Here is a 72089-nt window from a genome sequence, read left to right on the forward strand (position 1 = left end):
ACGCTCCGCCGCCGGGCTCGCGCTGGGCTCCGAGCAGCGCCGGGCAGGACGGGGACAGGGGCTCCCCCTCAGCGGGGAGCAGCGGGGCGGGGAAATGGCGGCGCCTGAGGCGGCTGCACTCCGGCGGGACGCTGCGCTGGGGGGGAGTGTGTTCGGCAGCGGTGCGGGTGCGCGTGAGCCGCGGCTGTGTGAAGGGTGCGCTCCGTGGGCAGTGTCTGTGCCGTGGGGCGAGCTCTGTGAAGGGGGAGACCGTGCGCTGGGCAGGGGGGAGCTCCGCGCCCGGGGTGAGCTGGGGGAAACCCGCGTACGGTGGGGCTCCCGCGGCGCCCGTGCCCGTCCGTGTGTCACCGCGTGTGCGTGTGTCTGTGCGAGCGCGGGGGGCGCGGGGGGGGCGCAGGGGCGGGCCAGCGGCAGCGGCGCAGCTGGCCCCGGGCCAGCCCGGCGCACTAATACAGCCTGGCGGCTCCCGCCTGACTGACGCCGGCCGGGGCTGCTGCTGCCGCTGCCGCTGCCGCTGAGCCCTGGCCCAGCCGCCGCCGCGCAGCTGCAGCCCCGCTCCCGCCCGCGGCACGCCGATACCCCATCCCGCTCCCGGTGGTGGCAGGTAAGAGCCGGGGCTCCCGGCCGCGTCCCGACGGAGGGAGGGGAGCCGGGGGCACTGGGACAGTCCCCCCGCCGCCGCCCCGAACTTCGCGCGGGGCTGCTGCGCATCCTTCCCGATGCGGGGCGGCGCGGGGTCCCGGGGCGGCGGCGGCCCGCATCATTCCCGCCGTGTGCCCGGTGTCCCCGCGGCGTCCCCGCGGCTGGCGGCTCCCCTGCGCCCGGGAGGTCGGTGTGCGGGCGGGGGCTGGGGCTGGGGCAGTGGCGAGATGAGACAAGCCGACGCCAGGACTGCGAGCGAAAGGAGGAGCGCGGGGGAAAAAACGTTTTTATGGATGGCTGAACACTGACAAGTCTTCCCGCTGTCCGGGTTTCTTTCCTTCTAGTTGAAGTAGGAGGGAAAAATAAAGCCCAAACCAGCAAACCCAACAAAAACCCACATGACACGTTTGGAAATACTTTTCCTTCCAGAGGTTATTTTGTGTTCAAGAAATCCCGCTCCTGGAAATGCTCCCAAGCAAAACGGAACAGAATTGCTGGGATTTGGGTTTCTATTCCAGATACAAACCAGGACTCTTTTATTCTTCGCTCCGAAGTTTAAACGTTACTTGTTAGCAAGTATCCAAAATTTCCAAAACCAATAGCCCTCGATATGGCAAATTACGAATTATTGTCATTTTATCTTCATGCCCGGGTGGCTCCAAGTGGAGGGAATACAAAGTTCGGATCATTTCTAACAATTCGGATATTGTGCAGTAAGTTTGTGTTTTCCTGCTTTGCTTTTATGGGTAAATTTATTTGATGCTAACCAGGTCCACTTTAAAGAGGCATTGGTGGGAATAAAAATAAATGACACCCACATGGATGTGTGCACACACGCGCGCGTGTGGCTGTTAATTATTTGCATTTTATAAATTAGTGCAAAGAATTTTCAGCCCAGTGTGGTCAACTTTTCAGTGAATGAGCTTTCCCTTGGCAGAAGTGGGAAATGATGTGCTCTGCTCAGGAATGCATTCGAGTTTATGGTGGTTTGGGAAGGACACTGCAGATAACACAACTTTCACTACTTTGTATCTCCAGTGTGTGGAAGTGTGCATCTTTATACATGCATGAATTTGTGCAGTGGGAGTTATCTTCTCATCTTCAGGAGTGTAAGCTGAAGAAAGCGCTGCAAAATTTTTCCCCTCAGCAATGCTAGGACAAATGTCATCGCTCAGACAAACCTCATCCCTTTTAATCCAGCTAGACAACTCCCTTCTTTCAGATTTGATAAGTACCAGTGTCTGGCTTGTTCATGTTTGCTTCCTGTTAGATTTTAAAGCAGAGGCTGGGAATATCTGTGGTTTGTTTGTTGATTTTTAGTTGTTTTTAATATCGAGTTAATTTGACATAGTAGCCAAAACAAATGTGCCGAAAAATCTATTTAAAGTGAATTGCATCAAGAAGGATATCTTGTGTTGCATTTACTGAGTTTGGCCGTAGTTCCCATTCCTGTCTGCCCTTTGGGATGGAGCTGAAAACATTTTCGTCTTCACTTTGTTAACTTGCACATAAACTCATAAAGAGTAATTCCACAAAAATGACTGGAATAAGGGTCAAGTGTATTTTATCAAAATGCTTATGATAATCAGGATTTGTAAACTGATATGATTTGGAGATAAAAGCTTTTATCTACATGCAGCAACTGAAACGAATACTCACAAAGCTGTCAACTGTGCAACTTTGTGAAGAAGTTGAGTATTAATATTTTATCAACACACTTGCCCAAGGCTAAGAGGCACACACACACGTGCCAAATATCTGCAGAAGGTGGGGACGCATGCAGAGAAACTGGGTAGCTCCTGGGGTTTGGAAGGTGCTCTCACACAAACTGGTGGTAGTTCCTCCCTTCTCCCTCCCCCTCTGCTGCCTTCAGTAGGCACAAGACAAGGCCTAACCCACTAAAACAGGAATGTAGAAGTGTCAATATAATGTATCACATAACATCTGGACAGTTAATTCTCCTTTCTCTCCTTTTATTCTTTTACAGACTTTCTGCATCTCGCATTTGAATCCTTAGCTATCTGCTGTTATCAGCCCGTGAGATAGTGTGTCATGTAATCCTGAATGCTAAAGTGCTGTAATTTTGATGGCCAGGCTAATCTGTCTCTATAAAGTTTTATTTTTCCATTGTTAAATTCAAAGGACAATGACTACTAATTATGAGTGACCTCTAACCAAAACACTAGCTCGAGTTTATCACTGGTGCTGATACTGTCTCACAGTAATTCCAGCATCAGCAGTTGTTTCAAAGAAACTTAACAGAATAAGGGGAGCCAGAAGGGAAATGCTCTGGGTAATTTGCTGCAAAAAATATAGTGAAAGTGTACAGAGATTCCATTTGCTGTGCACTATACGCCTTACAAATAATAATTACAGGGATGGGGAAGAAAGACAAAAAAACCCAATCATAAATATTTTAACTGAAAACAGCACAGCACAAACATACATAGGAAAGATTGTTCTGGTAGACTGCCTGGTTTCCTGCTGCAGGCAGGTATAAAGAATCATTAGTGTTACTGTACATTAACAGCAAAAGATAGTAATAGCAATGACAATTTGAGAGAGTCATTGCTGTCCTATTACTGTCTTTGGGAACATTTGTTTTAAGGAAGCATTAGACTCTGAATACACTATAATAAAATGAATTTTTCAGAAATATCCCAAATTATTTCCCATCTTAGGTTTTGTCTGTAATGTTTGAGTGGTTAATGCTGTGGGAATTTTACAGACGAGGAGGTGAATTAAAGAGTCTAGAGCCCTGTGTATTTATTATACCAGCTGAAAACCTTGCTGTGCTTTTGCAGATGAGTGGATTTAACAGACTGAGGGATCAAAGCCCAGACTGAGATTCTGACTAATACATGTATGTGTTTAAATTGAAGCAGGTGAAATATCATGTGCCCAAATTTTGTGTGATTTTTAGACAGATCATTCTACAGGACCATTTGCAGGTTTCTGTAAGAACTATTGCAACATCTTAGATGTAAGGCTGAACAGTTTGCTCTGAGATTCAGCTGCTCTGGACAAGGGCATAGCAAGGACATGGTGGAGGTGGACACAGAGTGGAGTTAATTTCTCAGTTTACACAGTCACCTCTACATAAAAACACAAAACAAAAGAAGAAAATCTGATAATCAATTTCAGTTTTTCTAAGACAGCATTAAGATCAAGGTGTGTCTCTGAATGGGAGGAGAAATGCTTTCTCTTTCCCACATCCTTTGCTCTAGAACTTGTTTCCTTCCCACTCTTCTTCCTTGTCAGTAGCATCACCATCCTTCCCTCTGCCAAACTTAGCATCATCTTTACCTCTTCTCTTTCCTCATAGGTCTTGGTACTCCCAGATATCTCTTGACACTTTTTCTTCATGTTAGTTCTTACATTCTTCCTTCCTTTTGTTTGCAGCTGCCAAAGCATTAGTCCACACTGTGGCAACCTTCCAGCTTGATACTGCAACCTCCCGTTTCCCAACAAGCTCTTTTCTCCCACCTACGTTCTGCTCCCAGTCAGCATGACCCCTGCCAAAATCCTGCGTCTCTTGCTTTTCTTTCTGAAATGCCTCCATGCAGACTCCCATTCTGGAGTCTCTCTGTATGCCTGGTCTTTGTTTAGGCTTTGAAAATGTTCCACACTTCCAGAGTTCCCCAGAACTGCTGGCCTCAAACTCGCCATCCACTGGAAGGGAGAAATGAGGAGGAAAGGAAATTAATGGACTCATGGATCATTAACAGTTTGTTCTGCTTCAGGCTTCCTTTCACCCTCATTACATGGCTGCAGTAGAAGTCAGATTGGCCATTTCTTGATCACGGTTATTCTGTGTGTTTGGTCTGGTGGTGCCCTTGGTCATGTTGGTCATGCAGCTGTGCTGTGGGGAACTGGTGGTGGTACCCTCCCCAGAAAGCTGTATCTGCTAATAACAAAGCTCTGCGTGATGAAGAATCCTTTATAATGTAAATAACCCTGCTGCTGAGGTCAATACATTTCGACAATACTTTATTTGTAATTTTTTTGTGTGTGTTTTTGTGCCGTATCTTTCCTTGACAAAAAAATCCTTTTTTTTTTTTTTTCTTTGTTTCTTTTCTGAAGCATTCCTGTGCATAGCTCCTCATCAGGAGAGCTCATAATGCTTTACAGAACTGTCCCGGTCAGGGTACCTGTATGCAGATGCAGAAATCGAGGCACCTGAGGGAAAACCATTTATCCAGAGGCCTGTAGCAGGATGCGATCCCACAGAATTGACTGGAGGCACAAGCAGTTCATGTGACTTTTCATACTCCCTTATGGTTACTTGCTGGGCTATCCAAACCCTCTTGTCTCTGTCAAATTACTCTGACCCAGCTGCCAATGTGCAGTTTCTTACCCTGCAGCACATATGAGGTAGCTAATTTATCTCTCTCTCATCAACAGATCTTTAATTACTTCTCACAGAGCGTGAGGCCTTCAGAGGGACATCTAGAACAGAAAAATACAAATTCATTCCTGAGTGAGGCAGCAGCCTGCGGCTCCCATGCCTTGCCTGCTGCATGTCCTAAAGGGCTTGGTGCTGGAACCAAGGCTTCCTGGTGGTAACCTGCATGGGATAGGCTCTGTGGGGGCAGAGCTGAGAGCTAGCAGGAGAGAAGAAGGAGAGAAACAGCTCTGAAGAGATGGGGTATTTCTTGGACTCCTGGGGTTGGTTTGCAGAAGAGAGATGTTTCTTTTAAAGACTCAGAGATCTATTTCTGCGTTTTGCTCAGTGTTTTCTGAATCTAGTTGTTAGCATGGCATGTCATCTTACATGCTAAAGAGAATCCAGCCCTCATTTTATACTCCAGGCTCAAATGTAGCCATATGAAGTCTGTTTAATCTCATAAGCAAGTGTTCTGGTTTACAGAGAAGCTGAGCACCCACATCTTCAGCTGAAGTTGCTGGGAATGGCCAGCTGTCTCCTGTTTTTCCCCCACAGGAGGGAACTAGATAGACAAGCTCTTGCTCCTTTTGTTCTTAGCCCTGTTGTTGTGAAATAACTTCCATACAGAGTCCAAACATATCCAGAAATTTTTTGTGGAAAATGCCTCAGTGCTGTTGCATGTCAGCATTGGCCCCTTGTTCAAGGCAATCCCTGCCACTGAATCAGATCTTTAGATGGATAAAACACGCTAATATTAGTGCTTACCTGTCCTCCACACTCTTATTTCTTGCAGTTCTCCAAGACAAAGGCCCTGGGGATGTTCCACCCTTCTCCCCCCTGCATGGTTTCACAAACCACTGAGGGTTCAATTAGCGCAGATTACTGTGGATGATCATGTGGGAGAAGCTATATGTCACTGCATTAGCAATTTCCCACAGTGATGCACAATGAAAGCCTTTTAGGAAAAATAAATTTGAATGTGATATGGTTTGAACACAATGAAATGCTAATGTGATTCTATGGAAAACTGCTAACGTGCTGTATATGGAAAGCCTGTTGTATGTGAAATGTATCCGCCTGTATGTCCTTGCCCAGGCTTTCTCACATGGGAGCAAGGAGAAGTGGTCAGCGGTAGCGCTTCTCCCTTTCCAGGCCTGCTGTCAGCCAGAGAGGAAGCACTTCCGGAAGTTCTTCCTTTTGAGTGTTTTATTGATGGTCTAGATATATGATTTATTGATCTATATTTTACTTGCCGAGCTTTGTGATGTTAAATCTTCAGCAAAGGATGCTTGCTTGTTAACACCATAACTGAGTAAGGAACCCTTCAGGCATGTCACCCCCTCTCTATGGCATTCTGGGTGTGAGGCAGCAAGCCTCTGTGCCAGGCTACAGTCAGGAGGGGAAGGGCTGGGGGCTGTCAAGGAGGGGTGCTTAGAGGCGGCCGACTCCCCAGCAGACTCCTGGTGTCACAGGTTGTCTCTGACTTTGTGGCATTAGATACCTGGCACAACTACACAGCAGATCTCAAAAGCATGGGATGCAGTCCTTGCATGGGGAGAACCAGGCACCAGTTGGTATTGCTGGGATCAGACCTTGCAGATCTGCCAGCAGGAGCCAGCCTCCTGTCAGTTCTTTGTATTCCCCCTGAAAATAAAGATATTTGGCACCTTGCTGAACCTCACCAAGCTGGCCCTCAGGCCTCCTGTTATGTAAGTGGGTTGTGCTACCATACAAAATGAGAACATTTGCTTTATCCTTTTTCCCTGTGTGCACTGTAAATGTACAACCAAACCTCCAAAAGTGCATTCCTTTCTAACAACTTAAGACACTAAACTTTCAGGACAGGTTCCCATCAGACTGAAGCACCACGTCCTTGGTGAAGTAATTGTTCTGTAGATGTATCCTTATTCACAGCATTCTTAATGTCTAACTCTAAGCAAATCCTTTTCCTAAAATGGGTTTTTGGGAATGGTTCCAAGAATGCCAGTGATTGATAACGAGGATTACAGAATCTGATTAGTGTGGATATAAACTTTAGGCCAGCAATGGAGCTGAAATTCTTTTCTAGTCCCCTTCTTCCTTTGTGAAGTGTTTGTTCTGGAGGCACTTGGCTGCATGCTTTGTATTAGAGAAGAGTCAGCGTTTATTTTAAAAGCAGGAATTCTATTTTTGCGTATTTCCAACTGTTCCATTTTTAGAAACACCGATGGGCTTTGCTACAGTTTCTCTGGGAATGGTGGGTATGTGAGGAATGCAGGACTGACTGTCTATAAAGTGGGGATAACCACAGCCATGAGAAGACATTTTTGCCCCACAGGGCAGATTGATGCACCTCCCCATAATATTCTACTGCCTCCTGCCTTCTCCCCCAAATACATCTTCAGTTCTCCCCCATGGCATATGCACTCCTTAGCCTCTGGTTCTGTGGGAGGAAGGCAGCTGAGAAAGGGGCTCTAGGTCAGAGCCTAAGCAAGGCAGCCACAGGAAAGGATGAGGCAGGGACTGGGTGAATGGGTCCTTCTCCTGCCTGCAGGGAGCAGGGCGTGGGGCAGAGAAGAGGATGTATCCCTGTGGGATGGTATCTGAGAAGCTTCAGTGTGGCCCAGCCAGTGAATACAGCGCGGTTCACTCCATATAAACATCGCAGTTGCTGGTTTCCTTTAAAAATTAAAACCAAGGAAGGAAGTGCAGTCAAAGAGAGATCACAGTGATAAATTGGTCCGGTTTCATATTTTTGCAGAGACTTTGGTTGTGGTAATTTTGTGGGGTGCCTTCAAATATTGTGGGAAATTTTCAAATGCAGAAATCAGTGAGAACATCCAGCCCTCTGGTCTGGGTTTACCTTGAGCAGCAGGATGCAAGTAGGCCAGGGCCAGAGCCAGTGTAGTCATCCTAGCCTAGTGCTGCACCTGAAGACAGGGCTCTTTTGCTTGGTCATAATAGGGGACATAAGAGTCAGAAGGGCACATCTCAAAGGGTTTTCTTCCTCTCCAAGGCCAGCGCTGTTATTCTTGAAAGTAAACTGAAGAAATTTCTTGAAGAAGGCTGTGTAATCTGCACTCACAGACCTCCAGCAGTAGTAGCTATCCCAATGTATAACTATCCTATTCTTACGTTCTCCCTATTCAAGTGCACATGAGACACGGATTGCCCCTATCTTGCCTGCAGCAGCCTTTTTCACACTGACATGCTGTTACCATGTCCATGCCCCTCTGTTCTTCCCATCTTAGGTCACACAAACAAAGCTTTGTTGAAGCATCTGTCCATGTGCTCACCCAGTGTCGTCCCATCACAGGAACCGGTATATCCCTTCCCTGTCAGGCATCATGGGCATACCAAAAGTGAGCTGGGTATTTTGTTTCCTTTTGTGATGGAATTTATGGCTTTTAAACACATACACAGTTTCTGGCCTATGGAAATTTGTGTAACTGTGTGAAGGTGTGCAGCTTACGTATTTAAATCTTAAATTTATATCTGTTTATTTTATTTATATCACGAGAATATGCTATTCCTGCCAAGAGAAGCTGAACGATGCTCAGTAGATGAGGTAATATTTGAGCAATTTCACAAGCATAGAGGAATTATCTGGATGTCATAGATTTTTAGGGACTGGCGTCAAATTTTGTCCTTATTTTATCCAGGAGACAGTGGGTTCAGTGAAGACTCCACAGGCTGGATGAGTGGCTGGAGATGCATGAAACACTGTGAGATTTGCTCTTTGGTAATGGTGGCTTCACATGAAGTTTATTGTAGAACTGCTTTCAGAATAATCTTGAGAAATACCCAAGAAAATGAGTTTCAGAAGTTTGCATTATTCAGTCAAGCTTATAGGAATAAACAATGAGATGTTGCCGGGGCTGTGTGAAACATGGATAAATTTGAGTCTCAAGCACTTTACCTCCTATCATTGCAGCTGTTTGCAAATGGAGCAGTCCAGGGTCAAACCAGGAAAAAAAATAGTTTCTTAATTAAAAAAAAGGAATAACCTTCTTTACATCCCATTTAATTAAAACCTTGGGTGTCAGGTTCTGTGGTTGTGGAAGGACTCAGTAACATTATAATGAATAATTCATTCACTGTATTTTGTTTGGTGCAAAAGACAGTGGTTTCAGATAGATTCATAACAGCACCCTTGTCTGGAGGGTCCCAAGCATAACAAGAAGCCCCCGAGGATCCCAAATGAGTATCTGCGTGCCACGAGTGGAACATGAGTCTTTTCAAGTGATTTACACGCATCAAGAATTGACATGTGGACACTGTTCCCAAGCCATGAGCTGGTTGCTGGAGCAGCAGCAGCAGTAGCTGTGCAGCTCAGGTGTGCACTTCCACAGTGAATGCACGTGTGAAACCCCTCCTGCCCAGCTCTCTCCTGCCATACATGCAAATCCCTGCTGGCAGGGTTGGTGCTTCAGGCTTAGGGTGTGTGAGCAGGCCCAGAGCAAGGTTGGTGAGGTTCCTCAGTCATTTGAGACCCACGTGTTTGTGGACACACCTTTGTTTATTTTAAAGCCCTTTCCCCTGCTAAGGCGTGGAGGATGCCCATAGTGAGCTGCAGTGATGATGTGTCCTGGGAAGGTCTTTGCCAGTCTTGGGCGCATGCTGGTTGCTGGGCTCATCTGAAATCAAATCAAGACTCGATTACACTGAAAAAGCTTGCATGCTTCCTTTTGATAGTAGGTCAAAGTAACCAAATCAGTGCTAGGTAAAAATAACTAACCAAGTGCATGTTCTCAGCATTTCATGTTGTTTGACTGAATTAATGTTCTCCTTTGCAATTCTGTTGTGATTTAGTCACCAAGCAGCAGACTTACAGCTATAAATGTCTCACGACTCCATTTCCCAGCCGCATGCATCCCCAAGAACTGCAGAGCATATGTCTAGACGACCCTCTGAGAAATCTCCCTCTGTGGCCTTACTGAGCTTTCGCAGTGACACAGAGACTGATGATGTCAGCCATTTCCAAACCTGACAACCATGCTTCCCACGGCTCAGTTAGCTGAGGCAGGCGATCCGGATGGAGGCAGCGGATTGGAGCTTTATTCTGAGACCCGTGAATACACGCACCTGCATACACCTGTTCGTACACACACGTGCACAGATGTGCTTTTGGAGAAGGCTGGACACTGGTTTTGCACAGTTGTGTTTTAAGCCTGTTTTCATTAGCGTAAATGAGGTTTTCCTTTTTGACTTCTGCGTGAAGCTTAGAATGAAATGTAACGAGGACTGGTACGATTCCTGTGCTGTACACATAGGAATTCAGTGAGAGGGAACTTCATCAGCATGTTGGCCTGCACAGGCATTCTGCCAAGGTGTGGTGTGTCTTCCCTGACACAGTGAATCCTCTTTACATTAAATGAAATCCAAATTTTCCAAAATCTTTCCGTAGTGGAGGTGTCAGCATGCTGCGACAAGAGACAGAAGAGGGCACATTTAATTTCCATGAGCTCTGGAACCCCTCTTCCTGACTTCAGCAGTTAGGAAACAGTAAGCCCACAATGATGGTGTTTCTTCTGCTTTTCTTCTGCTTTTCTCTGCTCTTGGTGTTTCAGGTTCTTTAGTAGTACAGTGGAAGTTACTGCAGTGATGTTCCTGAAGGAACATATTTCTCCTGCTGACCTGAGGACCTACTGGCTAGCTCTATACTGGAGGGTTAAACACAAGTTTAGGAATAGGAGAAAGTATTCTATTCCACTCTACTTCATCTCTGTTTTGCTGGGTGTTAGCCTAGCAGTCATTCGGACTTGAGGTGAGACTCATCTCACTGAAGATTAGCTGTTTGCAGTGCCTGACTTTGCTATTTCTTTTGTGGATGTTTAGTTTTAGGTGGAATGGTCCATGACATGTACATGCATGTTTTTCCCAAGTAGGTGTTCAGGGACTTGAGGGTGAGTAGGACAGATATGAGTATCAACAATTTGGACATGTTTATATGGCCAAGTAAATTCTACTAGAATGTTGCTTCCATACTAATAAATTAAACATTCCTAGTACTGTGCTTGGCCTTGAGGCCAGCTGAGATGCAATGGCTTCCATGCAATGGCTGTCTCACCCTCCAAAACAAGAGTGTCTCTGTGCAGACTTCTTATTAGGAGTGGCCCCTGGTCCTTGCTAGCTAACTCTTGAACTATGCACAAGAATTATTTGGGAGAGTACTTCTGGCCCAGACCAAAGCCATTCCAGATACTGTGCTAATAATTGATTCTATAGATAATCAAATTACTGTGCCCAGAAGCGTTTCCCAGCGATAGAGTAGCTATAGCTAAGGTAGGCACTGTCTGTTTAGGGAGAATGAAGCCAGTGAACTTGGCGGAAGCATTTCCAGTCCCACTTTCTCCTGCAGACCACAGAAATTAAAAGGTGGGTCCGTGCTATAATGTCTTCTGGATCTTCCCTAAAGAAGAGTCTTAGGCTAAACTCAGCGATGGAATAAAGACTTGCAGCATGGAAGACTGACTGCATTTGGTGTTCACTGGTCCCTTACCTGACAGATAGACAAAGCCTTTCTTGTAGTCCCAGAAGAGGGAATTGTGTTAGGGATGTACCCTGAATGATGCCTGACTTATAATCATGATATCACACCATACTGTCACTGAGGGAGACAGAGATGACTAGACTGGAACTTCCATCATGATACGGCCCAGGACTTAATACCTGTGGTGGAGGTATGGATTAAAACTGTAACACTTCCCTCCCCTCCACCACTCTAAACTAATGAGCACTGAGAAACATGATGGATCATCAGCACAAAAAATACATCAAATGTGGCTTTGAAACATCTCAATGTTGGAAGTTTCCAGTTGGGTAGTCAAGTTGCCTGTTACAAAAGGCGTACAGCTTAAGCAGCTGCTGTCTTGAAAGACTGTTAAAATTAAATTATGAATTCACATCTCTATCATTACAGCCCTGAGCATTGTAGCTGCCTAGGTATTTCATATTGGAGTATCTAAGCCCAGCAACACAGGGCTTAGTCTGCTGAACAGTGTATGCTATTATCGAATTTAATAATATTAAACTACTTGGAAGCTGTTTATTTAATAGTATTTATATTTTGTATATTGGTTGAATTGGGGAAGAAAAGAAGAAACTGGGGAGAGCATAGTAGGAAATTGTGCAATGTACTTATCTGAGACCACATCACATGGTCTGCAAAGCACGGCTTTTGCTTTTATACACATAGTCCTGGCGACTCTCCCACTAGCAACAATAGTGCTCAGACTCATACTGATGTCACTGCTGAGTTATTTAATTTGACTGAATGAGATTAATGTGTTTATTTAAAACCTTGGTCAAAATGGAAAAGAAAATCTCCGGACAATACTTTTACGTGAACATGTATGTTTTCGTATCTGATGATTGCAATGTTGCATTAACTTATCAGGAGCAGTTGTTTACACACAGTAATGCCTGGGGGACCCCTCAGATAAGAAGTGTGAGCCATTTTCCTTCTCAGCCTGGAGCAGAGACTTTTACACCACTAGTGGTCCCATGGGCTTTCATCCAAGGCTCTCCTTGTTTCCTGTTGCTGCTTTCAGGGCTGATCCACAGAGATCCCGGCATTATTTCATTTCTTGCATGAGGATGGGGTTTGGTGCTGCTGAGCAGTAACAGCAGTGCTGTAGTGGATCCTCCACAGCTTCTCACAAGGGTAGTGAGTGACAGACACCTCTGCTGCACAGCATGCCTAGATGAGGCTGGCATTGGGCTTTGTAGGCTAAGCCTGCTCCCACAAAAGCTGGAGACTGTCTAAATTCTATCCACATTATGTTTTACCAGCAGCTTGAGGTTTTTTTCCTGTGATAAATCATTCTGACCTTACTTCATTCTCACATATGTCTTCTAAGTGTTTGGAATAGACTTCAGTTTAACTAAAGAGGCATTAGTAACTACCCAGTTAAATGCTCCAAGTCATTGGATTTTTACTAATGCAGAGCAGGAGAAAAATCTGGAATTTCTTTCTGCATGGTGGGACAAGTTTGGGCTATTCTGTGGAACTGATCATTGATTGCTGAATGGTGCGGTGGCAGGATTTCTGCCATGCTCTGCCAAGAGCCTCTCTTGACAGCAGAGGACAACTGCACATACACATAGATTGATAATGTAGAAATTGCATAAGCCAGAGCTCGATGACATGGTGGGTGCCTGAAGCAAGATGTACTTGCCCTTCCTTGCAGTTTTGTAGTCCCTCTGTTCATATTTTCATGTAGCGTCCTGTTCACTGGTGCTTGGAATATGAATCTCTTGGGGAAATACAGCTTCTTCAGGGGCCTGTGACATGCCAAAGAGTCACTTTTATCCATTCTCTTGTGTGAAGCCAAGTGCTTCCATCTCTCTAGCTCTCTGGAAGGCTTTGGGGAATTTGAGCCCCTGTCCTCATCACTGCTGCTCTCATGGAATAAGGGAAAAAGCTCCTTAGAATACATGTATCTGTATTTCTCAGGGTGCTGGGTATCTTAAAGGGTAATGCAGTGGGGCAGATGAATGGGCATGAGAATGAAACAAGGGCTAGGAGGAGAACAGCTCTAGGGGGTCACTGTTCCTCAGCAAACACTGCACATTGCCTAAGAGGCTTTGATACTCTGGGCCACGTGTGCTTGCCCTGCAGCATGCTCCAGAGCTGTGTGGTGCTGAGGGCATCAGACTGCTGGGGTATCTGACTCTGACAAGGAGCCAGTCTTTGGGATTGATGTCCTGTCTTAATATGTTGTACTTGTGCCTGAACTCAGTGTCCCCACTCTTGCAACTCTACAAGTGCAACTCTACAGAAGCTGTGCCTTTAAGGAAACTGTAGAATAATACAGTTTGCGAAGCCATGCTGCTCCCAACCCCAGGCAGTATAGCTCTGTCTCCTCAGTAGCTGCATAAAAGCAGTGCTGAGGACTACGTCCAGGCCTTTACTGGTGGGGGACAAGAAGGATCCAAGTCCTCCCACAAAGGTGGACTAGAACAGTCATGGAGCTGCTTACCGGAAGGCATCCATTCAGAAGCTGCCCGCACTCCAGCTTTAGGTGACCTTGTATATTTCAGATCTTTAGACTTGATATGCACAGGGGGTCCAGGGAGTATAATTAAAGTGTAAATAGCTTGACATACAAAGACGTTATTCCTCAGAGTTCCAATCAGGGGAAATGTGTCATTTTCAGCTAAAATTAGACTGGGTCCAGCTACATTTAAAAAAAAAAAAAAAAAAGAAGAAGAAGAAAGCCCCTCAAGAACTAAACTCTTTCTTGGACTTTGTCAGATGAAGCAAGTCCTAGCAGAAATAACACAGGAACCGTCCAGCACAAACCGTGTCCGCAACTTTGTGATTTTCATCCAAAAAACTGAACTGTTGGAGACAGCAAAACAGTCTGGCTAGGCAGACAAGGTTTTTCCCTGGCATGTGGGAAAACACAAATAAGCTTAGAGAACAGTGATATATCTTTAAAGGCACTAAGTGAAATCTGGGAGTAGTTGAATTTTAAATTATTTTTTCAGTTAATATTATACAACTCTTGACAGTTGAGTGATGTTGGAGAGGCAGAGAGAGAGTTGAAAACAGAAAAATATTCTACTCAGTACTTGCATAAAATTTGATTTTACAGATGTAATTTTGTAGAGGATGCTTGAGCTGAACCTACAGCTACCAGCATTTAACAAAAAAGGTACTTTTTTTTTTTTTATAGTAAATATAACCCCGACCCTGCAGCAATTTCCCTGGTGCATTAAACTCTAAACACAAATTGAAGTGACTGTTTTCCAAGGTCCAACTCTAAAATGAGTGTGGAGGGTAATGGGGAGGAAAGGCTTTGACCCAAAATAAACAGCAAAAACAAACAGAAAACCATTGAAAGGTTGGACAGAGTCTTGGTTGACATGGTTTAGTGTGAGGTTCCCTGCTCATGGCAGGGGGGGTGGAACTAGATGATCTTCAGGTCCTTTCCAACCCTAACTGTTCTGTGATTCTGTGAAAATTAAACACATGTTTTGAATAATTCCTCTTTCAAAAGATTTTATTGAAGGAACAATTAAAGAGGCGTGTGAAACCTAACTATGTGTTGTATTGCTATTCCAGGCTTCATCAGCTGTATCTTAATGTTTGGAAAGTTCTGAGACCCACCCTGTTGGACTACTTGTAACCAGTGCCTGAGACTACAAAAACGTATGTGTGGAAGAACTTTTCCGTGAAGGAAGCATCCATCTCAGTATTGTGGAAAATCTGTGCAAGCCTTGCAAGGCGAGAGAGCAATTTGTGCTTCCGCTGACGCTCGTGTGTGATCTCTGCTTCTTATGCACTCCAGCACCCCTATCAGTTCCTTGTTCTCCTTTACCAGCCCTGCAGTGAAAAGGCTGCTGGGCTGGAAACAAGGAGATGAAGAGGAAAAGTGGGCAGAAAAAGCTGTTGATTCCTTGGTGAAGAAGTTAAAGAAGAAAAAAGGTGCCATGGAAGAACTGGAAAGGGCTCTGAGCTGTCCAGGTCAGCCCAGTAAATGTGTCACGATCCCACGTTCCTTGGATGGTCGGCTGCAGGTGTCTCACCGCAAGGGTCTTCCCCATGTCATATACTGCAGAGTGTGGCGCTGGCCTGATTTACAGTCTCACCATGAGCTGAAACCACTGGAATGTTGTGAATTCCCATTTGGCTCAAAACAGAAAGAAGTGTGCATTAACCCCTACCATTACCGGCGGGTGGAAACCCCAGGTAATTATATCATCTGCAGATGATTCACATCTCTCTATTAGCTATCGCGCTGGCAGCAGGTCTAGTCTTTGTGCATCCTATCGAGTTGTGCTCTGAAATCTGAAAAGGCAGGCTCCATTTGATCGAAGGACCCTGGGTCTTTACCTGCCTGGTGGCATCACAGCTGTGGCAGTCAGGAGTAAGTGGGGAGTAAGGAGCAACTTGCTCGGTGGGTCGGTATCCGGTTGGACCCCTGAGGGCGCCTGAATCTTGTCCAGGGTGCTGAAAGCTTCTACTCCATGAACCCAGGTGCTGGTTGCCCTCTGAGCCCTCCCCTTGCAAGCTGGTGCAGGTTAGACTTAGCACCCTGGCTAGATTTATGTCTCATTGTTTGAAACCCAGCAATCGACTCATTAATCCACATGAAAAATATATCACTATCTCTCTCTTTAAAGATTACAGTTGCAGTAAAATGACTTATTTTGCTGTGGATATGAAACCAGATCAGTTGGTTCTTCCTAAGATGCCTGGTGGCCTGCCTTCAGTGGGATTTACTTACCTAAATGTGTAGCTTGTGTGAAATGCCCTAAGTTCACATAAAACTTTGAATTTTTCCACTGATGAACCTCTTTAGATTGGACATGGTCAGCACTGAAAACTTATGACCTCACTTGAAGGGTCATTTAACTGGGCTTTGTGTCAGTGAAACAGCTGTTAAAAAATAATGGTGTTTAGTGTTAGGGATCTTGGAAAGCAGGGCTGGCAGACAGCTTGGGCAATCATCCTGTTCTTCTCTGCCCCTACTCCCAAACCAAAACAAATTACCAGGTATATTCCTGACAGATCTTTTCCTAATGAGCTGTAAAATCCCATGTGGTAGAAGCTCCACAACCTTCCCAGGCAAGTGAATCTATTGCTTTGCTATCCTTACAGTCCAGAATGATTTCTAATGTCTAACCTAAGTCTCCTTTGCTGCCAAAAATCACAGTAATTTAGTTTACTAATGGATATGGTTGGTAAGTGTATACTTATTATTCTGTGATTATTCTTTGTCTGGCATGAACTTTACTCTGAGGTGACATTAGGAGCAGATAAGTGAACTGTGGGATGTTTCTTTTCACACATATGAAATAAGGGAAGGACATTTGTTAACATTTGTTAAACAACACAGGCTACTCCCTTTTCTGGTAGTCCCTCCATGGCAGCACAGCTGTAATTTTGAAGTTGTATCTGAACTGCTGTAAACATTGTCACAACAAAAATGTTACAGCTGCAGTGAGCTGTCAACAGTTTTCAGTGGAAAGAGCTGATCTTCTGCCTTGCTAAAATAAACTCTTCAAGAATCTAAGAAAAGATGCTCATAAAATATCTCATTTTGTGTATCTTTCTCTTTGAAGGCTGTAGTCTTTAGTGTCTTCTAATTTCTTCTGCTATAATTCCAGTGTAGTTAGTGGAGATTCCTCAGCACGGTAGCTGACAGCACTGTGCAGGGCTGTTTTCAACCCTGGTCTTCTGATCTGTTCAGTGCTGACTAACAAATGCTAGTACTAGGATAATCCAGCAGGCATTAAATGGCTGCTAAAGCTTGTTGTTCTGACCCTGAAACTCAGAAGGTTTCAGCTGTGAGCATGTCTCTGTCGTTTGTGCTACAGACAGCTACATCTCTAGTAGTAAATGAGATGGGACCAAGGTGCAGGCCTGAGTATTGCTGAATGGTTGGTGTGGTCCCAGGCACAGCTTTAACCCATATGGACTCACATGTACTACCAACATGTACTACCAGTTCTCAGGGCACAGGGGTTCACCCAAAGGAGAGACTTTGGGTACTTTGGATGTGACCACCTTTTTTTTTGGAGGTGAAAGAGAGCACAGCTGTGAGGATGCAAGCTGTGCCGTGCCAGTTCTCCATAGGACCCTGAGACTGTTCTTGGGCTGTTGTATTCACCCCAACTCTTACGGGGACAGCTTAGAAGCTGAAGCTCACCTTCCTACTAAAGATGAGGTACAGCAAGAAAGCACAACCTACTCAAGTGTGCTGGAGCAGCAGCAGGAGAGATAACTTACACCACTGCAAATAGCAGTAATGCAGCTCCAGGCCAGAGGCGGTTAAAAGCTGTGCTGCAGAGAGCTGGTGGCGAGACAGGAGAAGAAATGAGCTTGGGGAGAAAGTGGCAGCAGTGAAATCACCACACAAAAGGCTAGGATCTAGGGCCTGTTTAGAGAAGTCTGAAAGGGGATCTCATTAATGCATATAGATATCTCAAAGGTGGGCGCGAGGAGGATGGTGCCAGACTCTTTTTCGTGGTGCCCAGCACAGGACAAGGAGCAGTGGACATGAGAAGTTTCACTTCAACATGAAGAACTTCACATTGAGGATGGCAGAGCACTGGAACAGGCTGCCCAGGGAGGTTGTGGAGTCATTCTTTCTGGAGACATCCAGAACTCGCCTGGACATGTTCTTATGTCACAGGCTTTGGGCATAGCCAGGTTTCCAGCAAGAACTGTTGCAACTAAAGGGAATCAGAGAAAGTCTGGTGCAGAAAAGGCAGTGGCAGGACTTGAGACATGACAGTATTTACCTTCAGTTGAACAAAGATTATCAACCCTTGAGCATGCATAGAAGGAAGCATCCAGCCCTGGCTCTCTATGGAGAATAGCAGGTAGAAGAAAAGGACCCCACTGAGTGGACACAACACAGTTATATTGTGAGGACAAACAGGTCCCAGTGCACTCAGTCACTCAGTTTCGTGCCTCTGGTCACACTTCCTTCAGAGTGGTGAGCCCTGGGGGGTGACATCTGTTAGCAAAAGAACAAAGAGAACAAGGCCCTCTGGAGAACTTTTATCCACAAACAAGAAAATATCTGAATTTCTTACCCACTGCAGAGGCTTTAGGCCTCTAGGCAGCCACAGAGCAGTCATTGGAAAGATTGAATGAGGTGGCAAAAACTGTATAGCGGAGCAGAAATGAAGAGTACCCTGGTCAGAGCTGGGAAGAAGTTCAAGGCTTGAAAATTCCTCTTGCTGACTCACTCAGGGCGAGTCAAAGGCTTTCCCTGACAAGTTCACACATTCAGATTCTCAGCTTATATTTAGAGAAGTTGCATTGAGTTCTCACATGGCTGAGGAAAGCCACTTCCTTAGCAGTGGTACCCACAGCGAGGTGCCAACCTCCCACTGCTGCACAGCATTGCTGTAGCACAGCTATCTCATGCACAGCACTTCTGCTGGGTGCAAAGGGATCACCAGTTCTCTGTTTCTAAGGCTGCTGGTCAGAGCTGGCTGAGCAGCAGCAGACCTGGCAAGCATCATGCCAGTTTTGTTTTTGTGGAGTAGCAGAGGAAAACTCCAGAAGCGTAGCTCACAGCCTGGAGCTGCTCACAGGAGCGTGGGATGGGAGGGATCCAGCTCACAAAAACCACATCTGCAGTGGTGATATCTGTCTTGTCCCAATGTAGAGCAGATTAACTGAGCAGTAAAAGTCTGTTTCTCTCCATTGGCTATGAAGAGATCCATGGAGGTCTGGGCAATTCATCTCATGTGTGAATACATGGGAGTCCTACCCGGAGAGTCTAGGAAATCCAAAAAGCTAAAGAAGCAATAAAAAAGCAGAAATACCTTTCTCTAACAAAGGAATTAAAAGGATGGCAGCAAATTCTTCATTCCACAGGTAGGGGCATATCAGAGGCAGAAGCAAAGAAAGTAGTCTCCAGAGCACCACCATTGTGCTGGCCAGAAGTTAATTAGAAATGCATTGGGCTGGATAAGGGTCTACATATAGTCTCTTAACAGGTATCCAAGTGACTGTATTTCCAGACAGGTGAGAAGATAACTTCTGCAGTGAACCCCTGTCATCAGTCCATCTTTTGTATATTTTTAGGACTCAGTTCTTCAATTCATGAGTGACTTGCAAATTCCCAAATGGTATATGCCAGTGGGTAGGCAGGAGCAGGACTTAACCCTGCCCCAGCTGCAGCATAGTGCTACATCAAACAAGAGGTTGTAAACCTCCTGTTGGTACCAGCCATTGATCCTCCTCCTGCTTAAACTGCCCCAGCTCTGAGCAGTCAGTGTGCGCTGGGGCTGCACTCCAATCAGGGTGTTCCTACAGCCTCTTCTCATGCACATGCTTTGCATTATCTGTACATTATTTGCTTTGCAGCAATTATTCCACTCTATCATTCTGTCAGATAAATGAGAGTTTGCTGTAATTAAAAGGTGTTAGCTAACCTACCTAGACAGAGCTTTTGGGACTAAACAGTATGTTAAAACACATTCAAACCATATATTTCTGACAGCACTTATAACCTAGAGCACACACTGCTGTTTGTTTCCATAAGCTAGTAAGGATAAGACTGAAAGATTACATGCTGCTGGGGTTTAGGCCAGAGGAACTCTGTACATGAGGTCAATCAATACAAGCCTTCTGAATTGTTGCTGGCGTTGGGACAATTCATCCTTGTCACAATAACTCAGATTGCCTCCTTATCTTCTCAGGTATCTTTTAGATATGCACAATAGCAACTGAGGATTAATTCTGCCTACCTACATTTAAGGCCTTAACTAAGATAATTAGGCATTATGTGAGTTAGTAACTAATAGAGAAATCTTGGAGTGGCAGGCCTCTTTGTGTTCCAGCCTAGGGGCTGCATCTTCATAGGTAACTCACTAGTCGGGTTTCCTAAAATGTTTTGACTCCAATTCCCCTTTCTCATCTGCTATGTCAGTATCCAAAATTATTTGGGTCAACCTTAGGTTCCTCAGTGCAACAATGCTGTTAACAGCACTGATGGTACGAGATGTAAGTGAAGAGAGCTTATGAAGAGAGGCGTTATCTTCTTAGACCAATGTTTACATGGATTAATTTGTATTTCAGTTTTCTGACCTGCATTTTTCATGTCTTAACTACCAACCACTGACATTTGCCTCCTCATGCTAGACCTTTTCTAACTATACTGCAACAGCTTATTTAGTATTGCTGCAATATTTCAATTGCCATTTACATTTCCTTTTAAAGATCCCACTATCTGTCTAGCAGCCTTTCCGAGTACCTGAAAAGGTTTTAAATTAGGTGTCTAGCTCCAGGTCTATGCTTCCTTTGCCGATCTGTGAAACACTGGTAGTAAAATATACACTGTATTGCAGGGCAGTGTTAATTGTTATTAAACTTGGCTGTGGTTTTGGTGATAGTATTTAGCAAACTCTGGACATGCTCAGTCTCTCAGGACAGAAGGAAGAGGTAACTTTGAGAAAGAAATGTGCCACTTGCATTCCTGAAAGAGGACTGTGTGTGCATGCCCTGCCTGTGAATATTATGGTACCTTGCTCAAATCAGGAATGAGTCTATATTTTGCATATGGAATTACTGCAACTGGCTGCAAATCTGGGAATAAAGGTCCAAGAATCTGCTTTTAATTCTTGGTTTTGGACAGGTTTGTTGCCCTTCAATGACTTGTATAGACAGCAATATTTGGGCAGCATAGAATATTCCTCTTTTTAACTTACAATGATGTACTTTCAAGAGTGCAGTTTTAACCAGATTTTTTCTTTTTGTTCTCATTTTTATTTTCAGTCCTACCTCCTGTACTCGTTCCAAGACACAGTGAGTTTAACCCTCACCTCAGCCTCCTTGCCAAGTTTCGAAACACTTCTCTGCACAGCGAGCCACTGATGCCGCACAATGCCACCTATCCCGATTCTTTCCAGCATCCTACATGCACTCCTTTTCCATCATCACCCAGCCACATGTTCTCTCAGTCACCTAACAGCATCAGCTATCCCAACTCACCAGGAAGCTCTTCTGGACCAGGAAGTCCCTATCAGCTCATGGGTAAGAATGAGCTTTCAGACATTCTGACTGAGGCAGCTGAGTTTCTTGCCGTGGCCTGGAGTCAGGTGCCAGTTCTGTGTGCTTCCCCTGTAGCTTAACTACAGACTGGACAGGATGGATTTGGAATGTAAATTCTTCTGACTGTCTCTTAATACTGGTTCCTAGTCCTTCTGAGTGGTGCTCAAGGGACTAAGTGTTGGACAGGATGGATTTGGAATGTAAATTCTTCTGACTGTCTCTTAATACTGGTTCCTAGTCCTTCTGAGTGGTGCTCAAGGGACTAAGTGTTGTGGTCATCCCAGTGGATGCAATTTCATGATTACTGTAAGGGGAAATTTGAGGAGAGGACCAGGTGTGCCAGGCCACCTTGTGCCTAAAGCTGGCCATCCAAGCTTCTGATAAGTCCATGGAAAAGAACACTTGCAAGACGTACGTTAGGCACCTCTAATAGAGATTGTCAAGCTAGGGACCTCTAGAAACTCCATCAAGGGAGACAGGATAAAATCAGGAAATTGGTATGTAGAAATATTTTTTAATGTATGGTGATCCCACTGACTGTATAAACTTATGCAGGAAATTAAGGTGTTTAACAATCAGGATCAACACTTGCTGAAGCCACCAGGCAAATTTCTGTAATTTTGGAATATGTTTCATTATCTCCACAGTTCTGAGGTCATCAGGGTTATGTCACTCAGATTGTTTGCATTGTGAACTCCTTACTTAGTACTGCTCTAATTACCTGACATTTGACTATGCTTTTGCTGTTAAATAAGCCAAGAAGGTGTCGTGTACACAGCTGAGATCTGGCTTTAATATCAAAACAGTTAAGATTCACTTCTGCACTTTGTTGTAACTCTGAAATAGTTTCAATCAATCATCTCAGCTTTTCCACAAAGATGCATTCAGGTCAGAATTTTGTAGCTTAATGTTTTAATGTCTCGACTACAAAGCATTTAAATTCATGTCCTTAGTGATATGCCTGTTTTGATTTTAAGTGTAAGAAAGAAAGGTGTTTATTTTTACAAGGTGTTTTTAGTACTTGAACTTTCTTTTAAGCTGGACAATTTCAACACAGTGTGATGTGTTGAAAGTGTTTTTCCTTCCCTCTCCATTCATTGAAAGGACAGTCATTCGTTTCTTCTCTAGGTCTGTACTTCAGATTAAATCATGTTTAGCAACACTGAAGCTTTTCATCAAGTAGTAGGACTTGTTTGTCTTCTCCCATCTTTTCTTCTCTTTTGTGTAATCAAGCTGGATTAAGTGGAGCTGGTCCTGACAGGTAGATCAGGCCCATTCCAACTATATATTGACTGACTAGTGCATTTAACTGAACTTGGGACCTTGCAAAGTTACTTAAAAATGGAAGTGGCTCAACCTGAGCTTCAGTGTATCACAGCACATGGCATGCTGATAAACATAATTTGCCTGTGTAACAATCAGGGATGGAAGACTATCTAATGCAAACTGGAGTTACATCAAGAACCTTGAGTGGGCTTTGTGTGACCAAGTCAAGAATGCACATTTCTACATCTCATGCAATTGCTTATACTCTCTCTGTGATCAGTGGAGAAAAACAAGCACTCCTAGAATAAGATGCATTGCATCTTAAGGTAGCTGAAATGCACCATGTCTGCAGGTGCCTCTTTTTCTTTGGTAAGTTTAAAGAAAGTGTATGGTTACCGACTTAGGTATAGACATTCAAAATACCTGTATGACCACATTATATTCCTTTCTCTGACTTGTACTCTTTTCCACTCTTTCTTGATTTTGTTTTACTAGTCTAGCTTGTTACATTTTCTGTGGGAGGGTTATGCCATCTTATATGTTAGAAATATCATACTGTGTATGAAATGCCTAAATCCTGAGCAATGCTTAAATAGAATAACACTCCTGTTCAGTACTTACTTGGAAGATTCAACATTTGTCTTATGAGACAGTCCAAATTATCCAGTCTGGGTGAAGTTGCTCTGTTTTGAGGGCCAGCCAACAGACCCCTAACACAAGAGGAAATTTCAAACTGGAACCAAGTTAAAAAGACTCCTTAAAAAGACCCTCAGTCCTGCAAGTTTGTATATGGCTATACTTTACACATAAGCCCACTGAGTTTCTGTTCAAATGAATAAAGCTACATGCTATAGTGCTTATGCAGTGAATGTCAGCACTTTCTAATATGTGCCTTCTTTGGCTTTCTAGAGCCTTCTGACTTTCTTGAGAATCCCCAGTATTAGAGTCACCTTCTGTTTTCTAGCTTACTGTGCCATAAATTAAACAAATCCGGAGCTGGGCAGATTGTGAGTTGATACCTCTTTTCCATGTTTTTTTATCACTTCTGTTGCTCTTTGATGGGAAACTGAACAAACCAAAAGAGGGACTGCCTTCCCTTGTAGGACAAATGTATAAAGGACAAATCTAGAGGAAGTTTTGCCAAGTCTGATTTTAAAGCGTAAAGACTCTTCCATAGGCTTTTTTTATAGCCTGTGAAGAAAGAGAGCTTTCTCTCAGAGGATCTATTGAACCTTCTGCTTTTAAATCATCCTCTTCAAGTTTTCGATTTGTGAGAGAAGTCTGGAACTGAACGATCAAACTGCATTACTTTCTTAGGGTAACAACTGTTGTTAACGGAGAGATTGACTAGACATCTGTCTAGGCCTGATGTACTAGTTGTGACTGTCCCTCTCTCTTTGAAGTGCAGCATGTGCAACTTGACAGCCTGCGTTCCCATCCTCCCTGAACATGTAATGGTCTTAATCTGGAGACTGAAAGGAGGTCAGGTACAGATTTGTGCTATTTCCAGCCCTTCCTAGCTAAATGCTGAAGTTAAGTATTCACTAGGGAAAGCCAGGGAGAATTTACCAATGTATTGATTTAGGTGTCTTTCTTTTCTTTCCTTCTTTCTAACAGTGGAAACTCCACCTCCGCCTTACCATGCAAGAGAACCTCCAGGAACCCACAATGGGCGGTCAATGGATGCAATAGCTGAAAGTCAACTAGTGCTGTCTTTGCCCAATGGAGGTAAATCTGCCGACGGAGAAGCTGAAAGTAAATAACCATTTGTATTATTCTTAAAAAAATAAAACAACTGTTAAGCAAATAATTTTTTGTTTGAACAAGAATGTTCAGTGATCTGTCATAATAGGTTTCAGAGAGTTTCGCTGTAAGGCTGTGTACTAGACCCACCCATTAGCCAGCAAAATAGGTTGATTCAAGAATTTAGTGATTTATATGTGAAGTTACAGACTTTAGTCCTTATTTGCATTCATGAACGATTACATTTGGAAAGCTGTTAATGAAAGCAAACACTGTTATCAACGTTGTAAAGACAAAGATATCAGATCAAGGATAGTGAGGCAGTATAACACAAGAGCACTATAAATATCAGAACTGATTATCACCTTCAGTTTTGGGTTTCAAGTACTTTAAAGCCTTGTGGTTAGGACCTTTCTTACTACCATCTTTGTATTAATATTATATTACTAGCTGGCTAGAAAAGGACATGTTCTAGTGAAGTACAAAGAGATTTCTATGGATGGCCAAACTCTTTGTCCTCATATAAGAATGCTTTACTGGGAGAGGGCATGGGTCATCAGAGTAGAAGGGTCTGGGATCTTCCTTGCTTCCCTCAAAGTGACTTCATGACCTCTCCAACATGGTCTGTTACTTCCAAACTAGTGCTGGCAGGTCATGCCTCCACCATTCAAAGCCTGTTGCTACAGAGCAGCCAGGGGAAATGGAGTTTCTCAGCTGGGTTTTCTTTTGGCTTCCTGCTACTGCAAAGGAAAAACCACCATTGTTCTTTTAGTCCAGCATATTGTAGTGCTAAACAGATGTCCTTTGTGGCATGAGGACTGAACACAGTGCACACACATGCACATTAAAAAAATGCCAGCTGTCTGAAACAGTGAGGAACATGTATGTATCACAGAACTGGAGCTGAAGAACGACAAGGGTAACAGTGCTAATTACAGATGAATACACAGAATGGCCAGATAATAACTAGTTATCAGGCATCAGTACTTTAAATAAGCTAATGAGATACTTTAATCTCTTTACCATGTTTCATCATCTCTGATTGTTGCCCTAGTGAGCATCAGTTAGACGTTTGTTAGAGGTTATGCCTAGAGCTGCTCTGGGGCCAGGGGGGCTCACATGCCTGTGTTAGGCAGGATAAGCTTTCCCACTAACTCCTGTAGGATGAATGTGGCTCAGAGATTGTTACATTTTTGAGTCTTTTTCTGTCTCTGAGTTAGAAAACCTATGCAGGGGAAGATCCAAAAAAATGACCTTGCTGACATTTCTGCTTCTGGTCTCACATGGAAGTGGAATGCCCCAAAGCATGCAAAAAATTGGGGGAATGATTGATTACTTCTGAACTTCAGAGTTTAGTATGAGGCTGAAGGCTTGGCTCAGTTTTGACTTGATTTGAGCCCATCTGTCACCCCTAGTGTGCAGAGCAGATGTATCTCTTGCTATTTTCAGTGTAGAGAATAGGCCCCAGTTCAGCAAGGAATGTCTGCATGTGCTTAATTTAATGCAGTGGAATTATCACTTTTAAGAACAAGTGGGACTCCTCAGAGTCTTAGAGTTAAGCTGGTGTACCAGTGCTTTACATGTTAGGGGCTTCAGTCATAAAATTAAGAAGAAACAGAAGCTGCTCTTGAGATAAAGCATGTTAAGTGAGTGTTTAGATGAAGAGCTGGGGAAGGGGAGAATGGGGCAGAAGGAGAGAAGGAGGAAAGAAAACAGAGACTGTTTAAAAAATAGTAGGGACCTGAGCAGCTGATTAATTTTATTTTCTACAGACTTTCGGCCTGTTTGCTATGAGGAACCGCAACACTGGTGCTCAGTTGCCTACTATGAACTCAACAACCGGGTAGGGGAGACTTTCCAGGCTTCGTCTCGAAGTATCCTCATAGATGGATTTACAGATCCCTCAAATAACAAAAACAGGTTCTGCCTGGGACTGCTCTCAAATGTAAACCGCAACTCTACTATAGAGAACACCAGGAGACACATAGGAAAAGGTAAGAGAAAATCCTTTCTCCTCAGATATATTCAGAGCTTGAAAGAACTGTGCATTGCGTTAACAAACCCAGTTGACTTGTCAGATGTGCTTGTCTTAAAACCAAACCTCTGAGATTACTTCTGAAATAGAAGAAAAGCATCTGATTCTTTTCTGACTGGATAACAATCAGCAGAGTAGCTCCTTACAAAAGCTTGGCCAGCGAAGAGAAAAATGTTGTTTATAGTTGTGTGTTCTAATTTAGCAGTATGTATTTTCATTTTATTTATTAGAGCTTCTGGCAACTGGGAATATTGCCATTGAAATGCCACTAAAAGGATAATTGCTGGTGCCCCAGGTCTGGTTCTCCTCCCACCAAATAACAAAGGGAGATGGATGAAACAGTAGTTGAGTTACTTGGCTGAAAAACTCTACTGGAGTTGCCTTTGTAGCTTTTTGCTCCCTATCAGTCTGATTCCCTGCCTGGTCAAGTTCTTGCTGTTAAAACTAGGTCTTGGGTTCTCTCTCAGCAGTTCTTCTTGTATGGTCCACTTCTGGTGTACATATATCCTGTGTATGCAGGGTATACTCATATACTACTGGTATGTAGTAGTATATGAGTATATATTATATATATACTGGTATATAGTAGTATATACTCATATACTACTGGTGGCAGGCAGGTACAAGGAGACCACAGCTGGATGTGTGTGGCTGCACACACTCCATCCCAACTCAGTAGGGCTGTGTAGGGCCTGATATTCTCCCAGAACTTACTGTTGCTTGTGGCAGTGAGTCAGAAGCCCTGTACGGGCCACTTCTCTGTGCAGATGGAGCTTTGCCCATTCTGGTATATCCAGTCTAGACTCATTATCTTGCCAACCCAGCCTCTCACCAGTAGCTGCCTGGGAATGGATTTCCCACTGGGCTAATTAACTCTAATTGTTCCACTCCTATTATCTTGTCAACCTCACCTCATTTCCCAGGCCTAGAGCAGTATTTTAATTGGCTCTTGATAGTTTAGTGTTGAATGATTGAATACCAGGAAGCTCTGAGACAAGCGTGGCATCATTTTTGCAAACAACACTAAACCTGTAGGCTAGCACAGGAGATGCTACACTTAGTTTTTGCTCTTTTCTCTGGAAAGGAAAGCACTGGTGTTGCAGATGCACTGTGTGAAGCCAGTATGATGCTACAAGTATCTGTCATAGTAGCTTGTTGTGAGGGGTCGAAATGGGCTGTACACCTAGTTCTAACTTACTCAGAATAAAGCAAAGCTTTTCTGTCAATATAAGCTGTCAGAGGGGTGTAGATCAAAGCTGAACCCAGCCCTAAACGAAGACTGACAAAAGATCCCAGTCAAAGCTGTCATTTGAGGATGCTACATCCTGTGACTTTCTGCCCCAAAAGAGGAAGAGACAGAACAGAAAGAAAATGAGGTGAATACTAATGGTCCTCATCTATTCAAATCTGAAGATCTGTCTTCATTGATTAAAAGTCCTTTAAAGTCTTACTCTAGGAATCTGCCCAAGGGAAGGGAGCAGGTTGCCCAGAGAGGAGCTTAGTATATCAGAGATCCTTAATTTTACTGTTCTTCCCTGGTTATGCAAATCTTAAAAAAACATGTCCAACTGGAGCAGAAGTGGCACCAGTACAGGCCTGCAGAAGAGCACAGAACAGCTCCCAAAGTATGTAGTTCAAAGGCATGCTAGACAGATGAAAGCTACTTAAATGGATACAATTGTCACATGTTAACAGGGTAGAAAAAAGAGTGAGTAAACAAGATTAGCTGAGTAGGATAAGGATATGTGATTGAATTGTCATCTAGTGTATCAGCGTGAAACGGTTTCCTGGAAATACCACATCAAAGCTAAAAACAATCCAGAACACAATGCAACATCTACTAGCAATTGGACCTGTTTCAGCAGTCAGACTTCAAGGACAAAAAGGGGACTTCTGATCAGAAAGTCAAAAAGATGTGGATGCTGGGAGACTGATGAATTCTCAGTTTCTTCAGAGAGCAATGAAATCCCACTAAAACACACGGACCCTTGATTTGGCCTTCTACAAACATGTATTAAGCTGTTTGGCTTCCTTGAGGGTGCTTGCCTCTGGTGAATGAATACCAGAAGAATGGAAATACACACTGATATTTCATTACTGCTTTATTGCTTTTAAAAAGTCCACAAGGGAAAGGCAAATTGTAGCCTCTGCTTTCAGAGGTGACTTTGTCATTTTTCTCCTTATGGACAATGCCTTTGAATGCATTCATCTTTTTTTTTTTCAGAAGTTGGGTGACTCAGTATACTCCAAAAAATCCAGCCTTTAAAACTTTTCACCTTAGCACCCAGAAGTGTGGTCACCCTAAATTGGTAGTTACACCTGGAAATTTGAAATGTAGTGAATATTTATGTCCTTATTCTTCTTTCCCTACACTGTGTCCTCAGTCATTATGTTGAAGATGGCAGAGCAGTGGAACAGGCTGCCCAGGGAGGTTGTGGAGTCTCCCTCTCTGGAGACATTCAAAACCCCACTGGACATGTTTCTGTGTAACCTGCTCTAGGTGGCCCTGCCTTGCCAGGGGGGTTGGGCTACATGATCTCCAAATGTCCCTTCCAGCCCTAACGATTCTGTGATTTCAGAAAGCAATATGGACTCCATTGAGGTCAGCTATGGCTTTTGTGTTTTCAGTCCTCCCCTTTTATCCATCTTCCACAGGAGGGAATGGAGACCGTAAGTCAAGTAATAGCAGTCAGAGTGTGCAACTCCCCATGATGCCGGGTGCAGCTGGACTGGAGCCGACAGCTGGTCTAATGAGTTGTCATCTCACCGGTGTTCCCAGTGCAGTGCTAGCGTGTGCTCTGAGCCACACCCCCTGCCACTCACATCTAATTTGAGATCTTGTGGGTGCATAGAAGTAAAAGTCAAGTGATGGCTTGAAGACAGACTTTAAGGTTCCCATCTGAGTCATCCTGGAAGTCTATGGGAGAGTGTATTTTTCCCAGATTCCTTTCCCACTCAACCTGCTTTTCCCCAAGTCTTTCCCACTTAAGTTTAGAAGCTGGTTTTGTCCTAAGGATGTGCTGCTGCCCCTTGCTGTCATGACCACAGAATGATGAACAGACTGGGAATATGCAACCAGTCTGTTTTGTATGAAAGACAAAGGAATAAAACTAATTACAACTAAATTATTAAAGCACAGCTATCACTAGCTCTCAGGCCACTGAGACTCTGTGAACATGTGCATTTGTATGTAAGGGTTTGACTGCTGTACCTGGGAATAGAGAGGAGGGTTTTATTTTCCTGTAGTGGTGTTTTTTATGAGAACAAAGATCTGAGCTCCCCCACCTCTCTTGGCCATGGGAGGGGTGTGTCTCATCTAATCTGTCCATGGGAAGGGTGAATGTCTAGGAATCTTCGCAGGATGACTTGTCCAGGGTGTGGTTTCACACACATGTTTGAGCAGTCTGTGTCCCCGTTGCCACGCTTGCAGTGATGAAGATCTCACTTCAAATAAATCTTCTTTTGTTCTGTTTCTTTTTAAGTTTATTTGTTGGTTCAGTTCCCCAATCTGGATGGCTGCCCAATCCTCAGCCATTGCTGCCAGAATGAAAGCTGGTGTGGGAAGAAGCAGCAGGGGCAGGGAACGAGAGAGCCTTTTCAGCACCTGCACAGGCTTCCATCAGTTCAAGCTGGCTGTGAGCCTGCGCTCTGTAGCGGACTGAGTGAATCATCTGGTCACAGTGCTTCCCGTCATCTATCAACTAGGGAAGGCATCTGCACAACTAGCTTACACAACATCCCTAACTTTACAGTTGCTGAATTAGGCTAAGATAAATTCTCCCTAAGATAAATTTAGGTATATTTTCATGTATGCAGACATTCTGGGGGACCAGAGTCTTTGATGGATAGAAATGCTTCCATCTTCATTTCCCCAAGGCACAGAAAAAAAAAAGAGAGTTTCAGTTAGTCACTTAGTTGGGCATTGAAAGTCCAGAAGCACATCAGTCATTTTCTTGCTAAAGGTCATTTTGAACAGGTTCTGATGAGTAAGTAGCGTCATGTAAATGGAAATACATAGTTCTGATGTGGTGGATAAAGCAAAATGCAGAAAACCTATTTTAAGTACACACCATGCTGGGTTTCAACTGCATGAGATAGAATCCTGTAGTAAAAGACTAGCATGCAATGAAATTGGTCTTGGGCAGCCTGCATGTGCTCAACAGTGAAAACACATTTAGATGTGTAATGCAGAACAGATTTGTCACTTCTCTTACAGTTTTGATCCATTCTTTGTGTATGGTTGACGTATGTTTGATACTTACGTGTGTATGTATGTGTGTGCCTTGTTATACTGTGCTGTTGGGTTAAAGAAGTAAACCAACCTTCCACTGAGAAACAAAGAAAACCATCATGTGATAAGACTTTTTTCTAGACCAACACCTCAAAATAGCATTTATGACAATTTCCTCTTAATGTTGATGCGTCCATTGTACAGTTACATGGATATGCACACAGTCTTTTAAAAGGCAATGTGTAGACACTGAGTGCCTGGAATGATCCTGGACTTGTATGTAAAATAGTTAAAGACTTGCTGGTGTAAAGTGTGCTGTGAACAATGGAGAAACAATACACGTTATTTCTTCTTTTTCAAGGTGTTCATCTTTACTACGTTGGTGGGGAAGTTTATGCCGAATGTGTCAGTGACAGCAGTATTTTTGTGCAAAGCCGTAACTGTAACTACCAGCATGGTTTCCACCCAGCCACTGTCTGCAAGATCCCCAGTGGCTGCAGCCTCAAGATCTTCAACAACCAGCTCTTTGCCCAGCTGCTGGCTCAGTCAGTAAATCATGGTTTCGAAGTGGTGTATGAGCTGACCAAGATGTGTACTATTCGAATGAGCTTTGTTAAAGTAAGGATTCTTTGTTTTCTCTTGCATTTCTGAAAGGCAAATCCCGTCACTCTGGTGCAAAACTAGACCTCATAAAATCCTTTCCAAGTGGGGATTTAGACACCCAACTTGCAAATTCAGACTGCCTGTTTTGCGCTACTGCTTTAAAATTCTGGGTGCTTAAAATAGATAGCTTTTGTTGACAACCTGGAATTTTTTTAGTTTTCAAAACCTAGGTATTCCATAGCTTTCTTTTGTGGAAAATAAGCAGAGATTGCATGGTCATGTTCCCCCATTGTTTGCATAAAAACCTCAACTTAGAGGGGCTTAGCAACATATAAATGTAGCACATACCTTAGGCAGTTGCCATCTCTCCTATTATTACTGAGTTGCAATAGAGCTTGGTAGAGCCATAGATCTGAGAAGAGTATCCTTATGTCTCTAGACTAATTTACAGTCTCACCGTTACTATAGACAGGTAAATAGGGTCTCAGTCAAGAAACACGGGGTTCTCCTTCAGCCCCCGCTGAGTTTACTGGGAATTGCGACTCTTTGTCACCTGTCTCATCCCTGGCAAGAGATTGTCTTAATTTCTGATGACGTTCACTCTGGCCAGCCACAGGACAAGAAGGGCGTCTTGCAAGCAGAATACAACCCCCAAAAGAAAATCTGACCTCCCTTCTGTTATTTGGAAGAGACAGGAGGCCACCTAGGCCATTACTTGTTGTATGTCTTTCATATATGAACTATGAAGTCTGCTTTGTGTGTCATCTATCAGTCTTAAGAGTGAGTTTCTTAAATCTTCTGAATGGCCTTCTCACCAAAATGAGATCTTAACTCCTTTTGGCACTTAGGATTTACTTAGGTGCCTGATGTAGCATCTGAAACCCAGAAAATGGTGAGTATTTCAAGACTGTTTACAATTGTGCTAGACTTACTTCCTATAGTGCTGTATGGGAGGGCTGGCAGCAATGTTTAGTCTGCAAACTAGAGAAGCTGTGCCATTAGAAGCCAGTTGGTCCTGCTAGGTCCCATAAGAAGTGGCTTGAGTATGTCCCTTTGCCTTGCAGGTGTGATTTTATACAAATGACTGAATCAAGCTGATTAAATTCACATCTAAGATACGATAAGCCTTGACGCTTCAGCCCAGTTACCTTACACTCTAAAAGTAGATGAGTTGAGTCACACACAGCTTTCTGGTCTGATTCTTTCCAGTCCTTCTTGGGGTCGTCTCTCCTTAACTCTATGAGAGCATTAAGAGTGCTCTGTAACTTCTCCCAGGAGTCCAAGCCAAAATCTTCCTGCCCCTGACCAAGCTGTTACTTTGTTCTTGAGAAGGAACTGACATCTTGTTCACACGCAAGTGTTACGGGAAAAAAAGAAAGCAAGAAACCCAACGAACAGCATTTTCTTTAACGGGAGGCATGAATGGGCATGTTGTTTGTAAAGGCAGTGTAGCCAGTTACACAGTATTTTCACTATATCAGCAACTCAGGGGCAGTCTCTTCGATGTGTTATCTGCCTCCGTGCCCAGCATGGCAGCAGAAACGGTGATGCTGATGCACTAAATAATGTTGCTGCCATATTATCACCTTGCTTTGTTGAAACAATAGCAGCCGCTATAGTACCTCAGGCACCAGAAAACCAGTGCAAGAAGTCATTTGGAACCTTTTCCCATGACCTTTGGAAAATGGCTATGCAAATCTCATCTTGTTTTTTTCTTCCTGGCCTGTGAAAACTCTTTCCTCTTCTCAGTCTTCTCCAGTTATTTCTCTCCTAAGGTGTGAGCTCCAGTGTATTAACTCTGGGGACAGAAATGTCCCTGGGTGTTGGGTATGCAGGGCACAGAGCCACATGTTTTTCTATCAGATCCACACACCAAGAGCCCCCAAGTGAACCACAGTCCTGTGGCTTCTCCTCTGATTCATATTCAAACACTGCTGGTTACCTAGAGCCCACAGGGCAAGCCTTGCCTCGTACCCCACTGATGCTTCAGCTACCAGCTAGGAGGCAGGGAGGAGCAGGGACCAAGATGTGAGAAACTTGCCAGTACTGTATCATTTTAGGGAGGCAGGACATGGGACAGAGGGACACGAAGCTCCTGTCTTCTCTGATAACCTTCATGTGCCCATGAAGCAGCTGGGAGGAGGTTAGCCCTCAGGCAAATGTGAGTTTATCATCAGTGCGATCAGACAGCAGTTTCCATACGCTGTGTGGCTGTTGTCCCCTCTCCGTAGATGGGGCAGCTGAAGCACAAAGTTTCTCTAAGGTGAGGTGTGAACCCAGCATCCTTCTTCTCATATTTCCCCAGGTCTTGGGGCAGAGAGGGCAACCCAGCAGCCTTGGCCATGCTGCACTGCATGAGGCAGCCCAGTGGCTGAAGCCTGGGCTGGAGATGGGAAGGACTGGCAGGAGCAGCAGTGCTGCTCAGCTCATCTCCACTGTGCCAGAAGGTGCATTTCTGGTCTCCCCGTGGGGGTATCAGTATCCTCTTCCCACCATCTGTGCGAACCACCACCACAGCTCTGCAGGCTCTCTTTTTATTTCCTCATTAAAAGAGCTTCACCTCCGGGATCATTTCAGCCTCGGGCATGCAGGAGGCTACCTGCAGCCCAATAGTGAGGCATAGGGCTGCTGCCCTGCTGGCATGTCCCCTGCGCGGAGCTCCCTGCGGCAGCCTGCGGCAGCAGCACCGGGATTGCCTGCCTGTAGCTGCCAGCAGAGGGCCTGGCTCTCCAAACCGGGCAGGCTGTGCTTCCAGGCTGCCATTCCCATTCCTCCGGACTTTCTGTCCTGCCAGTCACAGAGGTGCACCGACTTCGCGTGTATTTTCCCTGCAGCTGAGTGCTTCAGACTTCACAACCTCAGAAGTCTGACCGGGCTGATTTAAGGATTTTATGCAAACATTCCCTAAGTATAGAACATTAATCTGAGGTGTCTGGAACACAGGCCCTTTCTAGCCTGATAATGCACTGCACGGCAGAAAATGCCGCCTGTTTAAAAGTACTCTTTGGGCTTTAGTGGGTCCATATCTTACTCTTCTGCTTTCTTGCCCCTTCATGAAGTAGCAATGGATTTTATCCAGACTACTTACTATGGCATCTAGTTTTAGTGTTGATCCTAGTTTTGCAGGTGATTGTCTGAAGACATGGGTTCTACCAGCCTCAGTTTTCTGAGTTGTTCTGCACTCTACAATGTACGCGCCTTTGGCAGATGTCAGTCTTAATATACCTCCATGTCCCTGTTTCATGAGATGAATATCACCCCCCCGACTAGCCTAATGGCAGGTATGGCTCAGTCTCTCCATCAGTGGCCCACAAATGAAGAGGCTCATCCTGCAGTGGGACCGTGTTTTGCATATGGAAATCCAAGTTCAGCTCTGGCAGTGAGATGACTACAGCCGTTGAGCTTCCAGACTTTGGGCTGTGACTTGGACGTCTTGTGTTGCTGTGAAATCAGGCTGCCTACTTCACAAGCAGACACTGTGCTTGCCTGAGGCACAGGGACTTCTGGTTCTCTTTTCTCCCTGCCAGAACCACAACCCCATGTTCTGCTAGACACTACATATCCCTTACCTTCCCGAAAGAGCTGGAGAAATTAGTGCAGGACTTCCTACAGCAGGCAGCTGGGGAAAGAGGACAGAGAATAGTTTGGGTTGAAAAGGACCTTAACGATCATCTAGTTCCAAACCCCCTGCCATGGGCCGGGACACCTTCAAGGATAGAAAAACTGTGGAAAATATCTATACATAGGTTACGTGCGGTGCATAGGAACCTTGCCAGAAGTTTCCAGAGGTTCAGATAAATACCTTGAACTTCCAGAGGTTCAGAAAAATACCTAGAACTAGTCTCAGACTCGTAGGATGCATCTCTACCAATAAATGAAGCAGTGCCCAGGATCATTCCCATCTCTTATTAAAGTGTTATGACAGGGCCTGGTCTGCTTTTCGTCCGTGCCAGACAGCAGTCTGGCAGACTCTCCTGGGCACGTCTCCAGGCTGTGAACAGCAGGGACCATTCCCCATAGGCTGTTTGCAGACAGCTAAGCTTGGAAGCAGGCCTTTCCATGCTATGTGGTTTCAGCACCTGGAAGTGTAACAGTTTCATTTAATAGCATTATTAAAGTGCAGCATAATAGTAAAGAGTTCCTGGTAACTATGGTAACAGTGACCTTAAAAAGGGGCAAAGTTTCTAGAGAAAATGATCCCTAGGACAAAGCATTAAATCATGGTAACTTGGGTGATGGCCTGTCTGTAGCTGTGCTAGATTAAACTGCACTGCAGTTGTGATTTAATGTTTCTGTTTTAAAAAAACCCAAACACCTCACCTTTTGGTCCTTTGATGCTTTTATAGGGCTGGGGAGCAGAGTATCATCGCCAAGATGTTACAAGCACGCCCTGCTGGATTGAGATCCACCTGCATGGACCATTGCAATGGCTGGATAAGGTGCTGACACAGATGGGCTCACCTCATAACCCCATCTCCTCAGTCTCTTAAGAATCATCTCTAGAATACCCTTAGGATGGATGCTATTGCAGGCAGTGGCTTATAGGATTTCCAGTGAACAGAAGCTTCTATATGTAGATGTATGTAGATGTAAATATATCTATACATAGTCTATGCTCCTTTTTTTATTTCCATGCTATGTTTTGTGGTTTCTAGTTACTCTGATGCCAGTACAGTAAGTTTAGAAATTCAGGTATAGCATATCTGTTCTCTAGTGCAAAATAAGCCAAATTTCCTGCAAAAGTGTCAAACATTTCCTGTGAGCATATTCATTCCCCAGCCAAGCCAGTAAACGGTGCAAACTGTCAGCACTTTCATGCAGATTCAGAAACCTGGCTGTAGCTGTTCCTAGTAGGTGAAATTCACCCCTCTGCAGGCAGCCAAAGTCAGATCTCTGCACCATTCATATCCATTTTACATCCTAATGTCAGGTCTAAAAGAGGACCTTAGGTGGTGCACAGGACTTATGCATAGAGATGACTTTCATCCAGTGAACTGAAGGACTAAACTGCAATTCCAGTCTGTCTCCCTACTGCAAAGCACAATGGGACAACAGATCCTCTGAGGAGCCCTGGGGTATCCCTGTCTCCTGTAGGATTTGGCAGGAAGAGAGAGCCCTCGGGACGCGTTCAGCACTGGAGCTTTATCAGAGCATTCTGGACACATCCTAGTAGTCTGATACTTTTAACACAGTAGTGTACGGTACTGCTGCACTGAAAAGCAACAAGCTTCTAAGGAAAAAAAAAGAAAATTTGAAATATATGCCTGTAAGTTTAAAAACCAGTTAACTTCAGTGCTTTTTTGCAAAGTACATACTTGCATATGTTTCTGGCATGTAAACTGAATCCTATCCATTATACAGTATTGATGTAGTTTGTTTTAAAGTTAGGACTGTCTGTAGTTAGACTACTGTGCTGATATCAAGTGTGCGTCTGAAAGGGACTTGAACTGTGATTCAGAAAAGAGAAATGAAGTGTGCATCAAAGAACTGAGTAATTGCTATATCATTTGTCTTGGGATAGTCTCTGTACTGGGAACAAGAAGCCCCACGCTCACAGGATGCAATGAGGAGGAGGTGGGAGTCAGCCATGTCCAGCCCAGTGCTGGGCCAGTCGTTAGGATCTGACTGCAATGCTGAGGTTTGATGGAGAGGGCTTCCCTGGGAGTCACTTCACACATCCCCGTGGATGGTTCCTCATCTTAGATACAGGCTTCAGCATTTGCAGCACTTATGGTGTGGTAGTATAAGCCACAACCAAGCCAAGAGTGAATCTATGTGCAGAACCTTTCTTAAAAGGTTTATGGTCCTTCTGTAAGCAGGGAAACCTATTGCCCTCACCTGCATCCACAGAGCCCGCCTTGCAAAATGCTGTTCACTTGGTAACTTTTTCTGAGGAGGCAGGTGATACTCTTCCTACGTTTTGATGGTCCTCACTACCTAGCTAGGGGTAGAGGGTTATTTCTTTCCAGGCATAACAGTTCACTGAAAATTATTTTGCGTTAAGGGTCAAAAAGAGCGATAACTTCTCCAGTCTCATTCCTTCTTAGAACGTACCAGAAATATCCTGAGGAAAAAAACCCCAAAACAAATGTTTTACAGAATGTTTCTTTTCTGCTCACACAATACCTGGTGCTACACATTTTACTGTATAATTAGAAGAGGATGCCTGAAATCACATAATCACATAACACAAAGGAAATATCATTCACTAGAAAGACTTCCCATATGTTTTAGATGCTGTGTAATACCTGTTACGGTGGTAATTGTGAAGAGAGCAGAAGAATCAGTAAACTAGCAGAGTTACTTCATTTAATGCATCTTCAGCTGCCTGCCGAATTTGTCGGGCACAGAGGATACGTTTTTGAGTCCGACCAGTAATAGCAAGTTTTATAGGAAATCTGTAAATACAAAGAACCCTATTCTGTCACCATTTGAGATCAGCAGTGTCACTGTGAGATAGAAAGCTTTTCAGTCTCTTGCAGCAATGAATTCCTGTAATAATGTTACACAGAAATTCCAGGTGTGCCATTTATGGTTTAGCAGGCTTGAAAGAGATCAGTAAGGAAAAGAGATGTTTTCCTCAGCTCCCTCTGTCATCAGTGTCACTATACTGAAGTACTGGTAATACATTTTTAAGCATATTATTGCACCTTTTCTCTGATAACTTCTCTGTGTTTTTCATGTTGCTTATCCCTTTGCTTTCTTGGCACCTAAGGACAGAGAAAATCACCTCTCCTGTCCCGGATCTAGCTCTGTCATTTATCCTAGATTCTTCCTTGCCTTTTAGGCTGAAACCTCTTAGTACAGACAGAAGCTGAGGGATTGCTTTTAGACATTCCTAGCATTGTCATCTTCCTCAAAGATAGCAAAGGGAGATGTTCTGAGGCGCATCTGCTCTTGGGCAGCTCCTGCCATTGGCAGTTTCCTGCCAATGCCACAGAGGAAAATTGGATGGTCAGTAAAGAGAAGCAGATTCCTGTGGGGCATCATTCATGTCATCATAAGGCAGGTATTTCAAGTAGATGAAATACACTGCTCTCTGGGCATGCTTATATCTTCCCCTTTGAGTATTAGGGAAACTGAGGGTCACTCAACTCAAATGTGGACTGCTGCATTGGACATAACCACAAGCAGGTGAGTGCACCCAAGGGAAGGTGTGGTGGCTTTCTCAGCATAGTGATGCTTGCTCAGTAAGTGTCTGTGTTTCTTAAATGGAAGTTGGTAAATTCAGAGCATTTTTTAGTTTCCTGTATGTCTACATTTATAGTGATCCTTGCACCAGTAGGATTTGGCTTTAATGCAGTCCATACGTGCATCTTATTAAAGGTAGTCACCTTAATACTCTCTTACTAGTAAGTAAAGAGGCATTTCTGGAGCATGATTCTTCTGTCCTATTTAAAATATCTGCATTAGGATGAGATGAATTTCACCAAATTTAACTATTTGCTGGAAGTTGGACTGAAGTAACTAATTCTGGGCAATCCAGGCCAACAGCCATCTCAGCGTTGTTAGCTTTTGGGAAGGCTGATAACCACTGTGTGAACTTCTTCCCATTTTGGTGTTCTCTAGGGGCTTTGTTCACTGTATGAGATGCTGTACAAACACACAGCAGCTGACAGCTCCTTCCCAAGGAAGAAGTGGTAGCAGTAGATGAGACAAACAAGTAAATAGGAAGATGATCCGTGCCCAGATACAGTGATAAAAAGAAAGACTATAATCCATTTATTCCCCTTTCTTTTTGAACAAAGTTTCTCCTTCAGGCTTCTCTAGTATATGTGAATTGAGCTCAGTTAAAAATTCAGGTTTCTCATCATTTACAGCAGTGTAACATTTCATCTCACTCTAATGTCTCCCCATTTTGGAAGGCAGCATTTTCTGCTGAAAGGTCTTAATGAACCTATCAACCTGTAGTCAATTTAAAGCCTTTAAATGTACTCATTAATACTCAAGCTTTGGAGATAGTCTTCCTGAGAGATTTGAAACCACTTACAGGGAGACTACTTAGTTGAAGGCAGAGGTTTTTAAATGTTTTTTTTGAGCCATCAACAGTTCAAACCTTCTTGAAGGTTTCTGTGGAGAAGTACCATGTGTCAGCAGGCAGTTTGATCAGCAGAGGCATAAAGCATGTTCATTGTGGTACAGAGACCACTTGTTTTCCTATTAAGTGGTCAAGAGAAGTAGGCTGCTTATTGCTGCCAGTTCTACAGCAGCACCAGTATTAATGTGCTATTTGTATCCAGAGGTGATGGTAGTAAATCCAGCACACTGGCTGCATGGAGCCATTCTGCAGCACTCCTGCTTGGATGGCTCAGCCCCATGAGCTTGCACTGTAACAGCTGATCAGGTACCGTAAGCAATGGTTGTAGCATTCAGACGTGCAGCATGTGCTTTGCCTCCCCATCAAAGGCTACGCCACAAGTGTCTACACCTCATGAAGAAGTTTTGCCTTCCTGATAATGTATCAGAAACACAAAGGGGAACTGTGGCCTCAACTAACATCAAGTGGAGTCGAGGAAATTCCTTCGATGTCTCCAGCAGGTACTGAGTTGAGACTTTCACTGCCCTGAGCAGCCTTCTCCGAGTGGTCCTGGCCTTCAGAGATCACTTCCAGTTCACACTGTTCTCTGGGGCTCTGCAGAGATCTGTTAGGAAAGACAGTTTCAGGATGAAGCATGTTTATCCTCAGCTATTTTTGCATGAGTTCAGTGCAGGACAGAGTTATGCGGTATTAATGTTCCCTTAGCATAAAATCAACACTGCAAACATCTCTCACTGTAAGTATCATCTGCACCACAGAACTCTTAAAATGGAGAAAATCAGGCATTTGTGACTGTAACTTTATCTAATCTGCCCTTGTTCTTTCTGGCTTACAATGCTCACCTTTTCTTATAAGCTCTATGAATCAGTAAGTCTCCCCAGTGACTGAGGAATTGCACAAACACTGGGATTTGCAGAGGCAGCTTGGGCAGAGAATTTGATTCTTGGGTGGATGGAAAGGATTTATAAAGAAGCTTGAATGAACCTAATAACTTCAAAGGAGTCTCAAATATAAGGCAAATTACTTGCTCTTAGAGACTTTTCTGGTGCAGCTCTGGCTTTTAGGAATACTTAAAGTACTACCTGGTGCTCAACACAGGAAAGAAACATTATATCCTCTGTACTGTTCACCTCTTGTCCCCGTTCCCCATAAACTCACGTAGTAAAGCAAACCCACACACAGTAAAGATTGATCAGTCATAGGGTAATTAAATACAATTTTTCAAAGTTGATCAGTGCTGCCCAGAATATAGATTTATATAATCAGAAATGTGCTGAATGTAACATGTCCCACCTGCTCTCCGAGAAAAAGGTGAGACCTCTGGAGAAGCCTGGAGGGATGTCAAGCTTTCGACATTCACATCTAAACCTGGTTCACATCTAAATCAAGACCTGGTTTAGGGGCAGCTTGAAGTACCGCAGTGCTTGAGCTGGTGCTTCCTGTACATACAGTCTGGCTGAGTGTGCCAGCCTCCTGATTAAGCTATTAGATATACTGGGACAAAAGAGTGTCCCATGTGATTCAGGGAGCAGACTGGTTGCATCTGGAAACTGCATTTGTAAGATTACTCTGCCTCAGTGCAGGACTAATGAGGAGATCAGTTTTGGGGCAATCATTCGAGAACACTCGAAGCACATGTGCTGTGTGCATCTCAAAAAAAACTTCAGTCTGAACAGAAACTGCATGACTGAAAAACACAAATTATAAGAGCATTTACCTGGGAATTGCAGTAAGGCAACTCACTTCTGGGAAGACAGAATCAGCAGGAGCCTTCACAGGGGCTCCTGACTATAAAATCATATTTATAGCAGGACCTAAGAACAGAGAGGTGTGCTTCTCGGAGAGTGACTAAGAGGTCAGGTCGCCATCAAAAAAAGAGCCTAGTAAGAGTTGGTCCCAGTCTTGCAGCAAGGAGAGGTGAGACTAGATCTGTGAATAAAAAGCTTCTCAACCTGGAGGCTTCATTGCAGTCACTGAAACAAGGCTTCATCCTACTGGGAGTACCTTCCTGTGAGGTACCAAAAGCTTGAGCGGGCATTTAGTCTTTGTTCAGCAGAGAGAAATCTCTGTGTCTCCAGTGCAGACAAGCATTTCTCCATGCTGTGCAGCAGCACAAAACACAGGCTTTGGTTTGTACCAATCATCTACTCTTCAGAAGCTCTAGAGTGGCCAGGGGCAGCCAGAACCCTGTCACCTGATCGCCCCAGGACTTTCCAACCGCTTGCCCGGGTGTGCCTTACATTGTGTTGCCATACTGATGCCGTGCTTCCCTGCCAGAGGTGAGGCATATGAGCATCCTGCCAAGGGGACACCTCCATTTGCAGCTGGGCCATGTTTGTAACTTAGTGCCTGTTGCAATCTGATATGCAGGCCATGTCTCTGCAAGGCAAACAGAACCACTACATACATCCTCCAGTCAGCTACTCTTCCATTATTGCCAATGTGAATGGTCGCAGCTAATTGTGAACAGTTTTTAGATCTTCAGTCATAGTGTTTTTATTATCCATGGATGCTGCTATTTTATAGTCTGTGTTACTATTCAAATAATATTGCATATGAATAGCATAGAAGAAACAGACCAACCAGTTAATAATTTTAAATACAGACCTCATCAGCAAAGAAAAGCTAGAAAAACTTTGGTAAACTCAGACCCCTTGCACTGTCACAGTAGTGATCACATCATGTTTCAAAGTGGGTTTTGATGCTAAAGTGTGCGTTAAATCTTATTAATTCACAGTTATGTCCATGAGAAGCTTTGCAAACAAGAGAGCAAGGGAACAAACAATGATGAGCAGAGATAATGCACATTCAGATTAATTTTTTTTGCTTACTCAAGCAATTGGAGATTTTAATTATTTATAATAGTTTTTAAGTACAACTTAAAAGTACCACAGCATACTTTTCAGCAGATAACTCAGTGTTAGCAATTTAATCCCTCATTTCAGCATCACCTCCGTGATACAAATGGGCCTAAGAAGCAAGACAAGAAAGTGAAGAAATGGGCCTTTTTGTGTGCATCAGTGAAGCTGTAAGGCTGTAATTTCTATGCAGTCAAGGGGCCAAAATGGTGGATTTGAGCAAGGTGTGGAGATTTTTGTGTTACGTACAAGCTAGTCTGATGCAGAAAAGCACCATGAATCATAAATAGATATAATAGCATCACTTCCGTCTGAACAATTCTGCACTCTTTTTCATCAGAATGAAAGCAAAACATCTGCACCACCCACAAGAAAGTATTATTCAGTTAGTGATACTCTGTAAAACAGGGTAGTTTGCTGCATAAAGAATGCTACTTGGACTCTTGCCTCTTGGGCATGGGAAAGTCTCATATTTTAGTTTCAGGAGCCTGAGAGAGCAGGGCAGCTTAGAGTGCTCCCACCAGCCCAGCTACTCTGGCCTGTGCCCTGTCTTACTGAGAAAGGTATAACAACTAGTCATGAAGTGTACATTTTCCCAAGCATTCCTCCTGATGCATTTGATTTGAGGCATTCTGAAATCAACATATTTAGTCTGATGTTTGAACAATAAACTTCATTTTCTTTGGCTGGAATTACTCTATTGTAAAAGGGATTATTCACGTCTTGTGTTTTACTGTTAATAAAGATATTTCGGATTTAACAGCTCTTTCCCTTGTCTTACATTTTTCTCTTTGAAAGAGATTGGCCCTGGAAAGCTGTAGGTCCTTGTCTGATCACTGGTGACCTTGGGAACCAGAGCATTTAGAAAACCTTTATTCATGTAAGTCACTCTTGGGCAAGAGGAGTCAGTGATTTCACTGAGTAAGTAATAAGATGAAGCAACACTTTCCGCAGAATGGGATGCTAGATACTGCAAGATGGATTGGAAATTAATACTCCATAAAATATGCATGCTATAAAGTATATGTATTCCTCACTGTCCCATGGTAGATTTGAAGGTTCAAGGAGACTATCATCTTACTATGGAAGGAGGCAACCTTGAGCCAACAGGCAGTTATGAGCAGTAATACTGCCCTAGGACAGAAGCCCAGCTGTGGACCAGACAGACATTAGTGGGGAGACAGACCTGCAGCTGTGCAGGTTCTCAAACTGCTCAAGGAATAAAAAGAGAAATATAGTAAGAATGTACTATCACAGAGGTCAGGTTTTAAACCTGAGTGATTTTACTTAAACCTAAAACAACAGCCTTGGAATGCAAAAGTTTAATTCCACCTAGTCAGAGTTAGCCATTTTAGTATAGCAAAACAACCAACATGCAAATTTAATCGACTAAAAAAAGACAGACTTTAGGTTTGTTTTTTAAAGAAAATCAAAGATTTTACTCAAGCAGTTATTGGTCCAGAATGGTTGATACAAAGTTTTTCTTTTTTAAAGAACAACTTGCACAATGCTAAATACAATAAATCCTTACTGAACAAGTTCTATACAAACACAAAGCACAGCTTGTAAAAATTTATAAGACTAACAAATACTCCTGAAGATATATCATTTAGCAGGTTGAACTGCTGCAATATCAAAGTAGTGCTTCAGCAAGCACCTACGCCATTCAGATAACCTCTATTCAGAAATGTGGTTTAATATGAAACTTTCACTTTTGAAAACAAAAGGTGGGATTCAACACTTACATAATAGTGTTTGTAGTCTCAAACCCATCACTTGCAGAATCACCTGAATTGGCTGAAGACCTGGGAAGTCTAGCACTAGAGCTGATGAAGTACCAACTGTCTTAGCAGAACAATTTTAACTATACTTTTTTTCAGAAGAAACAGGCTACATAAAGGAAAAATAAAAATGAACAATTACATTTTAGGGTTTGGATGCACTTGCTATTCTGAGTGAAAAGCTTTAGATTTTAATTTACCACTGAAAAATGAGTGATATTCTCATCTGTAACTAAGTTATATTTCATGTATAAGAGGTTAGTCCTTGCAAAAAATTCCACAAAACAAGGTCCAACTTTCAGCTGCATACATTCCACCTAATTCTTCTGCAGTTTTTTGCCATTTACCTTTTTTGGAACTTTTAACCCCAAATTCTTTCACATGGTTTGCACAGACAATGATTTCAAACCTACTTAACTTGTACATAATGAATATATAGCAGGAGGATCACCTGATTTACACTTCTCTGAGCCAATGGATCAACTTCTGGATGGCATCTTGTCTTTGCCTTATGTCCAGCAGAATGAATTACGCACTAAAGTCTGCCGTATCCCTGAGCAATTGCTGTTAGGTCATGCCACTGGACTGGCTCAGATTCAGGACTTTATTTCACAACTTCCATAGAAAGTAATTGACTTCCTTCAATGATTGTCATCAAAGAGTGACTTGTTTAACAGTAAACCCTTCTATAGAAGAATGCTGATATAGTGGAAGACTTTGGTAGGAAAAGGGTGTACAGCTACACATTACTGATACAAACAAGTTTCTATTAAAATCCTAAACATTAAAATTAATTTTAAAAAGAAGCAAAAATAGACTCCTCCAGATTTGCTCACAAGTTTGCAGACACCCAAGCAGCTCAACAGCTGAAAAGTGCAAACAAGAGACAAGTAAAATATGTAACAGCAGCAACTTCCGCTTTCCTTTAAACATCAAGATTCTTTGTACTTCTATAAAACACGCATCCTATTCCTCCTTCAGCACCAGACTCATTTGCAGGCATTGATCTGTTCTGATTACCCGGGTGCTCCTTGAAACTGTTGCTGCCTCTGTTCCAAAGCCTGCTGACTTAACAGCTGCTGTTGTTTCTGTAGAAACTGCACTACTTCTGGGCTTCTGAGTAGGGACTGCAAGAAAGAGAAAGCAGACTTTACTTTAAAGAACATGCATTAAATAGCTACCACAGTGATTACATGATAATATTTTTTCATTAAAGTGATTTGCACATTACCTAATGGTGTGGTTTAACCCCAGTAAGCCAACTAAGCTCCACACGGCCTCTTGCTCATTTGCCTCCACTGGGATGAAGCACTGCTCAGCAATAACTAAGCCATCATTGCGTCATCAACACCTTTTTCATCACAAACCCAAAACACAGCCCTGTGCAGACTACTGTGAAGAAAATGAACCGTATCCCAGCCAAAACCAGTACATCCATATAAATGGGAGTTCAAAAAAATGCTGAAGAACTACAAAGCATGCTCACAAAAAACCACCTAGGAACTGTTTCAGGACATCAGCAGGTAATCCGAAGTGGCATTAGCACACATCCCGAAAGCAAATTCAGAATGTAAAGAATACACATGATCACATAAAACAAACAAACAAAAACCAACAACAAAACAAAACCCCAGAAATGGCAAACAAGAGTAATTTTCTGACATATTGAAATAAACACTTTTCCACTGTGCTTCATTCAGTTTTGAGTTCTACATTTCCCACTGCAGATAGCTCAAAATAAATAAATACTGTAATTCTACAGCAAATCTCATGTGTCTCTCAGAGCTCAAGCATCTGGATGATGCTCTTAGTCACATGGTTTAGTTCTAGGTAGTCCTGCAAGAGGAGTTACCATCACAGGTCTCTTCCAACTTGACATACTCTAACATTCAGTGTTCACTGGGCATTCAGTAATTCCTCAACATTTCAAAACATCAGCCATGAGGAATGAGTTAAAAAAATCCCTCTGCCTTCAGTCAAAAGACAACTGTATCTAAAACTATTTGCATCTGGCTCCTAGCCTGAACAGTTACAATCTGTGATCCTGCTGTAGCTGTTCACTCTCATTCCTGCATGGTGGTGATTCAAAGAAATCACTTCACGGTACGCACTGTAAAGCACAGACCTTTATTGGCGCCGGGAGCATGTGGGGGTTCAAACCTCCATAAACATCTTCAATGCACAGTAAATTTCAGGATTTTTTTTTTTATACTTCACATTCTCATCTTGATATAACTTTATCTAAAGCACCCAGACATACAATTCGGTAAGTCATAATATAACTGTAGTTCTCTTAACCTACTGCACACTTGGTTTAGGGCTACAATGACAGTCTATTGGTTACCTCTTAGCTTTCAAAAACTAATACCTTCGAGCTATGTGCTTAGTTCTTTGTTCAAATTGTTATCATATCTTACCATTAAGGATGTCCCTGCTTAGAAGCAATTTACAGAAGCAGATGCAAGCCATCTAGTCTTAAATTCTAACGCATTATCATGCCTCACCACAAGGGCAGGTTCCCACTCTCAGACGGGCCCCCTGTTCAGCAAGCAGTCATGTTTAGGTGCTAGGTCATACTCATGCTAAAAAGTAAAGTTATTTCAGCAGAAGCCTAATGACTTGGTCTCAATGGCAGCACAAGTGTTTGCAAGGCCAAAGAGCAAACCAGGTTGGTAACGGATCCTTCCAAAATTTAATGGAGAAAAAAAGGTTAGTTTTCATCTGAATTAATGCCCTATACTGCTTACTCGTTATGCATGGTCACTTCCGCAACGCAACAAAGACATACTGCAACTCTAATCCGGACTGACATTCAAAAAGACCATCAGCTTCCCAGGGTCTAGAACTTTATTGCTAGTAGAAGCAATTCTTCTGAGATTATCACTGAAGACAACCATTCTGCATACAACTCATACCTACAGCAGCACTGGACAGACAAGATCAGCAAATCAGCCATTGAAAGCAGTATCTAACAACAAACAAGCTCACTGACCAGAAGCGCAGCCACGTTTTCCTTACTGTACGTTTGCTTTACCAAGTCCCTTCTTTATCTGGTGCAGTTTAGTGACATTAAGGTGCTTCAGGCACTTCCATCCACAACTTGCTGCCTCTCAGCCCCCTGCCTCCGCTTTCTGCATCTTTATCCAGTGCAAGCTGCACATCCAGGCAGGCGCAGACCACCACAAAAGCCTCTCCTCACAGAGATTAACCACATGCAAGACACTTATGAGCAAGCACAAAGGACTTGGCACTTCTAAGTGATAAACGTGCAGGCAGCTGCCAGTGACATGCAGTAACTTTCTTGTGCAAGGATGCAAAATATGGAACAGCCTCGGATGCAACAGACTGTGAGAGATCTTTCTAGGCCACCATGTAACCCTTAGGCATTGTGCTGTGTAGAGATGCGCAAAACACGGAAGAAATTCTGGAAGAAATAATGCTGAATGAGAGAAACTAAAACAAAGCAGAAAGAAAAACAAGAACCAGATCAAGGAGAATCTGAACCTCGCTTTACCAGAATACTGCAAGGAAACTTCAGTTTTTAAAAAGCCTTCACGTAATTTGTGCAAAAGCTCTCAACATCTATGTAAAGAGCTTCTGCATGATATATTTCTAGAAAATAAATAATGTTTCATTAATAAAATATCTTTCAAATTTAATTAAAAGCCGCATGCATAGAAACAGACAGGAAAGGGGACAACAATTCAGTAAGAGAGGCATGAAAAACACCGCGTGAAAAATAAATTCCATAGTTTGTTGTATTCTTCCTGTACAAACTGAAGAGCTACAGATACTCCTCTGAGCTTTAGACATAATCATTAAACACGTGCTATTATTGAGAAATAATAATTAAAAAAACCTACATAGCTGTATACTTAAGACTGACCCAGTTACTTTAAAGACTTTTTAAATTTCTGAACAAACACTACAGCACTTTAATGAGGCTTGTTAAACTGGTTAGCAGAGCTAACAGAGAGAATACAATCAGTCCTGTTGGCTTTTGGAGAAAGGAGGCTGGAAAAAAAAGGCACAGGAAGTTGTAATGAAGCCGCCAAAGGAACACTAACTACTGACTTATTTCCCTTCATAGGGCTTAATTCTTCAAATATACTCAAAAGAACAGCAAAAGTGTTTGACGACTTACAACACACACCATTCATGCAGTCTGCAAATATTGCAAGTCATACTGCTAGCATACACAGTTTGCTTTATCAACAAACATATATGTAATTTTAAGTGTGATATGATACAACTTTTAAAACACATTAGAGTAATTAAAGCTTGCATCGGACCTAAAGCCCATGCACTGTGGAGCCTTACAGAAAAGCTGGTTCAACAAGTTAAGAACATCTGTTACACTATAAGCACTGTTTACCCTAAAGAAATAACTACATCTCTTTAGTACTACCAAAAAACTCAACTTCAGTTAACATGGCAGCAATCATTAAATTTAGTCATCTTAGTATTTTTTACACAGACGCTGAGACACACACAGCTGCTCTGCAGTGTATTTCAAATTTCGAAATATGCACATGTAGTGTAGGATCATTAAACTAATTTATATCTTTACAAGAGTGACAGTTAAACGTTGTTACACTGTCTTCGCTTAATTTCAGTTCAAAACCGCTATGAAAACAAAACTTACCAGTCTCTTTTTATTCAATACTTGTTCTAAAAGAGTAGGTCTTGCTGGGCGATCGCCAATGGATCCTGTTCTCTGTTTTGTAACAGAAATGGAACCTTCAACACTATCCTGCACGTGAAAGAAAAAAAAAGAGAATTGACACTATAAACCCTGATATAATGCTACATTTACTTTTCACCACAGAAAGTCCCAAGAGTAAATAATGTTTGCTTCATTAATTTACAGAGGAAAACAGCAGAAAAAGAATGGAACTGGATCTATTCAAGAATTAGCATCTTCTTTCACTATTTCATCAGTAACAGTGAAGCAATTCAGCTGAGTTAGCCTTCTAAACTGCACAACTAACCAGGTTACCATGGCTGGTTAATGGTTTGAATTTACTTGACTACATTTCTTAAAAATGAAGTCATTCACAACATCTCAATCTCAAGGAAGTGAATTATATGTATCACATACAATAGGGTAGGAATGACAATAATACTTTTAATAGCAAAACTAAATGATTCACCCACATCTTGAACATTGTGTGCAGTTTCTGTTTTGTCCTCTAAAAGAGAAGTAGCTACTAGAAGTAGAGAAGGTTCACAAAACAGTAACAAGGATGATAAAAGTAATAACTTTTTACTTGGAAACAAGCACACTACAACTTTTCACTACAGATAAGAAACAACTTAAAAGGCAAGTCTACCAAGTAAGTGTCACAAACTGAACAGGAATTAGTTGTTTACTGTATTTTCTAATGTAAATGCCAACTGGCAAATTAGGTTAGCAGCCAGGTTCAAAATCAGTGAACAGGTCTTTCAAACCAGGCAGCAGACCTGAAGAAACTATCAGAATGTAATGGATGCTGAGAGTCTACAAAGGTTCAACAGTAAGTCTGAAAAAGTATACCGGACAGCCATTGCCCGGAGTTACAAAATACATTAGAAAGCCCACAGCTGTATCAGCAAGTCCTCTGAGCTGAAAGAAGCAGAGAAAATATTCCCCAGCAGCATCACCTGCACTTGCCTTTTCCTTGTACACCTGCTTGATGACAGCTTTTACAGGCAGACAAAAAAGATTCTTTGGCATGACACCCAGTATGGTAACTATTATATTTACATGAAACAAACAAACCAATCAACCAACCAACAAACAAACAAAACAGAAAAAGGTGAAATTTTTTTGATTGCTAGTTTGCAGTTGTATCAGTTATCAGACACATCACTCCATAGAGAGCTGTGCTGACAAAAAAGGGCTGTGTTTAGCAGCAGTGTCAGGCATGATTTTTTAATTCTAATAGTAACCACTACTTTACACTTGCCCCTTCGAGTACAAACTAACCAGCACCTTCAAAATAAAACCATTTCCCACTTTTTAGTTATCTAAATACAAAATCTTAAATGCTAACTTAGTCCAAGTGACCATCAAAAACTGTTTTATCCCATCTGAGTCCCGAACTATAGGAAAAAGATCTAAAAAGTTAAAGGCTAGCATCAGCTCTCCCACTGACAATATTTCCCCATGTAAGTAATATACCTAAGCTTATCAAAGTAAGTATGACCTACCAGCGGACTAAATACTTAAATGCCATTTTATACATATGTATGTAAATCAACAAGTATCTTGAAGAACCTGCACAACTGAATTTTACACACAACATAATCTAATACCAAAAGGCCATTTTGAATATAAACCCCCATCTTTCAGTACCAACTGGGCAAGATGACTGACATCTCTCTTAGATCTATACTTTCATCTCCCATTTAGTGAAATAAACACACACTGCACAGCAAAGCATCTTTCGGCAAGATCTTCTTTCCTGGAATCTTCTTGTCTAGTTGCAAGTTGCTGCAGTTTGTATCAGGTAAGAGAAAAGAACCAGTGTTGGATAAATAGGAGCGAGCTCTAGGACTTCACTACATTTCTTTCCTTTCCTCTGAACGGGAAGGTCCCATTTCAGGCTGCCCAAAGAAGTGGTAAATGCCCCATGCCTGGCAGTGTTCAAGGCCAACTTGGACAGAGTTAGGGTCTAGTAGAAGGTGTCCCTGCCCATGGGAGGGGGTTGGAACTGGAAGAGCTTTAAGATCCTTTCCAACCTAAACCGATCTGTGATTCTATGACTCCGCTCAACGGAAACCGGTTTTCCAAGGGGAAGCCCCACGCCGCCGGTGCCTCACCTCGGCCCGCGGGCCGGTCCCCGCGGCGGCCGCCCCGCCGCCCCCCAGGGCCTGGTCGCTCTTCTTCCGTTTGTATTTGTCCTTGTAGATCTTGTTGCGGTGGCGCTTGCACATCCAGGGCTTGCGCTGCTTCACCACCTGCGTGGTGGTCTCGCTGCAGCCTTGGTAGGTGCAGCTCTTGCAGCCGCTGCCCCCCACCGCTGCCGACGCCGTTTCGCCGCTCGAAGCCGCCGCCGCCGCTGCCGTCGCCTCCTCCTCCTCCAGCTCCTCTGGGCTGGCCGTGCTCTCGCCGCCCACCGCCTCGGCCTCCTCCCCGGCCTCGGCCTCGGCCTCGGCCTCGCCTTCGCCGGGCACCCCCAGCTCGTAGAATAACATGAGGCCGCCGCTACTGGAGGGCGGCAGCGAAGGGTCGGCGACCGGGAGCGGCAGCACCCCCCCCGCCGCTGCCTCCTCCTCGCCGCCGCACGGCTGCATCACGAGCAGCGCCAGCTGCGGCGGCGAGGAGGAGGAAGAGGAGGCGGCGGAGGAGGGCGCGCCGCCGGGACCGACCCGCAGGGCGCCGATCACTCCGGCCCGCTCCGCGCACCGCGTCCCGTCGCGCACGCTCCGCACGCTGACGCCACCAAGGCGCGCCCGCCGCGCATGCGCGGGCCCGCCCACCGCGCGCGCGCTCCATCCCGCCGGCAACACGGCGTGGCCAGCGCGCCTGCGTGGTCTGAGTGTGCCTTTGCTCGGGGCGCGGGTGGCGTGCTTGGGTGCTCGTCGGCGGTGATGGAGCCGTGAGTGGCGGTGGAGCCTGCTCTGGGGCTTGGTTCTGGCGCCGTGTGTGCACCAGCGGTACAAAGCCCTCGTGTCTGGCCAAGTGCAGAGAACCCCCTGGGGCTGTGTCACAGCCACTGGTGTGTTTTAACTCAGCCAGCTGCTCATGCCGCTGTCCCGCTGCAGCCCCGTCATGGCTGTGCTAACCCAGCTGTTGGTCTGCTCAAGTGCCGTCTCTGGGCTGTGCATATTCCCTCTGCGCAGGCTGCATCTCTCCAGCCACTGTCAGCTGCACAGTGGGGACACGGGTGCAGTTTGGCTTCCTCTCACGCTCTTTTATTGCTTTAAGCTGATACCAAGGGAATAAAGGGTTAACATTGTGCCTGCTTGCTTAAGCAGTCATTGTGCTTAGTGAAGCAGAACCGTAGGACTCAAAGTTGCTGGAATGGTGAAGCACAATTGTAGGAGTTGCAGCTGCTAGGCAGAATTGTAGTAGATAAGATTCATAACTTAATAGTAACAAAAAATAACCAGAGTAACAAAATTTGCAAACTTGACAAGTTTCTGCTGTAAGATACATAAAACCGGCTTGTACCGAACCTGAGGTTTGCACAGGAGCCGAAACCCTATTGAGTCTGTGTGAAAACAAGAGGTTACTCGCAGTGATGAAGAGGAGCTACAGGCCTTCATCCTCAAGACCCCCTAACGACCACCACCAGGAGGTACTGCCCGAGTGCATCAATGGAACGAATACCACAAAACTAATTATAATACTAGATGGGAATAGGTTTTGCATATGTATTAGGCGTGAAGCAATCTCATGTTTAGATAATCATTATATGTAATATAAACAAACTGAGTAGCAAAGGAAAGGTGCGCATGCCTTTGGAGGAGCAGTCCCCCATGCACCTCAGCACTGAACAAAGCATACCTACTTTACAACTTTAACAAGTTGTGGAGTCTATCCGTGTATCAAAGCCTTCTCTTGCTCTCATAGCTTGCAGCTCACTGCTCTTTGCCCTTTCTTCATTTGAGTGTCAGTTTTCTCCTTGGCTCACTTCTGCATAGTTCTTTGTATGTTTCTTCTACACTACAAGTTTCATCAGAGCAGCTAAGGCCATCTTTGCCCCATTTGTGCCATACAAATACATTATTCCTAAGTAAACCTCTTTATTCTGCAATGTAAATGAATGCTGTATCCATAATCTTAGCTATTTTTTCCCTCTTCAATGTAGTTTGGCTTTTTAATATTTTATTCCAAGAAAACATTACTTGTAATGCAACTATCATGCCTTTCTTCACTTTCTCTCCTACTTCCTCCTCCTGTGTCACAGGCACTGAATTTCCTCACTCCTGCGGAGATGTACCAGTGACCTCCATCTCCTTGATCACCCACTGCTTACCCCTATTAATTTTTCTTACCTTCTTGCTCTCTCGTGTGTTCTTGCCTTTCTCATGGCACACATCGGTTCATTCCATATTAAAGAGCGGTCCTGACCCCATTTATTCTCTGGCAGTTGACACAGCTCCCTTTTCCTGTCATTCAGGTAAATGATCATGCTGTTTACAGTTGTAGCCATTCTGTTTCACCTTTGATCATATTGTAATACAGTTCCCATTAATTTGTCAAAATACGCAATGATATGGTGTAGTCCCAGACAAATCACAGTGAACTGAGTAACTGTCCTCATTGCCTTTGACCCGCCAGGCAGCTTTAATGTGGGTAAGATGACTCCCAGATTTACTCTTCAAACTTGTATTACGGACTGTTTCGTTTCCCTCGGTGGATACTTACTTTTCCCACACCTTCTTCAGTGTCTGTTTTATCTCTGTCACAGCCTTGCTGGGATAACTTACAAAACTCTCTCTCTTTAGGACTCAGTCTTGCATCTGTGCCAGTAGTGAAACATGTAAAAATTACATGCAGCCTCATTGTTTTCGTGCCTCTTACCTCTTCAGATGTGAGCTCCTTGATGCAGACCTTGTCAGTGAATACTTGGGGGTTTTCACATTATAGTTCCATTGAAATAACTTTAATTTATTTACTAATTAATGCATATTGAAAGAATGCCTACTTAAAATTCTAAGTGCTCTTGACAAGAGATAAAATAAAAGCCAGTGCAATAATGAATCAAAAACTATAGCATTTTTCTCCAAACACTTATCCACAGTATAACTAATTAAAATTCAAATAACAAATAGGAGGCTGATACCCCTTAAATCTCCAGAAGAGTTCCCAACCACTTCTCTGAAGCTCCACTGAGACATGTAGGTTTGGCACAGGCCAGTCAGACTGGTAGACTGATGGAGTTCAAGGCTGAATGTGAATTTTTTTTCTGGAGTTAAAGTTTCCAAGCAAAAGCCCTGCGAAAACTACCTCTTTTTGAATCAGTTGGATTGTACTTCAGACACCCTGGTAACACAGATTGATCTCATTGGAGCATGTGCCTGGAAACATACTTCACCTCCTTAGTTCTCATTTTCCTCATCTGAGGAAAAAAGAATAATGAACAACCCCTTACAAAGATACTGAGGGTGTTAAGTAATTAACAGATCGATTTGATATTTAATGAGCCTATTACTGGACTGTAATGAAGTGATATCCAGCTCTTTTTACTCCAGAACCTTATCACATGCTTGCTTGAGCGCACAGAAACATAAACAGGAATTAAATTAGTGACACCTAACAAATGAGAACCTCTTAAAAAACTGCCATTGATGTTTTTTTTACCCTGCCTTGTTTGCTCAGAAAAAAAGAAACATTGTGATGAAAAAAAAAAAAATATAAATTAATCAAGCAAAAGTATTCATTTCCTTGGGCTACACTTCTGGCACCCAGCGCTTGGGAAAGAAGATCATATTTGGGAAATTTTGTCACTAGTCTCTATGTCATTGCCATCTAGCCAGGAGTAGCTGCATCTTGTTTTGCCTTCCCAGGTGCAATTAAGAGGTGATGCCAAATGTGATTATTGAAATGTAGCAAGTTCCTTTGTCTTTAGGCTGACAGCTTGTTTAAATAGATTCTGTAATTTTCTGCTGTCTCTTTCATTTGTGTGTCTGAAATAGTTCATTTTAATGTTCTAGATTTCTGTGCCAGTTCTTCATATCCAGTTCTTAATTGTCTCAGGAAACAACATATTTAAAAAAAAAAACCCAACAGATGCAGGGTAAGATTCATTGGAGGGGCTAATCTGTCCTACTTACAGACCAAGAGAGTACTAATGATTATAGCTACAGTAATACTTTCAAATTGTGAAAGTTATTTCAGCATTTTTCTATGAGTGAAGGTACAAATTCTGTTCACTCAGTGTCTGTCTACGTGTCTTTACACAGAGCTGCATTTGCCTTTATCATATGTTTTAAGAGCTCAGGCCATATTAAGAAGTTCTGTGAGAAGAGGGACTATTCATATATCCTTTGTTGTGATATCCCTAGAAAGAAAACATGCTCTAAAAGCACATTGTCTTGTAGCCTTACTGCTCTGTTATAAAATGAAAAGGTCGACTCAAGGAGAGCATTTGCATGTTTAAAGCAGCTGTGAAATCTACTTGAAAGATATAGGGGAATGAAGACTGCTGGAGGAAGCTGAGAAACAGTAATTCTTGAAGTGCATCTCTTTAGAAACACATCATTTGATGAGTGAATTAAAATGTGAATATATAGTTAAGAGAGATTTTTCTACTTTATTGTACTTCTAACTGCTTAGCAATCTCCCCATTTATTTCTCCAAAGCTCAGGGTTCAAGTCAGCTTGCACAGGGATACAGTCATGGAAAGGTTAAAAGGTCAGCAGACTCAAAAGAGGTCTCCTTTCAAAGGAAGGCCAAGTGCAGAGGCATCAGTATGCTCACTGATACGAATTTCCAGGTAATAGTGTGTGGCTGAAGCAAAGCAAATGATTTTAAGTGACTGGCTTCAGTTTGTTAAAATTTGGTTTTCAGGTAAGTATACAATAGACTGATGCCAATCTCACCAAATTTTACAAACATTCCTTTTTACACTATTCAGGTGTTTCTGTTTCTCAGTTTGCATGGTTATTTTTGTCCCATGACAACAGATAAATATGTCTGCTGAAAATAAGTCTCCCCTTTCATCATTACATTTCATTTACATTTAATTAGACATAAATGAATCAGCTTATAAATAAAACTAGCATCCGCGATGTAATAAAAACAATAAAAAATAGAGCTGAATGAAAGTGTGCAGGACAGGAGTTACAAGATGCCTTGAACCTCACATTGGACACTTATTAGCTCGTGTGCTACCAACAGATTTAATTACTAGAACACTTCTAAATCTTGGAATTGAATCTTTTTTGATGCCTTCAGTTGCTGAAGTAGACTTTACCTGGAGCCTATTTTGTTAGTCTAAGTTATTGCTATTCACAGTGAATGGGTAGGTGATTATTGCTTTTAGCACCTGAGCAGTATTGGTGTTATTCTGGATGTCCTCCCCACCATGCAGAGCATGGGTATCCCCCCATGCAGCATCCTTGAATGTGTCCTGCGATATCTCCTATTCTGTGTGAGTCATGATGTATGCCTTTGTGGTATGGAACAGTTATAATCTTGGCACAGGTCAGTATCTGCTAATTCTAATTATTACTGTTTCATAGATTGATTCCTTCTCAATCTAAATAATTCGATTCAGGCCTACTTTAAAATAACATCTCTCTCCTTATAGCCAAGAAAGCGTGAATAACAGAAGAAAATTACTAACTGTAGCAAAAGTAGGCATAGTCACTCTGCTTAATGAAGCTGTAAACATAAATAATGGGATAAATTTACAAAAATAATTAAAAAAAGTAATAGGCTGAGTTCTGGCTATAAAATATTCTTTTCCAGTAGAAATAGGCAGAGCCTTGCTTATTAAGAAAGTTAAAACTAGATGGAAGCAAAGCTCTAGATAAGGGAAGCCATCCTCTGTTGGCAGGGAAATATGTCAGATTAACTGCTCCATCTGTTGCTAATATCTGTGTCTGCCAAATACAAGCCACACATACCTGTATCTGGACATCAGCATCTTTGCCTTCGTTTCTTATAACAGCTGGTAATGTTGCTCACATTTTTTGGCCTTCGTGCTGATGTTCTTTCATGATTGAAGGGAGTCACACCTTGGGGTCACTTCTGTTGCAGAGTTACTCACACAGGTGGTATTCTGAGTAGTCTTTTCTCCCTTTAATCAAGCCGCAAATTATTTCCTGTATAGTTCTCAATAAGGAGGTTTTATGTGTCATTTCAAACAAAAGTTGGAAGTTTTACTCCTGGCATAGTTATCTGGACTGCAAAGTATCTGTTTTCTATTTTTGACTTAATTTCTCACATATAAGTGTCATCAAAGGTGTCTGGTTTTTCTAAGAGATGTATTTCTCACTTGAGAGCCTTTTTCATGGCCGAGGATGGCTCTAATCCATTAGCAGGAATTTCTTTCTTGAACTAGACCTATTTTTGCACACTTTTCTATCATTTCCTCAAAGCCATGAAATAGCAACTTTGCCAATTCTCTGCACAGTCATGGGGGTTTTTATGTTTTGGTTTTCAATATGAAGTTGGGGATTTTTGTTTTGATTTGTTCTGTTTAAGCCACCATTATCTAGAAAGTAAGAGAATCACAATCCCTTTGTCTTCTTTCAAGGCCAGGCTGAATGGGGCTTTGAGCAACCTGATCTAAGTAGAAGGTGTCCCTGCCTGTGTCAGGGGGTTGGAACAAGATGACCTTTAAGGTCCCTTCCAACCCAAAACATTCTATGATTCTGTGATTTGTACTGCAGTGATGGATTGAGCACCCATTCTTGGAGAAGGAGAAAGGCATAGAATGTTCCTGACAGAAGAAAGTCACAAGAAAACCCTGGTTTATGAAATTGCATCTTAATAATTGTCAGTAAGATTTGTAGGCTACTCATTACATGCTTTGCTAGCCCACCCTTCACGTTTACAGAAAGTGAGAGAAAAAGCAATCTTTTTACAATATTTTTGTATTCTGCTCAATAACTTATTCCTGTTCTTTTTGAGCAGCTTAGCAAATACAGGTACAAAGGGAATTCATGTATATAGGGGTTTCAGTATGATCAGATTCAGACTGTCAGAGATCAAAAGAGACATTTTTGAAGGGAAGAGGGGAAGGAATTAGCACTCTGCAGGACTGAAGCATGGCTTAATAGTCAGAATACAATGGATCTGCGCCTAAGAATATATTTCTTCTTTCTCAGACTGATGTTACAAGACTTGTATATTTAGGAACAGGAATTACATTTTCTAGATAAGTATGCTGTCTTTGTACTGTGTGCATACATCTATTCTCTGCCTTTCATCTTGACAACCAAGAACATGGCTAATTTGGACCTGAATGCCTGCCTGCAAGAATCCAGGATTAACAGCCCGCTGGAAAGTCCTTGGGGACCCACCTGTTTTCAGAGCCGTTGTATTCAAGCTGGATGTTTAAACAGTTTAATTCTGGAGGAGTCAGGAGCCAGACTTCCAGCTGGATAAAACTGGTTCCAAATACAGGAATCTGAGACCAGCCCTCAGCTTAAAAGGAAGTCATTAAAGGGTCATCAGAGCACTGCTTGGTTATTTGCTTTTATCTTTTAATTCTAATTGCCTTTATTCTGTCAGAGATCTAGGGCCGGCTCCTTGGTTAGTTACTAGATGCCCTGGGACTGCTGCTTCACAAGAAACATTTTTCTCAAACATTTAGTTTATTGGTCCTCTCATGCAATCTCACTTCAAGCATTCGTATTGGTTTATGGCCTTTTTACCAGATTGGCATTGCAGCTACATACACCTGATGCAAGTATGTCTGGAGGCATTAGGGATTTTGTTGTACTTCAGCATCAAAAGCCATTTCTAGGCAAAAGAACTTGATGTATTTTTTTCAGAGGCTTTTTGTGAACCCAAAGTCCCTGTAGTCTGCCAACACATTTTGTTGAGGCACATGTGTTTCTGCATAATTCTTCTCCATTCCAGCCAGAAGGATAATGTTGTGATTCACAGGCTGAACTTCTCCCAGTTGGGATTAATGGCTTGTACTATTCAGTAGACACTCAGACTCTGTCCAGATCTGGGCAGAGCAGCTGTTGGCATACATAAATCTAGAAGTTAATTTGGTCACTGCAGACTTAATGGCTATGCTGAATAACTCTACTGGTTGCATATTCTGGTACAGGAAAATCAGTGAAGATGATGTTGCTTTGTACATTGGAGACAATCAGCTTCATCATTTTTTCCAGGGAGAAGCAGATATTCAGGGAACTTTCTGAAGGAGTTACTGTGTTACTTAAAATCGTAGCACTCAAAGGACAGCACCTCCTTGATGAAGGATAGCACAGTGTTCCCCCTTGAACAGTGACATCCTGACTGCCTCACATTTTCAGTACCTCTTTTCAGCGCAGGAAAGTCAAGCTGTTTGGACTGCAGTGGTGGCTTGCTGTGTAAGGTGTTTTATGAGTTGACAATAGGTAGTAAATATTATGAAAGGTATGGAGCAAGTGACTTTCATAAAGGTAGTATTCTACAGCTCCCAAAGGCATAGGTACTGTCCTAGAGGAGAAAATGAGTTGTGGAGTCTACAAGTCTACCTTACAATGTAGTGGGATAGCATGGATAACTATATGGGAAACATGGGAGAAGTGCTGAGGGGTCCTGGCATATTAAATGTTGAGGAAATTAAGGACAAATCCTTCCTAAGGACTTTATATGTATAATTACAAAGTTTATTTAATGTTCTAAATACATGACATCTTGTAAGATTAATGAATTGTAACATTCAACATCCATTTTTGTACTGTTTTGTGAGCAGTCTTATAAGGGTCTGCACCACATAGACTCTACTGATCATTTGCTGGATTGTGTTTGGAAGGGAAAAATGTGCCACCTAGATTTTTCTGCCTTCCACTTTCAGTTTTCTAGACCATTTTGTCCATCCTGTATTGAGTTGGGCATTAAAATTGTTGAAAGCAGAGTAACAAGCTCAGAATGCTCTTTGAACATGCTCAAACCATTGAGGAATTTTGTTTAGCTCCCCATATATTAACATAAGGATAATTATGACTTACTCTGTCTTCAACAGGATAGTTTGTATTAAAAAATTCTCACTAATTCTAAATGTTCCTCCATATAGCTGCTGTTGTACAATGCTGCGAAATAAAGAAAGTGGTTCTACTGGTATTATTTTCTATTGCAAATTATTCTTCACACAGGAGTTTTGGTGAAGACAGTTTTATTCCAAATAATGTGTGGAAATTGACTAAGGACCAGGTAATTCTTGTTCAGCTGCTTTTTCTCAAAGAATTTTAGGTCATGTTTAGAAACATATAAAAGTCTGAAAACTGTCCATCTGTTCCTCTTTGCTTCCCTATGGCACTGGCCATCCACCAAGAGGTGCCTCTACTCTATCCTGAAATGAGGAGGGCCAGTAGCTTCAGGCCAGTGCCTTGAGAATAAAGCTGTTTGATAGTCTTTAGGCTGAAAAGCACACATGCAGATTCTGAATTTCATTAGTGGAGGTGAAAAATGCTAATTCTGTGTTCTAGATAATCAACAACCTGGAAGTTTAGATCATTGTGTTCTTCTGAAACTGCCTGTATTAGGATTTTTAGGTGCACAAAATCTAGATGTTACTGTCTGCCCTTCTGCCCTCTCTTTCATCTATTTTAAATAGGCACTATTGGTTTGATTGCTTTTAAAACAGTATTAATAAAGTGACCCTATGTCTATATGTTTGTTTGCTATCTAATATGGAGGACTGCTAATTGCCAAATTCATCTCTGATTTAAAGCCTAAACAGCCACACTGAAATCTGTAAGAACAAAGTCAACCCTGCTAATTCCCACATAGTGATGTAAATACCACTCAAAGCAGAATTTGGACATACCAGCCTTTTATTTGTTGACAGCCTCTTCTGTGACTCAGGTCTTGCTGTCAAGGAAATCACAATGCTTTTACTTATTCAGGCAGTGCCTGGAAGATCCATCTTGCTTGTAGGAAAAAAAAGAAAAAGAAGCATTAATGCAAATATCAGTCACCACTACTGACTGCAATGATATCCCTGAAGGCTAATGATTTATTTTACTGTGTTTATCCCTCCTAGTTTGCCCGTGACCTGGATCTCATGTTGCAAGCATGTGTCAGATGTTCCCAATGACATGACCAATTGCAGCTGTATTTGGCCTGTATCCACCAGCATAAGATGTGAGCTTGTACATAATATCCTTATTTTCTTGGTAGCTTGCTGACAGGCATGACAGTCAGCACTACTTAGTGTATTAATGTAATCCATGAGAGTTGCTCTTTAACCCATGTCTAGCCTTGTTAGTGTTATCTTCTTTATTCCCACATAATAAAATGATTGTACTTAAAGTAATGGTCTTTCAAGCATGTCCTAGTCAGGCAGATCAACAAAACTTTTGATCTTTCAACAGCTTATTCTATAACAAATACATCATGCTATTGTGTTAAAAGTGTAGCACACCAAGGAGGGGCAGCTAAGACTACCAGTGTTGTGAGACTGTTAAACTTTCTAAACAATTAGAGTAATTTCCTTACATGAGAGGTGCTGCACTGTTTAATGCCAGATTACAATAAAGGAGAACTAATCACAGAGTGAAAGATAGGTGGGCCGGTAATTACAGTCATTGTGGAAAAAAGATTACCCTGAACAGTGATTATAAAAACATGTACTACACATAAACATTCACAGCATATGTATCAGAGTTAACTTTTAAACCAGAAAAAATTGTGAGCAAAATTGTGTAGCAAAAAACACAGTTGATTTAAAAGAAGAATTTCTTAGATCATAGAATCATAGAATGGTTAGGGTTGGAAGGGATCTCAAGATCATCTAGTTCCAACCCCCCTGCCATGGACAGGGACACCTCTCACGAAACCATCCAACACAAGGCTTCATCCAACCTGGCCTTGAACACCGCCAGTGATGGAGCTCTCACAACCTCCCTGGGCAACCGATTCCAGTGTCTCACCACCCTAACAGGAAAGAATTTCCTCCTTATATCCAATCTAAACTTCCCCTGTTTAAGCTTTAACCCATTACCCCTTGTCCTGTCACTACAGTCCCTGACGAAGAGTCCCTCCCCAGCATCCCTATAGGCCCCCTTCAGGTACTGGAAGGCTGCTATGAGGTCTCCACGCAGCCTTCTCTTCTCCCGGCTGAAAAGCCCCAACTTCCTCAGCCTGTCTTCATACGGGAGGTGCTCCAGTCCCCTGATCATCCTCGTGGCCCTCCTCTGGACTTGTTCCAGCAGTTCCATGTCCTTTTTATGTTGAGGACACCAGAACTGCACACAATACTCCAGGTGAGGTCTCACAAGAGCAGAGTAGAGGGGCAGGATCACCTCCTTCGACCTGCTGGTCACACTCCTTTTGATGCAGCCCAGGATACTGTTAGCTTTCTGGGCTGCGAGCGCACAGTGCCGGCTCATGTTCATTTTCTCATCGACCAGCACCCCCAAGTCCTTCTCTGCAGGGCCGCTCTGAATCTCTTCTTTGCCCGGTCTGTAGCCGTGCCTGGGATTGCTCCAACCCAGGTGTTAAAAGGACAGTTCCAATCTACAAGAAGGGATAACTCTGGCTTAGAGGCAGTCTTGGCAGAGTGGTGAAGCCACGGCAGGATTTGTGGATAAAAATTTATATGTAATGAAGAATAGGTAAGGAGCTATATACAGAAGTACATGATGTACATGAAGTACAGAAAATTTTTTAGAGAATGTGAGTATCATAGAAAAATATGAGAAACTGAAGATTATTAGAAAAGAAATTCTTCTTAGGCCCCCTACTAAATGGAGATGATAAAGTTATTAAGGGAAAAGAATAGAAGTTTAATAAATATTTTGTTAATTAATTGGAAAATATGGATTTTTTTTTCCATTGTAGGAAGAAACGGAAAGTATTCTCCAGTTCCATAGCAACTAAGGAGGATATTAAATATCTGCAAAAGAAAAAAATTATAGTCTATGGGCCTGTATAATTTATACCCAGACACCTGAGGAGCTGGCCAGGTACAGCTCTTGTCTGTTGAAATTCAGTTTTAATAAATCTTGGAACAACACAGCTGTTAATGTTTGTTAATGCTGCATCAGTATTCCAAAAATAGGGATGATGTCTCAAAGCGGTATAAAGTGGTCATCCTGATGTTAGGTCACAGATATATAAATCTTCAGTAGTGAAGACTCAAATTATAGCTATTAAAGAGTTGGATATCAAACACAGAGTAAGTGCCAATGAAGATTCTTTTTCATAGGAAATAGGCCTTTTAAAGTGAAACTGATCTTTGTTTTGGTTTTAAACTGTATTTTTTAAGATAATGTGTGTTTGAGAAAAGTACAAAATATAATTTATTTAGGCTTTGGTAAGAAATTTGGCAGTATACCCGTGCATTCTGATAAAGATCAATATTGTATATGAACAGCAAAGCAACACTGCAATAATAGTCTGGGAAGTGATTTTTTAAACAGATGCCAGTGATGAGTTGTCCACATAGTGTCATAACTGTATATGAATGCCTGTAGTGGGATTTTACATAGAGTTGTACTAATCCTGATATTTTGTAGCATTTGAATCAATGATGTGGAAGTAAATACAAAGAGCTGATGAAATTTGCAGACCATACGAAGATACATAGCATGGTAAATTAGAGTAAGGCTGTGGCTGTGTCCTAAGCACCCTCAGAAAATGTAATTTACCACAGTGAAAAGCTAAGAACATGAAATTCAGGCCAAGCTTACAGAGTGGTGAATGTTCACTGCAAGATCATGTTCTGAAAATGATTTAAAGGTCACAATATGCAAGCATCAAACATCACACCAAAAACTGCTGCTGTGATGCTCAGTAAAAATGTCACTTTCAGTACTCACAGTCAGGGACGCAATTTTCTTATAGAACACTGGTGAAACTTGATTCTGAAATACTACTAACAATTCCAGGCTTTCTGGTTTAACATAAATTTATGGAAAAATGGAATAGATGCAAAAGCCCCTTCACAACAGAGATTTAAGGAAAGTGCAGGGATGGCTTTAGAGTTAGACAGAAGTTCACTCAGAAAGAAGACTAAAACATAACACCATTTTCATAGAATCATAGAATCATAGAATAGTTAGGGTTGGAAAGGACCTCAAGATCATCTAGTTCCAACCCCCCTGCCGTGGGCAGGGACACCTCACACTAAACCATCTCACCTAAAGCTTCGTCCAGCCTGGCCTTGAACACCGCCAGGGATGGAGCATTCACAACCTCCCTGGGCAACCCATTCCACCTAATCACCACCCTAACAGGAAAGAACTTCCTCCTCATATCCAAACTAAACTTCCCCTGTTTAAGTTTTAACCCATTACCCCTTGTCCTGTCACTACAGTCCCTGACAAAGAGTCCCTCCCCAGCATCCCTATAGGCCCCCTTCAGATACTGAAAGACTGCTATGAGGTCTCCATGCAGCCTTCTCTTCTCCAGGCTGAACAGCCCCAACTTTCTCAGCCTGTCTTCATACGGGAGGTGCTCCAGTCCCCTGATCATCCTCGTGGCCCTCCTCTGGACTTGTTCCAGCAGTTCCATGTCTTTTTTATGTTGAGGGCACCAGAACTGCACACAATATTCCAGGTGAGGTCTCACGAGAGCAGAGTAGAGGGGCAGGATCACCTCCTTCGACCTGCTGGTCACACTCCTTGTGATGCAGCCCAGGATACAGTTGGCTTTCTGGGCTGCAAGAGAACACTGCCGGCACCCCCAAGTCCTTTTCCGCAGGGCTGCTCTGAATCTCTTCTTTGCCCAACCTGTAGCTGTGCCTGGGATTGTTCCGACCCAGTGTAGGACCTTGCACTTGTCATGGTTATGGTTATTTTAAGCACCCTTTTGAAGAGAAAATAATAGTAGGGGACTTAATTTAAATCTAATGAACTAGGGACAACCACAGCAAAAGCCAGTTTCTGGAAACTGAAGCCATACAGATTCAAATGGAACATTAGGCACAAATTTTTAACAGCGAAGCTGATTCTCTGGGTTAAGCTAATAAAGCAGTGGTTATTTTCCAGCTCTCTGTTTCTTGGAGTCAAGCCTAGCTAAATTGCTGGAAAATGTGTTTAGCAAAACACAGGATAGCACAATAAAAGAAGAACTGGGTGATACAGTTGTGAAATGGTCTGTGAAATACTAGGGATTCAAACTGGATGATCTAATACTCCCTTTTCATTTTAAACCCTGTAACCCACCTTCAGTTCAATTATGGGTACCATAAATTTTGCTTTTGATAGTACTCAGGTTATTAATATCAGGGATCATAGAGCTCAGCCACACTAGCTAGAATAGTTTGCAAAGCTCTTTATTGTTTAAATATACAGCAAACCAAGTCTAGTAGAAAGATGTTTTGCAGTTATTTCTTTCTCTTTTCCTGTATATCCTGGGGAAGGATCATTCCTCCTTTATGTAGGGTTGTGTCTTCCTCTCTGTGGCAAAGAGAAACTTCTTTTCCACATCTTCCCTTATTGCTTCTGAGTTGTCGCCTGTATTCACCCGCAGGAGTTTCCTTCAGCAAGACTGCTGCCTGTGTTATCCTTTCAAGAGCATTGAGAGGGGGGGAGCTGGGATTTGACAGTTGAGTATCTCCTTATGTGTGGTGACAGGCTCAATGCTTTTGTAGCAGTAATGCACTTCTGTGCAAGTGCTGGGGCCTTCTTCAGGGTTTTCAGATTTCTTCACATCGGACACCAGATTGGGAGTTTTTACCTTCTCTTGTATCAGTCTGATGGAGGAAAGCATACCTCCTGCTGCACTTCAGGTAATGATGATACTTTATGCTTCAAAAGAGGCTGAGCAAAGAAAGGCCTTGCAGCTTCATACACATGAAGCTACAATTCAATTTAATACAGTTCAATTCAATACAATTACATATTTGAAATGGTGCCCATAATGCTCCTACCTGAATGATCTTAGAAAGAGGAGGGCTTTCTTACAGACAAGTTGCCACTGCAGTGACTGTAGTCACACCGGTAGTCTGGACCATGGCAGTAAAATCAGGATGAGTGACAAGTCTTGCAGATCATATGGGAAAGTAGAAGAAACAGGCAACATTTTCTGTGTCCACCCATCTTAAGAGTTTCAGCATTGCAAGTGGGGCAACCCCATGACACTGCCAGTTCTGGCAGCCTTAACCATGGAGGGACAAAGCAGTCTCAGAGCAAAGGTCACCTTCTGAAGATTTTTATACCTCAAGTTCCATTCCCTCCTGAAAGCAGCATTTCATTTTGCTCTTTCCATGTATATACGAACAGAAAAGCTTCCGAACAGAAGGGTTTGGCTGAGGAGTTTATAGTTGGCAGGAACCAGGAAGTGTAACATATATTAACACAATTCTCTGTCCCCTACAGCCTGTCATTTCTAACTTTCAAAGCCATCCTGTGACTTCTGATCCAGATGCAAGAACTTGGACAAAAATTGTACTTCAGAAAATTCCTGACCTGAGCTTTCCCATTGGAGGTTTTGTATGAAATCTAATTATTTTCTAGTCCTCTTATCTGATAAAGAAATGAATACATTCCAAAATTAAAGATTGAAAGCTTCTAGTTTGAGGAAAACTTTCTACTGATCTAGCTGTGAATATTTGAGGTTATTTGTAGAAAAGACACCTGTACTTCAGAGAGAAGAGGGAGGGGATGAGAAGGGAAGGGTGAAGTATGAGCCATCAAGAAGAATTTCTTGAAAAGAAAAGGTGTTAAATTCTCACTTCCCATTCTCATGTGGGTGAGGTATATTTTACCTACTGGATCATGTTCTGTCTGGTACTCACACAGAAATGCTTGTGGCACAGAGACTGTCACTGTCATTTGCCTTGCCACACCTACCAAGAGTCCCAGAATCATCAACTGGCATTGCCAAGAATCATCTTCAGAAAAAGACATAAGCTAAAATTATCTAAATAAGCTAAACCCAAAGATGTACAGCCGGAAAGCTGCTTGTTAAATGCCTGAAGGCAAAAAACCTGTCTCAAAAATCAACCTTTCTCACCCCTCTCAAAACAAAGTAATAAAAGGCTCAATTAGAAAAATGGAAATGTGAAAATAACAAGGGACCGTTTCTCTCCTTCTCCTCCTGAGTATGCTTCTTTCAGAGATTGGGGGTCGGAAAGTAAGCTACAGTGCAGTAAAGAAGGAAGGCCATGCACAGCCCTGTGTGACCAGAGACACCACCAATCCTGATTTCATTCAATAGGATTAGTTTCCTTTCTTTCCCACCTCATTCTTGCAAGGTTTAGAGTGCTGTTACTTAAATAACAAACTCTCAGCTTGATCTGAAATGAACTCCTTGATTCAAAGATAAGGGAGTTAGGTTTGTCTTCAGACAATTCCATGAGATTCTGCAGTATTTATATGGAAATGTTCCCAATTTCTTCAGAAAAGGTGATTTTAAAACTGTGTGCTGCAGGATCCTTTTGCATCCATGATAGATTAGTTTAGAGAGCCTAGATGTAGAATGATATGTGATTAAGTGGATATATTGTTAAACCTTATTTTTTTCCATTTTCTCCACAACAGATCTGTTCTGTAGATGAGGCACAGGAATTTGAAGTTTTCCTTTCAGCTTCAGCATCTCTGAATAACTTTACTAAATCAAGTTTAAAATGGTACTGGCAATGTTATGGATTACCCATACCTAGTTCTAAATTAGTCCTCTCCCCTTCGTCTTCTTTTTTTTTTTTTTTTTACTGGTCATTCTCAAAAGACACATTTATCTCTTTTATCTCTTTATCTTGTTTATAACTTCTCTTTCACAGTTTTCTTATGTGTGCTATAAAAATTCTCATAATTTCTTTCGAAAGCTGGTAACACGACCAGGGCAGTTCTGGTTTTGCTCTCATTCAGTTGATGCTAATCTGCCTGTGTTCATACTCATTTTCTTGTTTTCCTGATTAAAATTCTGCCTGTCATGACTAAAATTCAAACCCTAATTACCTGTCTAAGCCGTGAAAACTCTGGGAAGAAACCTCCTCACAGGCCTGTCCTCCTCCAAATGGTGCCATATATTTGTGTTGAGTCCAAACAAATCTGTATGGAAAACACTGAGCTAAGAGAATTGCTTTAGTACTCAAAGGCCTTTTGCTGAATCAAAATTAGATCAGTCTTGATCTTTGTAATTATAAAATGTGGAAGTAGTTTGTCCCAAATGAAAATCTGGAATTGCAGGAGGAGCCTTCTAGGCTGGTAGCTAACAGTGGCAGGAAGCGGTCCCCTCACACATTCCAGCTTCCATGCCAGGTAAAAGCTCCTTAGGAGGCTGGCCCCTTCTGAGAACTATAAAGTCTTAATCTAGATTGTATGGCCCAGTAAATTATGAAATACTTCTCAAATTCTGGCCCTTGGAAGTGTCATAGCCCCTCCAAAGAGCAATAAATGCTGGCAAGAAAAGCATGAGACTGATCAAAGCATTATTTTTAATAAAAGCTCTCATTTAAAACATTTCTTTAGGGTTCTTTAGGATAGTCAGCATTCTTTCTACGAGTTATGATCATATGTGTGACTTCTTTGCAGCTTGATATATCTTTGCTGCTCTTGCATTTGGCATGCCAGTATCAGTTCAGTTCATACCTTATTGGTGCTAAGGGATAATCTAGGCTATTTCCTTGTTACTTCTCTAATATTTTAATAAATTATTGATTGTTATGTTTTTTGTTAAGCAACAAAGCAAGTAGTGTATTAAAAATTATTAGGAAAGCAACAGCAAACTAAACAGAAAATAATATGCACAGTGTGTCTCTTGTAGGTGCTCAGTACAGTTCTAGTTCTTCTGTCTCAAGGGTAATAGCAATACTGGAAAAAATACAGACATGAGTGATAAGGACAATCAAAGATATGGAGCTCTGGAACTATGCTAAAGAATAAATAGGTGAGTAGACTGACAGATAACTGGGAGGGTAGAAAGGTCTAGGAAAATGAGTGGCTAGAAAAGACAATTATAAATTGTTGTTAGAAGCTGTCTCATCCAGTAGAAAAGCAAGAGAACTTCAAATGAAACTAGCTGATGACTAGATAAAAGCAAACACAAGAGGTGACTTTTCATACAGTATTCAGCCAAGCTGTGGAAATTTTCACTGCAGAAAGTTATGGATGCTACAGGCTTACATAATTCAAAAGGTGACTGAACAAATCCATAAAAGAAAACTTCAACTAATGTAAAATATGGATGTATTTTGCTATGTTCAATAGTAATATATTACAGTATGCAATGTATGTTTTAAGTACCCATTCTGTACACCGCAATTGTGTTAAACAATTGCATAATACAGTTACAATATACGTAGTGACAATTTCTCTGACTCAGGAAGTCCTTGAAAGATTTTTTTTTTGGATGGCTGCCATAAGAGCATTTAGAGGAAGCAGTACAGTGAGTGTGCTGTTGTTACTGCCTTTATCAACCATGCTAAGTGCTCTGTTCCTAAGGGTTGTTGTTGTTTTCTTCCTTTTTTTTTTTTTTTCAAATTTTATTTTATTTTCTCAAGAGAAACTAATTGTACTGATTCGAGTGCCAGAAATTGCTCTCTGGAGTGTTTTACCAAACGTTCCTTAACTAGACCAGTATTACTGTCCTTTCCTGCCACTTTTGAAGTCTGGCTGCTGCCATCGGCACAGGATTGGCCAAAGTCCTGCTCCACTCCATTGGATGTGTTGCTTTTGTCAGTGGGGGAAAAAAACACAATAAAAATGTGGGAGGTTCAGGGGTTTCATTGAGACTCATCTATCACAGATTCTGTGATTTCCAGAAGCATCAGTCCTAGTATCGTATGTCAGACACTGGTAATTTCTGATGGTCCATGTTTCTGCTAAATGAAAGGACACTGCCACGAGGAGTGCAGCTAAACTGAAATGTCTGAGGCCAAATGTGCTACATATAAAGTGATACCTCTGGCAAAGCACAAAGTAACTTCTTTTGAAGGCTGAGTCCTAGGCTAGATGGATCATTCTTCTGACCCTGTCCAGCTGATTTCATATTCTTAAAAGCATGGTGAAAAGAATATTCCTCATCATACTCCAGTTTTTTATTAAGCTAACTCTCTTATAGTAGCAGTTGTAGGAGACCTCATGGAGACTAACAGCTAATATCCTAATGAATATGAGGTTTATGAGACAAGTATCTTGAAAAAGACAGTACTATTGGTTTAGAATGGGCATTGTAGTTCCTGCAGGCAGCAGCTCACAGCCTGTCTGGACATGAATCCGTGTCCATTTACATCTGGATCAATAAGTAATTGGCTCTAAACTTGTGTCTATAAACTATGCTTGAGTTCACAGCTTCAGGTCCACAGCAGAAGACTTGATTGAACCCATTAGTCACAATCACACTGATTGGTGGGGTTTGCTGTAGTTATAGCAAAAATATCACTGAGTTAGTGCACTGGCCATTAATGAAAGTGGTACTAGGAAACTCTGCAGTGGTGGTTTCCAGAGCTGAACGTAAACTAAAATGGGCACTTACGGCTTCTTGATACCATCATTTGATATATAAAATTAAAAAAGTAAAAGACTTCCTTGCAATATTTTGTGTTTTGCTGAAGCATGCAACTAGAAAAAAAACTGTTATTGGAATTTCTTCCATCTGCTCCCTCTGGCTACAGGTACAAGACTGTCAATTCAAAATACACAGAAAAAAAACCTGGGGCCAAATTCTCTGTTGGCATAATTCCATGAAAATCTTGGACTTGGCCTTTCTTCCAAAGAACTGATTCAGAAAGATTCAGTGAAAAAAAAACAAACAAACAAACAAACAAAAAAAAAAAAAAAAACAAGAGAAAAATGGAAATATCAGTACATGACCACGTTTTTCATAGTTCATCCAATCATATAAAAGACCCCATGGAATTGTTTACTGCAGATTTCTGAGGCAAGTATCTTCAAGAATGAAACACACCATCGGAATACTGAAACAGTAGGCCATGCTTATTTCTATATGCAGTAAGGAATGTATTCATCATATCTGTAGCAGATGCTGGGCACACTTGTTAGCATTTTAGTACTTGGCTATCCTTTCTTGCAGATTGCTGCTCTTTCCATTAGGAACATTTTTGATCTCTATTAGTCTGTGAAATGCCTTGGAATAAAAGATGAACCTGATGGTGTCCCCAGTGTTCGATGCCATGTCTAATATAAAAGACTTTAGAAGAGGAGACTGTGCCCTCTATTGTCTTTTGGGCTTGAAGTCTATTGTGTTTGTCAACTATAGTATGAGAAGATTTTCCTCTGATAAAACAATTTGAAGAGTAGGTTCTCATTGTTACAGCAAAGTCTATAGAGAGGTGTACAGCCAAGGCATAAACAGTACTTTGGCTGAGGGAAACACAAATGCCAAATGCCAGATGGGGTGCCTTAAGACCTGAGGCTTTTGCATAAAGTCAGGTCCCACTATGTCCACAGCAGGCAAAAGATTTTACATTATGGTCAGCATCGTCTCACCTGAACAACTTAAAGCAAACCACATGGCAAATAATATTGGCATCTGAAAGAGTGTATCCGTATAAACACTCTCCCATATCATTGATCTGCTATTATCAGTTATGGTAAATACTGACAGTGTGAGAAGCATAGATGAGCCTTAAGCCTGTAAGAGACATTCGTAAGATAAAGCAGAACACATAAAAACTCCAGGAAAACCATTCTGTGTTCATAATCTGGTACTGGGATTACAAGTGTGTACTATAAACTGCAGGTTCCTGTTTGGCTTCTAGCGCCAGATCTTCCTGCACTAGAATGTACATACTTGGTGAAAGGCCTATGCTGAGAAGTGCCAGCTGACAGTGTCAGTTCAGGAAACATGAAATCTATCCCAGGAATCATAATAATTCTTAACTCAGAGCAACCCTAACAGGATCAGTGTCTCTTTAAACTGTAGATAGGCAGTTAATTGTGCACAGCATTTGGCTTGTCATGACTCATGAGTGACTCATGATTCTCTTGCAGATGCAACTAGCACCAGCGCCGGGAGAGGTGACTGGGGCTAAGAAATAAAGAATCCTGGCGTGGGATCATAGGATTAGTAATGGATTAAAAACTGGGCATCAGGGATTATGAAGGGCCTGTGATACAGGTCCCGGTAGCTGTTAAATATCTGTTTTATACTGACAGAGCCTCGGGTGGTATGGTTTAGTGTGAGGTGTCCCTGCCCATGGCAGGGGTTGGAACTTGATGATCAATTGCTGAGGTGAACAGCTCGAGAGAGGACGCCTTCAGCAATGGAGCGGGGGGGGGAGATCAGCGTCCAGGACCCCCAACTCGGAGCGGCCAGAGCTACCGAGGGAGCCGCACGTCCTCGGCAGGACCTGCCCAGGAGCCGGCAGCTCCGCGGACGCGAGCGGCTGACTGACAGGGGGCGGAGCCAGGAGCAGCGGCACCAGCCCTGAGGGGGTAGAAACCTGCCCCAGGGAGCGCGACGAGCAGGGCGGGTGGAGGTGGTT

At 42.6% G+C, this 72089-nt stretch overlaps 2 protein-coding genes across 2 annotated transcripts in view; one reads left to right on the forward strand and one right to left on the reverse strand.

Annotated features, from left to right (window-relative positions):
* Window positions 1–498: 498 nt before the first annotated feature.
* Window positions 499–35978, forward strand: SMAD9 (SMAD family member 9). The gene is made up of 7 exons (XM_065678381.1): window positions 499–604; window positions 15081–15707; window positions 21258–21515; window positions 24417–24554; window positions 26315–26536; window positions 31170–31426; window positions 35758–35978. The coding sequence occupies exons 2-7, from the start codon at window positions 15296–15298 to the stop codon at window positions 35899–35901; spliced, it is 1431 nt and encodes a 476-aa protein (XP_065534453.1). The 5' UTR covers window positions 499–604; window positions 15081–15295; the 3' UTR covers window positions 35902–35978.
* Window positions 35979–43718: 7740 nt separating this feature from the next.
* Window positions 43719–72089, reverse strand: part of RFXAP (regulatory factor X associated protein) — a 28656-nt gene continuing 285 nt past the window's right edge. Inside the window, exons 1-4 of the mRNA XM_065677163.1 lie at window positions 71927–72089; window positions 50893–51746; window positions 48734–48841; window positions 43719–45215 (exon numbers count right to left, since the gene is read on the reverse strand). The exon at window positions 71927–72089 is cut by the window's right edge and continues 285 nt beyond it. Coding sequence (XP_065533235.1) covers window positions 45105–45215; window positions 48734–48841; window positions 50893–51746; window positions 71927–72089 — 1236 coding nt within the window. The 3' untranslated portion in view covers window positions 43719–45104. The remainder of the gene's footprint in view (window positions 45216–48733; window positions 48842–50892; window positions 51747–71926) is intronic.

The sequence above is a fragment of the Lathamus discolor genome, chromosome 4, assembly GCF_037157495.1.
Source record: "Lathamus discolor isolate bLatDis1 chromosome 4, bLatDis1.hap1, whole genome shotgun sequence".
NCBI classification, from domain to species: domain Eukaryota; kingdom Metazoa; phylum Chordata; class Aves; order Psittaciformes; family Psittacidae; genus Lathamus; species Lathamus discolor.

Excerpts from the sequence above, each read along its gene's own strand:
- SMAD9 (XM_065678381.1), top strand. The coding sequence starts at position 15,296 with ATGCACTCCAGCACCCCTATCAGTTCCTTGTTCTCCTTTACCAGCCCT. Across the intron at positions 15,708-21,257 it reads CCGGCGGGTGGAAACCCCAG|TCCTACCTCCTGTACTCGTT; the intron begins GTAATTATATCA and ends TTTTATTTTCAG. Across the intron at positions 24,555-26,314 it reads TGCCGACGGAGAAGCTGAAA|ACTTTCGGCCTGTTTGCTAT; the intron begins GTAAATAACCAT and ends TATTTTCTACAG.